At 40.3% G+C, this 72,089-nt stretch overlaps 1 protein-coding gene and 1 long non-coding RNA gene across 2 annotated transcripts; one reads left to right on the top strand and one right to left on the bottom strand.

The window, feature by feature from the left end:
- The first annotated feature begins 32,450 nt into the window (after positions 1-32,450).
- Positions 32,451-32,969, top strand: LOC148017704 (uncharacterized). The gene has a single exon (XM_087662339.1). The coding sequence runs from the start codon at positions 32,451-32,453 to the stop codon at positions 32,967-32,969; it is 519 nt and encodes a 172-aa protein (XP_087518465.1).
- Positions 32,970-49,531: 16,562 nt separating this feature from the next.
- On the bottom strand, positions 49,532-50,065 carry LOC148017703 (uncharacterized). The gene is made up of 2 exons (XR_015687736.1): positions 49,992-50,065; positions 49,532-49,704 (listed from the first exon to the last, which is right to left on the bottom strand). It is a non-coding gene; the product is annotated as an uncharacterized LOC148017703 (long non-coding RNA).
- Positions 50,066-72,089: the final 22,024 nt, after the last annotated feature.

Below are 72,089 nucleotides of genomic sequence, written 5' to 3'. Positions count from 1 at the left end.
GTCCTTTGTTATTACATTAGCCTTTATGAACAATAAAAACCTCTGCATGAACCATTTGATGAAAAACCTCCTCTTTGCATCTGCATGCCTTAACACACACTAATTTCTAACACTTGTAGGAAGCCCAAACTCTTGCTGCATAGCTTCATCTATGCACCGCCAATGCTTTGGCCGATCATTAAGCGCAAGAGAGAAAACATGTGCTAGTAAAGTAGGAGTAAGCTCCAATCTTCTGCCAACTTTGCCACTTTCTCAAATCATAAGTAACTCTCGTTGAGCATGTATATTATTTCCCCAAGTCTCCCATGGTAGCTCCGCATAATCAAGCAACCCAATTTGCATTAACCAGCCCATGGTATTGGGTTCTTTGGTATCCATGAGTATAGAGCAATCAAGCATAGGAGTAGGCAACTCACCGTCATCTTCACTCGACATAACAGAAGGCGTTTTTGGCGTGGAGTTCTTGACTTTCGATGGCATTGTATCAGGTGGACTATCACTAGAGTCATCATCCTGGTCCTGGACTGCTCTCGGTTGCTGTCGTGCCCTCTTAATAGGGAGCTTCAAATTCTTCTTTTGTCTTGTCTTCACCATGGTTGCAACAGCGACGACCTGCTACGAATTAGGAATGAAAAGAGATGAAGAAAATGTTGAAGCTTGATGGCATGAAGTCGCAGAGAGACGCTGCTAAATTGGCACAGGAGACAGCACACGAGTCTTCTTAGCCATAGTTTTCCCTTTTTCCACTTGCCTTACCTGACCATGAGTTAAACTCCTTGAAAAAAGAGACATGGTAACATATTGATTGCCACTTGTACTCCAAGTTGAACATGAAAGTCTTGTTGCTTCAACCCCACCTCATGCAACTGAAACTTTATAAGTTCACACAATGAAAATACCAACAGAACTGGAGTTAAAGACAGTTGATCTTCTAAACCATCACATAAACATCCCAAGTTGAAAGGTAGATATCTTATCAAAGCACAATTTTCCATGGCCATGATACCACTTTGCCCAATCATGATTGCAAGACAAAGAAATTTAAAAAGATAATCCTCATAAAGTAAATTCCAAGAGCTAACTTTGAATATCATATATTGCCACCACTTCATGTAGTACCATTGAACCTTGAAAATGAGATAGAGCAATTACCAAATAGATTGCACTTCATAGAGCACTACTGAAGTTTGCCTCACTTCTTCATGTTCACCACAAGTGATATACAAGATGACATTATCAGCTAATAGCTCACCATAAAAGAGTAGTTGTTTTTGCCAAAAACCAAGCCAGGGCACCCTAAAAACAATAATGAGAGTCATAGAATCATAAAGTGCTCCATGAGGTAAAATGCCACAGATTACTCCATGAGGTAACAGTGCTAGAATTTGAACCAAATTTAGTGCAACTGGTTCTTGTTCAAGTCCATAGAGTACCTTATCATAATCCGGTTGAACTAACCTTCTTAATCTAAATCCATTCACTGCAGGCTTAATAATTTCACCCTTTAAAGTAGTCAACACAAAAGTGCCTTGACCAACATCTTTCAAAACTTCATAGGGACCAGTATACCTTAACTTTAACTTCCCTGGGTGCTTCCCAAGCCGTGAATTATACACCATAACCAAATCCCATTCTTTGATTATCTTCTTTTTAATATGCCTATTAACCCATGCCTGTCTTCTTGACTACACCACCCCTTGAAGGTAGTGAGCTATAATTCGATCTTTCTCAACTAGAACAAGTTCAGGAGCCTATCATGAAGTGATTCTTCCGGACACAACCTATAAGCAACTGATATCCTCAAACTAGGCACCAAGAATTCCATGGGGACAACTGCCTCAAGTACATAAACCAACTTAAAAGGAGTTAAGCCTGTTGACACCTTATATGCTGTACGAAAGGACCATAACACCGAGTCTAACTTTGTATCCCAATCCTTATGGTTATCAGCCACAATTTTCTTAAGAATTTGGAGTAAAATCTTATTTGAACTTTTAGCTTGTCCATTTGCCTGAGGGTGATAAGGTGTAGACTTCTTATGAAGGATCATATGCTTAACAGTAAGCTCTTTGATTACTTCATTTAGAAAATGCTTACCCAGATCACTTACCAACTCTATGGGGCATCCAAAACGGTTCATAATATTAGAGTACAAAAATTGAGCTACAGTTGCCACTTTATTATCCCGTAATGCTTTGGCTTCAACACACTTAGTACAATAATCGGTACAGACCAAAATATACTGATTCTTACTCTGACGAGCAGCTGGCTTGATGGGGCCCACAAAATCAATACCCCACTTTTGAAATGGTTCCAAATGTAGAACTAGATGATCTTGCATTCGATCTTGAGATTGAGGTTGACCCTCCTTCATACAAGTAATGCATTATTTAGCATATTGATGAGCATCTTTGAGTACAGTTGGCCACCACAATCCCGCTTGAAGAACCTTTCTAGCTGTAATCTGACCAGAGAAATGCCCTCCAGTTATTCCTGCATGTGCTTCATGAAGAACTGCAGGCTGCTCTTGAACAGTTACACACCTTCTTAACACATTATCAATGCCTCTCCTATAAAGAACTCCCAAAATAACTTGATAACTCCTGCTTTGTAATGCCAATCTTCTATGGTGGTCTCTAGACAAATCTGCAGGCATCACTCCATGAAGCAAAAACTGTAACATTTGATCATAGAAGGAATTGAATTGACTTACTTGAACATTGAATAATTCTCCATCAGGCAACTCATCATTCACCCCCAATACAAGGTCCACTGACTCAATTCTACTCAGAAAATCAGCCACTATATGCTCTTTACCTAGTGTATGTATTATTTTGTAATCAAACTCTTGCAATAACAACATCCACCTTGCCAACCTTCCTATAAGCTGCGGCTTGTTAATAAGATACAACAAAGCTTGATGATCCACATGAAAAATAACTTGGTTTCCCAACAAGTAATGTCTAAATTTTTGCAATGCAAAGATCATCCCCAAAGCTTCCCGTTTAGTAACAGTATAATTCTTCTCAGCTATTGTAAGCCGTCTACTTGCATAATAGACAGATCTGAACCAACCAACAACCCTTTCCTGCATCAAGACTGCACCTACTGCAATATCAGATGCATCGACAAATACATGAAACGGAATATCCCATTGTGGTGGTTGCAAAATTGGTGCTACAACCAGCATCTTTTTCAATATAGCAAAAGCTTTATCCTGGTCATGCCTCCACACAAACTGAACCCCTTTCTTGGTTAACAATGTTAGTGGAGCACAAATATGAGCTAGATACCTCAAATACCTGCTATGCCATTTGACCTGCCCCACAAAGCGCATCACTTCTTGAACTGTTGTAGGTACTACAACCTTCTGAACTACTTGAATCTTCCTTGAATCAATAGCCATACCTTCTTCTAAAATAATATGCTCCAACAGAACTCCTCTTTTAGCAGCAAAAACAGATTTGAAAGGATTAAGGGACATGCCAAATTGACGGCATCTTTCAAAACAAAGTCTAAGATGCTGCAAATGATCCACTTTCTTACCAAATACACAAAAATCATCTACGAAGACCCTCATAAAAGATGTAAGATAAGGATCAAAGGTTTTATGAGCTGCACCCTGAAATTCTAGGGGTCCATTCTTCAAACCAAAATTCATGACAGTACTCACAAAGACACCCCATTAGGTTACAAAAGCTGTCTTATCCATATCTTCCGGATGCATATGAATCTGATTATAGCCAGAGAAACCATCCAAAAAACTATAAATCTCATGGCCTGTCACATCATCCAATAAAGAATCCATGAATGGAAGAGGGAATGGGTCAGTAATAGTTGTTGCATTCAACTTTCTATAATCTACACAAACTCGTATTTTGCCATTCTTTTTAGGCACCACCACAATTGGTGACAACCAAGTCACTTCATTAACAGGGCGGATAAAACCCACTTGAAGAAGTTTGTCAATCTCTTCCTTCACCTGTTTAGCATAATTAGGATTCATACGATATCGTTTCTGCATGACCGGCTTTGCATTTGCCTTTAAATTAATTCTATGCTGACACACCTTTGGATCAAAGCCCTTCATATCTGTATATTCCCAAGCAAAAATATCCTAAAAGTCCTTACATGACTTAATTAATTGCTGTTTGAAATCTTCCTCAATGAAAATACTCACATTTATCGGCTTAGAGCCTATTTCAGCTTCCAAATACACTTCTTGGACATCATCCTCAAAGACTCTAGCTGACTTATGCATAGTATGCTCATATTTCAGCTCTGCATCTATAATAGCTTGCTGACTTGCTTTGTCTAAATCCTCCTCTGCATCCAAAGAAGGCTTCTTTTGGTCTTTAAGTGTTCCCAAATCAGTATTTTTACTTCCCTCAGAAGTAACATTACTTTCCACCCTCAAATTACTATTCTGCTGCATGAAATCCCTACTCTGCTCCATGAAGTCACTGTCCTGCTTCATGGGGCAAACAGTTTGCTGCATCAAATTATTTTGCTGATGCATGGGGTAACTGTTATGTTCTAAAGATAAAACCACTTCTGATGATAATACCGCTGGAAATACCCTATACTGAGCCAAAATTTTCTGAACATCCACTTCAAAAACTGGGATAACTGTGGGGTTAGCTTGCATAAAAAGTTCCTCCTCATCATCCTCAATCTCAGGTGCAACATTAATTGTTTGAGCAACTAACGGATGGTACTTAGGTTCCAAAATTACTGGATTACTTGTGGATAACTTCACCTCCTTACTTCCATGAGGAATAGTCACTGTATCTGAGCCCCAATCCTGCATCAACTTGGCTAGTCTAATCCAGGTCTTCCCAACAGCATATTATATGAATCTCCTAAACCTTCCATATGAAGAACAACAAAACTAACCTTGAACTTCAGCCCGGCTATCCGAATAAGCTGATTCTTTAATATTCCCAATGGCTGAATTCTTCTTTGATCTGTCATTTTAACCTAAAATGGTGCTGCCACAAGTCCTTGCAACTTATGTGCCAAATACATCTCTTCAGGCAAAATATTAACTCTAGAACCTCCATATAGAGGAACATCATCAAACTTGCTACCCAAATAGTCAACTTGAATAGTCGGAACTTTATAGTCTACCACCTCCATCTGTGTGGGAATCACCGCTTGACAATCTGAAGTCTGCTCTAGATCCATAGCAAAATGCTTAAACACTTCATCCCGATTTGACATAATCTTAGCTAAAATCTTTTCTTTAAACCCTGGAATTAAATCAAGGATTTGTTCCAAAGTCAACTGTAATGAAGATTTGGCTAGTGCAGCAAACAACTCATGAGAACCATGCAATGCCTCACAAGGCTTCAAACTTTGTGAGTGTTTGCTGAACTGCATTCCTAACACAAACATATCTATCTGATTTTCCTCATGAATCAACCGACTGTCTTGCACTTCATAAGGCAATTCTGCAACTTTAAGCTGTTTTGAAGTCTGTTTTTTCTACAACTTCATAACTTCATTGGAAGCCACTTCCCTAGCCTTTTCTTGATCTTCCCAATTAATCTTTTGCTTAGCTTTTGCTCTGGTAATGGCCAAAACTGCTATCTCATTCGGACAATCTTCCACAACTATGCAATTTGAACAGTCACATCTCACCTGCGGCTCCAAACCATGCTTAGTAACATTTAACACACCCTTACATAATAGTACTTTTTTCTGTATAACTTCACAAACTTGCTGGTTCTTTTGATGACTTACTGCCTCACTTTCCATGACTTCTACTAGGACTAGTGCTGCGAGTGCCAATGGTTGCTGTCCACGGGGTATTCATGTTAGTTGTATTTCTTGCTGCTCCCCGGTCTGCATTCCCCTTTCAGCCCTATGGCGTACCCATAACTCATAGTTAGGTCCAGACATGTGTCCCTGCCTGCCACAGTAATAGCAAGGTCCTCGCTGCCTCTGTTGAATATTATTCCACTGCCTTGGCTGGTTAGTATCCCATTGCTTAGGTGGCTGACCCTTCCTACCAAAGCCTCTAAATCCTCTTTGCTGTGCTAATTCAGGTGCAATTTGGTTAACTGGTGCCACCGGAGATGCTGTTTGCAGCCTTACATTCCATACAACTGGATTATACCAACATTCTCTAGCATCATGACCCACTTTCTGACAAATGGTACATGACTTTACACTTCTGGAAGTTGTCAATACTCCCATCTCCAACAGTTGCTTCTTAATTTTCTTTTCCAACCTTTTTTCCAAGGCCGTTTTTTCCTCTTTCTCTTTCCCCTTCTTGCTATCCCTAGAAGAGGTTTTATCTTTCCTCGATTCTTTTTGTATCTCCTTTGTCTACGCTTACTTCGATCATCATCTAAGTCACTTGATTCGGTTTCCGACTCAGATCCTGATGAAGTATTTTCCTCCTCACTACTATCCTCTAAATCAGAACCATCCGAGTCAGAGTCTGAAGAGTCATGTTTACTCTTCTTCTTGGATTTACTCTTACCAAGTCTCTTTTCCACCCATTGCGCTGCTTCAACCAGCCGATCTATACTATTATTGTTTCCAATTTCTGCATTAGCAATTGTCACTGCAATTGCTTTGTCCAAACCCTTAACAAAATAAGAGTATTGCAACTCCATAGAAGGTCTATCTTCCTGATTCAACCTGTTTAATAGATTTTTAAATTTCTGTGCATAATCCTACACTAACATTGTATTCTGCTTGATCTGCTTCAACCTTTTCAACACATCAGTATAGCTGTCTTATGCTTTCTAAACCTACTTAAGAAAGCGATTTTAAGGTCAACATATGTGGTAAAGTATCCAGCATCATAAGTACTATACCAATCCATAGCCTTACCCTTGAAAGTTGCAGCAAACTGTTGTAATTTAACTTGATCCCCAAACATATTTTTGAAGCCACTGGCCACCCACCTTGTCTCAAACTGAGCGACATGACAATCCGGGTCTTCTTTCTTCCTCCCTGAGAATTTAGATGCCCTAACCTTAGGGTTAAGTGGTGGATTAGGATTCATAATTCGGAACTTATTCTTCTTCAATGGGGGTAAGGGATCAAATGTTAAAGACTTCCTAGCAGTACCCACTGGTCTCCTTAACAGGACTGCACTTCCTAACACCAAATGTTGTAATCGTCGTGCTGCACGATCCGGAGGAGTTGAAAGATCTTGTAGGTTAAGTACTCCTTATGCTTCATCACGGGAACTTGAGGGAGATTCACTAGATGACGCAGGGGAATGATACACAGTAACGGTACCAGCAGAGGTACCAACATCCTCGAACTCCTCTCCAAAAGATGGAAACTCCCGCTCATCCAGGGTGTCAATTCCTCCTGCTTCCCAGCTATCATTCTGCAATAACTCCCTTTGTTGTCCTGCCAATAACTCCCGTAATTTTCTGGATTTGCTTCGGGTTAGAATAACATTTGATCGGTATGGGTAATTCGCTGACATATATGCAGAAATGCAAAGTTAAACCTGTAATCTACATCATGCTGCTTGAAGCAATATACCACTGCCCCAAGAAGCAACTAGGTTTTCAGATATATATCATCAAAGAAAAGTAATTCGACTATGGTTCAACATCCAGAAATAAAAAACACATAAAGAGAATGGAATTGTCATGATTCTGGTTCTGCTTCTTCATGCAGAAAACTTTTGCTTCACACAGAAAACTGTTTCTTCATGCAGCAACTTTGAACATCTGGGCTTAACCTTCATCATTCTGAATAATGTTTTGACACAGAGGTTCCAAGAAGAAAATGGCAGGATCACCAAAGTGTTGCTGGCCTTTCTATGCAGAATACATAAAAGAATAGAGAAATACTTCATGAAGCAAATACCTAATCTCACACCCAGAAATCATAGGAACTCAGAACTAACCATATGAAAGCATAGATACACTACGTTCAGCACCACTAATAAAAAAACAGAGAATAAATCGCACAAGACATGCTACAAACGAGATCAAGATTCCAGTCATGATGGCGCCAACTGCCAAATCCTCTTCATTATTGGGTAGAAACATCATACATCAGGCGTGATCATCATCAATGAGGATCAGAGAGACAAGAAGAACACACAAAATGCCTCATCAGGTCACATTTTTCAACTGCCCCCAAAACTGCACTTCATGAGGCAGTAAACTTCATAAGACATATAAAGGCTACTTCACATAGAAAATAGTAATAACTAAGGTAATGCACCATTCTAAGGGTAAATGTAGTGTCAAGCCAACGGCTAACACACACACACACACACACTCTCTCTCTCTCTCTATATATATATATATATATATATATATATATATATATTGCAAATGCACAAGTCAACCTTTGATCTATAAGTTTTAGCCATGGCTAGGTTAAGTGCACAATAGATGCAACATGTGCATATATCAATCACTTCTCTGATAATTATGTCGTATATACATCCAATCATCATGCCCTATCCAATCACATTTGTATAGGGCATGATTGGATGTATATAGGGCATGAAATCACATATATATAATTAGCTTTGAATGATTGGATGTATATTTGTAATACTCAGAAAGAAGTAAAGTTGGTAATGTATATCATGTCCTATACATGTATATCATGTCGTATATACTTGTATATCATGTCCTTATGATCCAAGTGTAATTATGTCGTATATACATCCAATCATGCCCCATCCAATCACATTTGTATAGGGCATGATTGGATGTATATAGGGCATGAAATCACACATATATAATAATCTTTGAATGATTGGATGATATACATGTATGCCCTATACATGTATATCATGTCGTATATACATGTATATCATGTCCTTATGATCAAGGTGTAATTGTGTCATATATACATCCAATCATGCCATATCCAATCACATTTGTATAGGGCATGATTGGATGTATATCGGGCATGAAATCACACATATATAATTAGCTTTGAATGATTGGATGTATATTTGTAATACTTAGAAAGAAGTAAAGTTGGTAATGTATTCAAACAAATACTAGCTATTAAGAGGTTTGGTCATATTCACGGACTTTATGAGAAATGAAAAATATGTGTGTTTATTTTCGCATCTATAGGCCCGTTTATAAACGCAAATATATAGATGCGTTCTGTATACTAGCGTGAATAGACGCGCTGATACAGGCACTTATAAACGTGCCCACTTTTTCGCGTGTACAGTGCGCGTCTATAGGGCCTTTCTCTTGTAGTGTACGAGTAGGTGTCTTGAAGAGTCTATATAAGAGCATATGGTTGCGTGGAGAGTCATAAGCATATTTTGCTTGCCCTCTTAGATATCATTCTACGTAATAGTTCTTAGCAGACAAGAAGCTTGAATTAGTGAAGATTGACACATTGGACAATGTAGTGAATGCATTGACAAAAAAATTGTCTAGTGTGATCAGTTTTAGCATTGTCAAAAGTTGATGGGCATAGGGTCAAGATGATAATCCCTTCACTAACTTCTTGTATATTACTACGTCCCACATTGGCCATCAAATGGGAGAAATGTTGAGATACTGGCCATGTTGTTTCCACTTCCCATCATTGCTCACTAACCCCACATGTATAGATATTCACTTGAGCCACTCACTAACTCTAAGTGACTGGTCATCTTGTTCATGAACAATGAGAAGCTTGGGGGGCAAGGCTCACCCTCACCCACACTGTGCATGTCTCTCGCTCTCTTCCCCTCTCTTTCTCTTAGCACATACAAATGCATGCATTGTGCACTCACACTCTTTAGGATGTGATGCATGACTCTAGGGAGTCAAAAACTTTAGATGATGAAATTAAAGAGGAATTTGAGTCATTTCAATCCTTAAATCAATTCCAAGGCAATTTTATTGATGACATCCTTGGGAAATTACATCCTTAAACGGAGATGATGATCATATTGTAGAACTCATACCATGGAGTTCACATCCTAATAAACCTCATTATAAAGTCCCTCAAGCTCAACAAGAGGATATTATGAGGTAGGTGAATGAACTACCAAACAAAGGAATGGTGAGACCTATTTCATCTCCATTTTTTCAATGTAGTTCTCTTAATGCAAAAGAAAGATGGCACATATTGTATGTATGTTAACTATAGAGAACTAAATATGATTACAACCAAGAAAAGATTTTTTGTACCACAAATAGAAGATGCATTCCATAAGTTGCAAGGATCTATTTACTTTAGTAGAATAGACCTTAAAAGTGGCTATCGTCAAATAAGAATAGCTAAACAAGATATTCCTAAGATTGCTTTTCAAACTATGTTTGGTCTTTATGCATATCTTGTTATGCCTTTTGGCTTGAAAACCAACCACTTTTAATTGTTTGATGGAGAACATCTTTTGACCTCATTTCAAGTTTATGGGAGTATTCTTTGATGATATCATCATCTAATCCAAATCCTTGAAGAAGACAAAGAACATTTTCAGGTAATACTTCAATCTTTGAAAGATAATAAGATTTATATTAATAAAAAGAAAAAATATTTTCTCTTACAAGAAATTAAGTATTTAGGCCATATTATCTCTCAATTTGGTATTTTTATGGGTCCCATAAAGTTAGAGGTAACAAAAGAATGGCTTGAACTAAGGAATTTACACAAGCTATAAAGCCTTATTGGTATGTGTGCATATTATAGATGATTCATAGAAAAGTTATCCTCCATAGTAGGTCCATTACATGACATACCCAAAAAAAAGGTCAAGTATGTGTAAGGACTACAAAGGAGTAATTAGTTTTTGATAAACTAAAGCAAAAGCTTATCTCTCAAATTTTGATCAAGCTACAAGATCTCTTCAAGTCTTTTAAGGTCCAATGTGATGCATGTGGTGATTACCTAGGAGAAATATTGCTTTAGAAAGGGCATGCCATAACATACAAGAGTAGGAGATCAAATTTTGATGAAAGAGCATTAGGAATTTATGAAAAGGAGCTATTAGCAAACCAACATGCTCTAGAGATATGAAAACACTATCTCCTAGGCACTCCCTTAATCGTATGAAGGGATCATCAAAGCTCAAAGTATTTTATGATAGACTATGTGTGACTCACTCACTTTGTGAGAAAGTTATGTATGAATCTCATGCGTCCCCATGTGCAGGGCATCAAAGCATTTAAACTACCTATGTGCGGTAGAAATTCATGAAAGTATACATAAAAGTTATGTCTCTCAATGCATATTATGCCAAAAGATAAAGTATGATAGAGAGAAGCAACCCGACTTGCTTCAACCATTGATAACTTCCAATTCACTATGGGAGAGTATATCCATGGATTTTATATTTGGCTTACCTAAGTCTCTCTAAATAAATACAAGAATATGGTGAAAACCAAAATTGTCCGCTCCTCTATTAACGTAACACATTTTAGTGATAAGGTTGCAAAACTTTGTTAAGAGAGATAATAGAAGATGAGAACTATGTGCATGGATGGAGTCTAGTCACAAAAAAACACATAAAAAAGTTTTACCATTATGAGAATAACTTATAAGGAGAGTCAAAGAGAGAGGGGCCACATAGAGAGAGTGGCAATGACACAATTTAGCACTAGATTTATGTGGCACTAGTGTCCCCTCAAAGAGGCACATGTATTATAAATTCTCCTTGAATACAACTTGGTTCCTTCTCAAGCTTAATAGCATGACTATGGTGAGCTTCATGCAACAACACACACATACCTTGGTGGAGCCTCCATCCTAAGATCTCAAAAACCTTCAAAGGTGGAGATAGCTAGTAGGAAGAGAGGTAGATTGAGAGGAAGAAGAACAAGAAAGAAGTATTTCCTCACATAAATCCTCTCATGGAGCTTATCATAGCATAATACATAGTATATGATAGAGAGATATAGATAACTTGCACAACTTGCTTTTTTAACATGGATATTGCATAGATTTGCACTCCATAGCCAAGAGTTGTTGGTGCAAGGTCTCTTATTCTCTTCACATGAGAAGGAGACTTGATAATGAGTGAAAATACTCACAAAAAAAAACATACATCCCTCCTTGGGCAATAAAATCATGTTTATATTATCATCCTTGAAGGCTATTGGACCTCTTCTCTCATCCTCCAATAGCATTGATTGCTTCCTTGTATGGTGGAGTGAGAACATAGTAACAAGTGTCCTCTTAACTTGTGTGAGAGGTGTGAGAGGCATGTGTGAGGCTAGGCTCTCATTAGCTCTCTTAATGGCTGGCCAATAGCATTTGAGCCTTCACATGATCATGGGTGTAGGGGTTATGTGTTGCTTAATTTCCATTGGCTCTCCTTGTAGGTTACCCATAGCATTTTGTGCCTTCACATGCAAGGTAGGGTGACGAGAGTGGAAGGGAAGGCTCCTAGAATGGAAGGGTGAAGTGAAACCTAGGTGAGTCATCTCACTCTCCTCTCTCTCTTCCCACATCCCTCCAAAAGAGGAGGTGCACCCCCTTCTAGGGATATATTTTGACTTATTTTGTCTCCGATGCTAGCCTAAGGCTATATTACACTAGCATTGATTTACCAATAAATACAATAGGCTCTAGGTTTAATTTTGAAACTCATTTTTGTATTTTTTATAATAAAATATGGATAAGCTACCTAGCACCCCCCACTTGAAGCTAGCTAGCACCCCTAGTTTAAGCTTGTTAGCACCCCCTAGCTTAAACCAACCCCTAGCTTGCCATTCTTTAAGGTTCTTTTAAGACCATTTGCACCAACCCTTGGATCTCTTGGTGGACTATTTCCCCTTGGTTCCCTTGTGGAAGTAGCCCATCGCTCATCAATATCTTGACCTTTATTCCCTTATCATTGTTTCATTTTAAGTGGCTACTTTAAAATGGGATAATCATTTTTGGAATGTCAAATATTAAATTTCATGACAATGGTTCACAAGTTAACCAAACAAGCTCATTTCATACATACTAAGAAAACTATTAAGGCCCATCAAATGACAATCCTCTTCATATCACAAATCTTTTAATACCATGGCTTGCCTACTCCAATAGTGTCCGATAAAGAACCTAGAATGACTAGTATTTTTGGGAGGGGTCTCTTTTAAAATCTAGAGACTAAGCTAGATTTTTTTTGGCCTATCACTCACAAACAAATGGCCAAAGTGAAATAGCTAATTCCACTATCCTTGATCTACTAAAATCCTATGTCATGGAATTAGATCAATGATCTCAATGAGAGAAATATTCACCCCTTGTAGAGTATGCGTATAATAATGCTATACATGCTTCTATAGGCAAGGACCTCTTTGAGATAATTGAAGGGAGATACACAAGTCCATTGCTACTTAAATTTCATGGAAATATATTTATTGCTGATGAGCATAGTGGAGATTTTTAAGGTTCTATTCAAAAGATCAAGAATGCTATACTTGTCTTACAACAAACATAAAAGGCTACTGCCAATGAGCACTAAAGATCCTTAACCTTCAAAGAAAGCATTGTGTACTATTAAAATTTCTCAAAGTTTGCCTTAGGTACACATCAGGTAAGAACCCTATGGGCCATCAAAAGTATTATGCTAAACTAGCAAAAAGATACTATGATCCCTTTTAAGCCAAAACCAATGATATGGCTTATAGACTTAAGCTACCCAATCACTATCTCATAGGCTATGCCCTCCATGTAAGTCTAATCAAGCCATAAAAATGAGAGCCACCCAAAGAAATGATTATTAAAGATGCACCAGAGTTTGAATGTCAAGAGGAGGTACTCCAACCAGTCCATCCTATGACATGAAGATAAAGTGTTGCATAATGGTAAGACTCTCTATGGTTATCTTGTTAAGTTTAAAAATTATCCATTTGAGGATGTTAGATGAATGAGAGGCAACCAACTCAAAGATAGCCAACACCTTGTCAAAGCATATAGTGACTCAATTGAGTAACTTCATGTATTCAATATAATGTGCAAATTTTTAATTTTAAATGACTCAGTTCTCTTTAAATTATCAATGTTTAAAGTATGCATGCTTAAGATCATGCTTGCAACAGCCATGTCTGCCAACAAGCACCGAATAGAACTTGCCCATGAACTAAGTTGAAGGGATATGAAAATTGCATATCACCCTTGGATAACAATTAAGGTAAAAAAGAAACAAATGAAGAAGTGTTTAGAATTTAGAATGCCAACCCATTGCATGCATTCAAAAAGAGGTGCTTTCACTAGAGGTAATTATCTATCTAGCCACATGATTTCACAAAGTTTTGCAATTTATTTTCCCCTTTGTTATAGAGATTTGCCTCATAGAGGAAATAAGAAGCATAATACACAAAATTAGCTATTATGGCAAAGTGAATTTTTCAAAAAAAAAAGCACAAATAAAAAACATTTCCATTGAAGATATTAGAATTAAAATAATTTTTATTTGAGTCCAATTACCTAGACTTGATAGTCACATCGTATGTGCGCGGTTAAGGGCCAAATTGACCAAGGTTCACAGTTCAAGGGTTAGCCAAGGGCCAATAGTTTTGGGATCAAGTAAGGTTTCTCTTGTGTAGTTTACCTTAGTGCGAACCTACTCTTGTTAAAAAGGCTCCTTAATTGGTAACCTACAGCTATATGGATTGGAAGAGAGTCACACACATGCATACTCTATTATTAAAAAGTCTCCTTAATTGGTAACCTAGGGCTATATGGATTGGAGGAGAGTCACACACTTGCATACTCTATTATTAAAAAGGCTCCTTAATTGGTAACGTAGGGCTATATGGATTGAAGGAGAGTCACACACATGCATACTCCATTATCTTGTTATAGTGGTGGGGGTTGGAATTTGGGGGAAAAACTAGAGGTCTAAGCTCACATGCTGTTCTTGACCATCTATCAAAAGGTTTGGTGTTTGCAAGTGTCTCACACTTGGTATTCAAGCAAGTCAAATGCATGAATACCTCCCATAATGGACCCACAAAGGCATGATAGTGCTTAGCCATCTCACCCAATAGTATAGCCGTATGACAATGCACCTTGAAAGTCACACACAATAGCCGTACGACAATGGGTTGATGTGTGACACATGCAGTGCAAATGAATACCCCCCACTGAGCAAGAGGCACATGCATCACACAACCTCTCTTGCCCTCATGCCTTTACTAATTGCCTACTCACCTTATGATATTTATACCTTATCATTTCTCCTCCCCACACTATATATGGGATAAATCCCTCTCTCTAGAGCCACTACCCTCTCTCTCTTACACCCATACATCAACTCAAGTTTGGAGCATCAAATCTCCACAAAATTGAGCCTATTTAAAGCTAGAGGATCGTGGAGTCAAACAAACAAGATCAAGCCTTCTTTTTGACCTAGCAAGACCATTTCTAGTGAGCAATTTGAGTGTGAAATTGATAATAGATAAGTGGTTTTAAGCTTTAGAAATGCTTGCAATGTATCTAGTGATTCTAGAAAATCAATTTCATTTGTAATTATTATATTTCCAATTGAAGTGCTTGTGTTTGGGACTTGAAAAGCGAGAGTTAGGCTATAGATAGTGTGTGTATAAATGAGTAGAATTGGGGATTTGAAAACAAAAACAAAAAAAAGAAGAGAGAAAAAAAACGTGGAGGAAGAAACTTCACCACACCATGATTTTGATGAGCCAATGCTTGAGCAAGACAAAACCATAAATGTGGCCAATACGGTCACTTGTATAGTATCTATGGAATCCACTATGATTTACTTGTTTACTCAAATGAAAGAATTGACTAAAAAGTGGGGCCATACTCATGGTAAGACTGTGACAAGCTCACCAAAAGTAGAAATTAGTGAGGGTGTTGCTAAGGAGCTAAAAACCTTGACTAAAGTTCCTTTGTTTTTAGGGCTTACAAGATGGCAAATCAAAGACTAAAACCTTCAAAATATTATGGGAATATAGTGGCCAGCATAGCTAATGCAATAGAGCAGTGGCTCTCCGAGTGGGAGCAATGCTTGCAGCTTTGATATGGTAAAATTAAACAAGCCACGTATAACTTCCTCAATGTCGCTTATCAATGGTGGAGGAAAATTGAGAAGGATAAAGCAAAATCTGCTATGTACTAGGAGCCTTTTAAAATAATTTTTTGCAATAATTTTGTTCCTATAGATGAGTGTAGTAGAGCTTTAGATGCATGGTTTTTCATGACTCAAAATAATTATTAATTGCAAGAGTATGTTGATAGATATCAAGAGATATTGCTTAAGGTTCTTGATCATATTCTTGATTTTTTACAAGTGCATAAGTTTATTTTGGGTCTAAAAGAAACTCTTAGATCTCTTGTTAGAAAGGAAAAATGTGCTACCTTAAATAAGGCTGTGGACTTAGCAATGGTGCTTGAGGATGGCAAGAAATTCCTTGTGGGTGGTAGCCAAAAATCCTCTTGGACCTAGACACCTAGAACTTCAATGCCAAGCACCTCTACTCTACCCTCTACTAGTGAAGGTAAGGAGACTAAAGCAATTCATATGATTAATACTACAAAGGGAACCAAAACAAAGGTTTTTACCATGGCAAAAAGAGCCTTTAATTGATCTATTTCAACTTCATAGGAAAGAGATAAAGCTATGAAGGAAGGCTTGTGTTACATATATATGGGATGCAACATAAATAGAAAGAATGTCCCAAGAAATCCAATATCATGACTAGGATGATGCTAAATCTAATGCAAGAGTTGGAGAAAATTTAAGATGACATGTTGGATGAAAAATAGCAAGATTATCCTAATTGTATTCTAGCAATGTCAACTAGCAAGAATGTGCCTTTAGTTCTAGATGTTGTGTTATCACTTGGGACACAAAAGGATTACCAAGTTTTAGACACAGATCTTATTGTATTGAGGAGGACTAAGTAAGATATGTTGGTCAAGGCTCTCTTTGATACTAGATCAACACATAATGTAATTAGTTCAAGACTCATCATGAAGCTCAAGATCCCAATGCAACCTTCTAACTATAGCTACACACAATGGAGCTAGCTAGAAAAAAAGGTACAAAACTGTGGACTAGGTAAGTAGTTGGCCTCCCTTTTCAAATCCATTTGTATGAGGATAGATTAGATTTCAAAATTACATGGCTTGCAAGATTTGATCTAGTTTTTGGAAAGCAATGGCATGCATAGACGGAGCCCACCATAGATTTTTCATTGCATGTCATATAATTCAAGCATGATGGTAGATGCATTTTTATTCAGCAAGAACTCGACTTCTCAGAAGCAAAAGTGCTCAAGGCTCCTAATTGAAATAATGTAAGCATACTTAGTTTTGTTACATTGTAAATATAACTAAAGTAAATCCAAGGATGGATTTGATAGTTGGTGGTAATTCTACCATCCCAGCCTTAAATCTTTCTAATAAGATTAAAGTTGAGTTTGAAGATATAGTCAAATTCAAACTACCTATTGAATTGCCTTCATGTAGGAACATTGAGCATATGATTAAGCTCATCCTATCAGCTTATCCAATTGCTAGACCCCTGTATTGCATGAGTCTTAAGGACTAGAATGAGGTTAGGATGTTGATGTATGAATATCTCTCCAATGGGTTGATTTGTCCCAGCTATTCACTTTTGCATTCCCAATTTTACTTGTAAAGAAAAAAGATGGATCCTTTGGAATGTGCATAGAATATGGATCGCTATAAAGCATCATTATCCTATGACTAGGATAGACAAATCTTTTAGATGCTCTTGGTGAGGCCAATATCTTTAGCAAAATAGATTTAAAAAGTGGCTACCACTAGATAAAAATAAGAGTAGATGATGTACATAAAATAGATTTTTGTACCAGGCTTGGCCATTAATGAATACTTAGTTATGCCATTTGATCTAACTTATGCTCTAGCTACATTTATGTTGCTTATGAGTGACATGTCAAGACCATTCAAGGGTAAGTTTGTTGTTTATTTCATTGATGACGTGCTCTTGTATAGCAAGAACATCATAACACATGAATCACATTTATTTTGAGTTTTTCAAGCGTTGCACAAAAAAAGTTTGTATGACAACAAGGATTTTTTTTTTTTGTGTATAGCCATTATTGAATATTTAAGTCATATACTGATGATGGGATTAGAATGGATCCCAAGAAAGTTTTTACAATATTGGCATGGCTAGTGCCATAAAATCACTGCACTAAGATCATTCTTAGGATTAAGTGGGTTTTATCAAAGATATATAGAGTGCTGGTCTCTATTCGCAACTCCTATGAGATAGATTTATTGCAAGATCATGTGCCCTATGTGTGTAGACATCTTGTGCAACAAGAAAGTTTTGAAACTTTAAAACAAGCGGTTTCAACAACTCCTATCTTAAACATAGTTGGCCCAAAAGGCCTTTTGTGCTAGAAATTGATGTTAGTGGAGTGGCTATTGGCATAGTTCTAAGCCAAGGTGATCAACCAATAGCTTTTGAAAGTAAGAGACTTTCACTGGCTCAAAGAAATTGACCATTGCATGAGTAAGAATTGTATGCTATCATACATGCTCTAAAAATATGGTGACACTATCTTTATGGTGTTGAGTTTAAAGTGTATATGGATTATCATACATTTAAATATTTTAAGAACCAACTTGATCTTTGAGGAAGACAAGGTATATGGGTTGAGTTGAATTCACATGGAAATTCTTTATTGCAAGGATTGAGATAATGTTGTCATTGATGCATTATCTAGAATAATGTAAACATGAGTTTTATAGTCCTAGAAAACTCATTGCTTCAAGAAATCAAGGAAGCATAGGTAGAAAAACCTTATGCATAAAAAGGAAAGTTGAGACTCATGTCAAGTATGGATACTAATGAAGACTTAGCTTTGTCTACTTGTTCACCAAAGATAACTTCAAGTTTGTTTGCCAATTTATCAGTGGAGAATGGATGGCTAAAGTGAAAAGGAAAGATTTATGTTGCTTGTGCATGGGAACTAAGAGCAAAAGTTTTGCAAGTAAACCATAATACCCCATATGTTGTGAACAACTTGGTCAATATAAAATAGTACAACTTGTTAGATGGACATTTTGGTGGTCGCATCCACGTAGAGATGTCCACAAGTATGTCCAACAATGCTTCTAATGCAAAATTATAGTGGAAAAAAGAATAAAGAACCCTAGGCTACAACATCCCTTATAGATTCCAAAATCTAATCAGCAAAGTATGTCCATGGACTTATGCATTTGATTGCCAACAACCCTAAGACAAAAAGATACTATTTTAGTGGTAGTTGACCACTCGAGCAAGATGGCTCATTTTATTCCTACCAAAGAAACTATGGAAGCTCCATAGGTGGTAGAATTATTTATCCAAAATGTATTTAGATTACATGGATCGCCAGCTTCTTTTGTCTCAAATAGAGATGTGCACATTTGTGGCCATTTTTGGAGACTTATTTATGAAAAATTACAAGTTACTCTCAATATGAATAGTGCTGACCATCCCAAGACACACAGTCAGATAGAAAGGGTTAACCAAGTACCCAAACATATGTTACATGCTTATGTATTGGAGAGGCAGATATATTAGAATTCATACTTACTTTTCCTTGAATTTGCATATAATAATAGATCTAACAAGGTCACCTAGTATGTCTCCTTTTGAAATGAATTATGGTATAATTCCTTTACCACTTGATACTATAGGCACACTGTAAAATTGCCCAAGTGTGACACACTTTTTTGCAACTATGCAAGATAATTATAGATAAAGGTACTACGGATAAAGCTACGTTTTATGTTGATAAGAAAATATCTTCTAGAATATTTAAGGAAGGAGAAAAAGTTTTTGTCTGAGTTAATTTAAAGTCTACTTCCTTATCTACTAGAAATTATCCTAAGCTTTTGCCCAAGTTTTGTGGACCTTGGACAATAGTAAAGAAGCCTAAAGAAGTAGCTTACCCCTTGGAACTTCCACCAAGCTATTGTGTCCATTCAGTATTCATGCAAGCAATTTGAAAATATATATTTCAAATGATATTAATGTAATTGATGGTTTTATTTTCTTGCAAGAAAATGAGTCTAGTGACCATCAAGGTACTAGATCATATAGAGAAATGACTATGTAATCATATCCTTCGAGACTTTTTAGTTGCTTGGAAGGGTCTACCACTCTCCGATGCAACTTGGGAATTGGAAGCTCTGATTTGTGAACACTTTCCACAATCAATCATCTAGGATGATGATCTTAGAAGAGGGAGATAATGTTAGAATTAAAATAATTTTTTTTCGAGGCCAATTGCCTAGACTAGATAGTCACATCATGTGTGTGCAGGCGAGAGCCAAGCCGGCCAAGGTCCAAAGCTTAGGGGTTAGCCAACGTCCACAGCTTGAGGGTTAGCCAAGGGCCAATAGTTTTTAAGGCCAAGCAAGGGTTCTCTTGTGTAGTTTATCTTAGTAGGAATCTACCCTTATTAAAAAGGCTCCATAATTGGTAACCTAGGGCTATATGGATGGGAAGAGACACACACACACATGGATACTCTATTTTCTTGAATTGGTCAGTGGATTTTAGGACAAAAATTATAGTTTTGAGTTCACATGGTGTTCTTGACCTTTTATCAAAAGGTTTGGTGCTTGTAGGCATCTCACAAGAGACACTTGCCATCCAAGTTCTTGAACTTTGCTTTATGTTGTAGATGAGGTGAAGATTGCTAGTAGTGTACATGCTCAATGGATGATCTTGCTAGAAAGATATATGAATACCTTAAAGAGCTTCTTGCAAAAAATGGGCTAGACATGAGGAAAGCATGGCAATGGGTTGCTTTGTACAAGAGTCTCTTGCCTAAAAAACATTGAATCTAGAGTTACAAAAACTGTGGAAATAAAATGAAGGTAGCAAGAATGCAAATTATGAGCTACAAAAGAAATGGCCAAGTAAGGGTCATGATTCATGAAATGAGAGGAAAGGTCAATGATTATTATGCTTCAAATGCAAAGACTTTATAAAAGTGGCTTGATAGATAGGAAATTGCAAGGCACAAGCATGACCATGCTTTTTGAAATTTGATCCACCCAAGGATGAGGAAGAATACAACAATTTTATCACCATAACACCTTCCATAGCTTCAAAATTTCTCTTCTTTGGATGAAACTATTCACATTATGGTATTCTTTGCAAGAATCACATTAGAAAGAAGTAGGATTAGCTTACTACGAGATTTGTTTTCCATGTAAATGTTATTGTACTCAAGTTGAAATGCTGGAGTTTAGCATATGGGACATTTGACATATTAATGTGTACTCTAAAATGTATTTTAGCTTTATACATTTCTTTTAACCTTTGTAAGTATAGGAAGTATGGTGCCTTTTGGTCACAAGGATAACATTTTTGCTTAGAAAATGTGGAGAAAAGAGAGCCATATGGATTGCAACCTCACAATAAATTTCAAACAATGATAGACCCAACTGGTGACATTAAAATTATGACTGATCAAAGTGTACTTGGGATATTAAAAACATCATGAATTTGAGCTTTAAGATGTTTCTCTTTAATGTTAATTGATTAAGGGTATTGATCCAAGCTTTTGAAGCAATCATACAAAAGTTGTTACAAACATGAACAAGTATAGCTAGATTCCCCCAAAGTATGGACATACCAAATCAATGCCTTTGCTATTCTTGAGTGAAAAAGTTGTCTCAAAAGCTAACCCAAGGAAGTCTAGATGGCTATATGTGGTTGAAGTAGCTCCTCACAAGAGAAAGGTGTTTGAGCCTATGGAACTACCAAAAGAAGCTAGATACTAAACAAATGAAGAATTAATTTAACATGATGTCAGTGGAGGAAACTCATAAGAGGAAAAGCTCTTCTCCACATAGGCAAAATTTGACAATTGCAAGTGTCGTCTTTTGATGAGAGTGATGAGGAAGAGAAAGATGATGGTAATAATGAATCAATTATTTTATTGATCAATCCCCATTATTAAGCTTCAATTTGGAACTAATGGATATAGACGTAGATCATAATGACACTAGAAATAAGCTAAAATCATCTCATGATTTAGATATTGACAATTTTGTTGTCAAAGACTTGATTTAATAGATTATGAGCATACCTATTGTATTGGAAATTTTGTGATCAAAGACTTGATTTAAGAGATTATGAGCATACCTATTGTATGCTATGCATTACTTAAAAGGATGATGGTAATAATGAATCAATTATTTTATTGACCGATCCCCATTACTAAGCTTCAATTTGGAACTAAAGGATATAGATCTAGATCACAATGACACTAGAACTAACAATATGACACTAGAAATAATATTAAATCATATCGTGATCTAGATATTGATGATTTTGTGATCAAAGACTTGATTTAAGAGATTATGAGCTGTATGCTATATTATGCATCCCCATTACTTATAAATATCCATGTTTTACTAAGATTACTAATGCTGCCAATGTAAAGGGATGCAAAGCCCTGTAAAAGCTAACAAAACAACCTCAATGGCCAAAATCCTAGAAAAGGGTTGTGCCATATTTTAAATGATGCTTTATGTTTTTATGGGCTATTTTTTTCATGTTCTTTTGACAAAGTTTTTGATGGTTTTCTTGGTCATTTTTAGCTTCTTCAACCCATCTTTAAGGGATTATTTGGGCACCTTTTTAGAAAGATGCTTCAACGACAAACAAACATGATTAACAATCATCAAAGTAGGAGGTGTTGTATTATAGTTATAGTTTCTCTACCATCCAAACTCCATATTTGTCAAGGTGTGTTTACATGCGGACAAGTTTTTTGTTAAGGATATCTAGAGGTATCTATACATACATGTTGGCTACTTGTAAATGAATTTTGGTCCTACTTATTTGGGACATGTGGTTCTCATGTTTCTGAAATTTCCTTTGTCATAATGAAAATTCCAACCCTAGTGTCCAAAATACTCATGTGCTTGTGCTCTTCCAACTCTATGGGTAGCAAAGGTTTTACTCTTTTCCTTGAAATATTCATTCATCTTTTTCAATGGTTTTAATTGAAGGCTTTTTATTTGTGATACCGCATGATTAGGCTCTGCCTTTATTAGTTCAAGACCTCCTACACAAAATTTAATACTTGTTTTATTTGAAGTGATAAGACATATTTCATTTTTAGCATGACTATTGATGGTTGGAGTGGAGTGCACTTGATATGTATGCTAGGATCTATTTCAGGTTGCTTGTACAAAAAATTGGAGGTTAATTCTTTCTTTGTCTAGGTTATTCTTTTGATTCTTAACCATCTTTCGTCATCCTTTAGGTAGGAAAGAAAGGTTCTAAAGTTATTGGCTTTGCTCTCATCTTTGACCCAAGGCCTCTAAAATGTGTCTTAGTGTACATCTTTGAATGTTGGCTTTTATAGTTTTTTGAAACAAATTTCTCCTTTTGGATTTAATTCCATAAGGCATAAGCTCATGATTTCTATCATTTCTCTAGATCTTGGTGTACTAGCACTAATTTTTTTATAAGTATCTAGCTTTTTCAAGGATAAAGTAGGAGGCCCTAGAGTTCTAACTAGATTTATAGTCTTTGTTATAGGTTCTCATGATATTAATAGCCCCTTACAATAGACTATGAATGTTTGTCTACATTTCTACATAGGGCTTCCATTCCTTCTATGATGGATTGCTCACCCATGACTTATCTTGGATGACATGTCTTGTCTTTGTATGTCCTCATTGGGGTTTAAATATATTTTGAGATTTTCCTCAAGTATCCTTAGGTTTGAGTCTAGTGTCTAATTGATTTAAAACATCCTTGGCATCTAAACTATTTTATTTTCCCTTATTCTCTGAGAGAAACAAACATTGTGTCAATAAAATAATCTAAATAAATTTGCACATTGATACAAGCAATACTGAGAGGGACTCAAGCTTAAGCAGTTGGAGGCCATTGTAAGTTGTAAACATAAATGTATCTACCCTTGAAAACATAGGATAAGGCACTACTAACACACTCACACATTGTAGTTAGAGACGATCCTAGGTTGTCAACCTGAGTGCATCTACCCTTGACAACATAGGACAAAGTTCTACTATAACACTCACATGACTAGGGACTACTAAGGACAAGAACAAGTGAAAATGACACAACCAAGTGAACTTTGATTTCTATGTTATCAAGACTTGCAATACATGCATCTCACCACCAAATGCAAAGATCGTATCAATAGAGCTAGCTATCCAACTAGAGAGCAAGAGCTCAGATCTATGAGAATTGGAAGCTCTAAATAATGAATCCCATGCACTACAAGTTGACTAGAGGCACAAGGAAGCTATCCCTTGAATATCAAAACAAATCTAGTGGCATTTATGTACAAAAACTCCACAAGTGAGACAATGGTGTATCACATGCTCAAGTCTCACGCATTTCACAAAAATCAATATTCCTCATTCTCCATGCTTGAGGACTTCATTGATGGTCTTGTATTGGAAAATGGAGGTTTCTACATAAGGATCTGATTGTTCATGTCTCATGCACTCATGCAACATAAACAACATGAATAAGAACTCAAACCAAGCATGCAACACATTTGTTTAGGGCAAAATTGTAACCCTAAATGAAAATATAATAGAGCATAATATGACACTTAATATCCATAGAATACTAAAAATAAACATCATAAAATAGCAATATGATGGATAAGAAAGACAATGTGATGTTAGATTCCATTGAAAAACTTCATAAAACTGTCATAGATACAGACATGTAGTCAGATGCACTAGGCACAAATAGTCAAGAATGAATAGACAACAATTACATCTGCCTTTTCCATTAAAAAACTACATAGGATCATGTCCCAAAAAGATACCCTTTCACATGAGCCAAAACTCCTTAGGCTTTCTAAGGTTAAAAGAGAAATAAAAGTTAAGACGTCCAAGTGTCTTTAAAAGAGAAAAACATGGGACCTGAACCTAAAATCCCCGCAAAAAGTACTAACGAACTATTCCTTTTTGGTATCTAAAGATACCTTTTTTGCAACATTCTCAATCATCTCCTCTATTAACTCAAAAACAAGAGCTTTAACATATTTGACATCAACTATATCCTCTCGATCTTCCTCTTGCAATGACTTCAACACTGTAGCTATATTTGAATTTAGAATCCTTTCAGATTCAGTAGATGTTGGATGGATCCTTGTCAATATCAACATCCACCTACATCTCATTCAAAGGTGTACTAAATATTTTTGAGTGAGTAAATATTCAATAGATGTTGGATCCTTGTCAATATCAATATCCACTTGCATCCACTTGCTGAGGTGTGGCACATCCATCATAATTAAGGCTGGAAAAATCATCACATAACTCCTTTTATTTTTTGTTTGAACAGCTTTTTCCACTTTGAGACTCTTGGAGCTTCATTAACATTCTTCTTTAGCTAAAAACATCTCCATCCAAAGTCATAACTTTAGATCTGAATGCTTGAAGTTCAATGTCCTTCATTTCCAACAATTGCTTGTTGCTGGTCTACAACCGTAATTCTAAATCTCTGCACCTATTTGACAAATGTATATCACCTTGCAAAACACCATATTGATTAAACATTTCATATGGTTTCCTAGCCACAATTTCTAATCGCTCCTTGTTTGTTTCCATATTTGTTTTTTGCAATCCTTGAGTTCATTGAATAAATTCAAAATAGCAAGATCTGGTATGAATATGCCACCAACACTAGCTTCATCAACATTTGCCTTCAATTCAACTTCAAAGCTCTCCAAAAGGTGAAGTCTGCCCTTGAGGATTTGTTTTGTTGCCATATATGTAGCATTTGCAGCCACAATAATATCAAATTCATTGGTTTAATTGACATTTATTCTCCATTTTTGCCTTAAGGTCTCTGAGTTTTGTCAAATAAATCATCCAAATCTGGTTTAAAACTCTTCACCTATTTTAACTCTTCCTACTAACTCTTTCAAATCATACATAAGTTGTAATTCATTGTCTGAAAACTGTTGGATTCTTTTATCTTGACTTTTCACGAAATAAATTACTATTAATAAATCATCTACCACCTTGCTAACTTTGGGTGGTATAGTTGCAGGTTCATAAGGGTCTTCATATACATCTCCCAAATTTCTCTTCCCTTTTTTTTGAAAACAATTTTTACTTTTAACGACCCCTACAAATTGAATTGCAGTTTTCACTGTTGTTTTTGGAAGCTTCACAAAAAAAGATTTATATTTTGACATAGAGCCTTCATACAAAGTATCCTCTAGAACATTGATAGACTTAGGAAAATCATCATCTAAAGGCACATTAGCTTTAGATGTCATTGCGACAATAATTTCTGATTCACTGTATCCTGTAGTTTTGAGATCATTCTTGATTTATTGTCAGCATCATCAAGAAACTTGTTGTGAACTGAGACCAAACTGACATCATTTTGTATCAAATTTGCAGTGGACCTAAAAAATTTTCTAGGTTGTAATTTAGGTAGTACATATGTAACTCCCTTTTGTTCTACATAAGCAAAGATCATCCCTAATAGAGCTAGAATTTAAGAGACTCTCGACCGCTTCCTTCTATCTTTCCCCATAACCTCCATTACAAACTTATGCAATAAAATATGAGCCCAATCAAAATTCACACCTCCTTTTGCTGTTGACAGCAACCCAAAATTGTCCTTAGACATATATTTCATTTTCACAAAAAACAAGACTTTCTCTAAAAACGATACGCATTGCTGGCATCAAACTTCATCTCGTATGTTTTTAATAACATAGTATGATTTCAATCCAAGTTTTTTGCCAACTTGCTTCTCTAATTCTTCATCTGAAACTTTTTCCAACTCTATAACACCATCTTAGGCAAAGTGAAAATATCTGAAAAAATCTATGGTGTAATTTCAATAGCTACATTTTTGCCCTTATACTCTTTAGCCTTTTGTAAAGTCTCAAACTACTCTAAAGCTTTAACATTCCCTGCATACATAGCCGAAGGTAATGAAGCATAAGGTAACAATCACAATTGCTGAAGCCACTTTCTATTTTTAACCATGGATAAGTCCAAGGTTTCCTAGAGATCTAGTAGAGCGAGTACAATAACTTGGTCACCACTTGAATTTTTTTCTCTTTTTGCAGCTTCAACACCATCTCTATCAAACTTGTGGCTGCTAGCTGTGCAATCCTTTCATGAGCTTCCGCATGAGCCTTGCGGGATAAAGGACTTCTTGAATACTTATCTTGCCTAAAGGCCTCCAAATATGCACGCTTCACCATGGTAAGAAAAGGAGAAACACAAGCGCAAATGCAGAAGCTAACACAAAATTGAGCGATCACGCATCAAGAATAAATGTAGAGAAAAATTTCACGCATGCAATATGTCAAAAGTTTATCTTGCAGTTCAAATTTTCCCACGTAGGTAAAATATGTGCAGGTCAACTCAAGTATATTTGATTGTACTCACATCAACATGAATTTGAGACAAGACCTCCCCATTCAAATTTGCGAAGCCAAAAACCATTCACCAACTTTTTTAATATTTGGCCATACTCATCTTGTAATTGAAATGTACCCTAACCCAAATCTTTAAAAATTTGGAAAGATCCAACATAACACAATTTTCAGCTTCCCCAGATGTTTACCCCCAACTTTGAGTTGTGCATCAAAACATAATCTCCTTCTTTGAATTGTCTCCTCTTGATACGACTATCAACCCATGATGCTCTTCTATTTCTAATTATTGTTGCAATATATGCACTCCGGCATCTGTCTTCATCCAATTGCAACAATTTAAAAACCCTTTCTTTCAATTATTATTCCATTGGCAACCTTTCAATCACATCAACTCTCATTGAAGGAACTATAAATTCCATGGGCTAGCTGCTTCAAGTCCATAAAACTAACTTGAATGGAGTTTAACGTGTGCTTACTTTGTAGGCCATGTGAAAATCCCATAGTGCTAAAGTCAATTTAACATCCCAGTCTTTCCTATTTTTAGCAATACTTTTCTTTAGAATTCTAACTAAAGCTTTATTATACTACTTTCAGCCAAAACATTTGCTTAAGGATAATAAACAAAAGACTTCTTGTGGTTAATCATATGGAGATGTGCCAATTTTCTTATAATCTTATTCAAAAAAGGGAAGCAAAGTTGTGTTTCATCAACATGGGTGGACGCAACAAGAACAAGAGTGGGATTCGAGATGACCGAGATGAAATCTCGGTGGCCCTCGGAATCGGGGCAAGTAGACCTCAATTTGTGATTGGGGAAGGATATGCAACAGAGCATGAGAATGAGATAGATGCTGCTATGCACGAAGAAGAGGAGCCACAGCACAAGCTCGACCCAATGGATGCCATGTGAGAAATGATGAAAGACTTGCTGGCTACCATGCTACCCAAAGCACTGGGGAAGGCTCAAGCCAAGACAGACAATGATGGGGAGATTCATCGGAGGCGCCGAAGGAAAGAAAAGAAAGAACGGGATGGCTCCTCATCTTATGAAATGGGAAAATACAAGCCTCAAGCACCAAAAAAATACAAGGGTGAGAGGGACTCAGTGAGCCTAAACCGATGGATACGAGAGGTGGATGGCTACATGAAGTTACTCAAAGTGTCAAGCAAAAGAAGAGGATTGGTGGCGGCACAGCTGCTAGAGGGTGATGCCTCAAAGTGGCTGATGTATGAGGAAGAGCAATTTGGCAGAAAACTTACATGGGAGGAGTTGCAAAGGAGCATGAAGGAATATTTTGTGCCAAAGAATGAACCATTTAAGGTCAGAGACGTATGGAGAAATCTGAGGCAGAATGCGGGCCAAATGAGAGACTATGTACAAAAGTATAGGTCTCTAATGCTACAGCTACCCGACATGGATGTAACCACCAAACTGCAGGGTTTTTATATGGAAATGCAACCATGGGCTCGAAGAGAAATAGAAAAGAAGGAGCCAAGAAGTGTATTGGAGGCCATGACAATGGCTGAAAGGCTCACAGATTATGATGGCAAACAAGGAGGGGTGGGTGGTGGGTCTTCGCAAGGAGGCAACACCGCTCAGTCCAACTCAACATGGGGAAATCGACAAAATCAAGGATCATACCAAAACAACACGCATGGAAATAGTGGATGGAGTGGCAAGCAACCCCTCTGACTGGAGTATACTGAGACTCGGTTGGAGACAACCCCAGCCAACAGTTCTGCCAGTTCCAGGACAACCATGTCAGGGGTCGGTCGAGGGAATAACTCAAACAGAGGAGGATACGGAGGAGGAGGTAGAATTGGGCAAGGAAGAGAAGTCCCTTTGTCTTGTGACTCATGTGGAGGACCGCACTTCGCAAGGGATTGCCCGAGAGGGGCAGCTTCATCAAGTGGCTCAAGATTTGCCTATGCTCAAGTAGACGCAGAGGGGTTGAGGTCAACAATGCAAATAATGGAGGTAGAAGATGAAGAGAAGGAGTGGGAACCTAAGGCAAAGGCAGGGGTAGTGGGGGCCAAGCCTCCAACCACTATACCAACCTTCATTCCCAGTATATGCAATATGTTTGTTCAAGCCAAGTTGGGGAACCACCCCCCAGATGATGATGGTGGACACAGGGGCCATACCATAGTTTCATAGCACCTCAACTAGTAGCCTAGCTAGGAGTGAAGCCAGTGAGGGTAGAAGGGCTGCAGGTATCGTTTGTACAAGGGAAGTACAGGTACTGCGAGTTAACAAAAGAGGTCCCAATTCAAATTGGGCAGTGGCAGGCAAGCCTGGATTTTATAGTGGTCCCTATGGATGATTTTGAAGGCATCCTAGGCATGGATTGGATAGATAACCATGTCGTGCAAATATTGGGCATGAGGAAGAATAAAAGATACTTGCAAGCCCCTCAGTCAATGGTATGGATGCCATATTTTTGCACAAAATGCAAAGGCCACAACAAGTCACCGGCCGGAAATGCAGTGGATGCTAGGTTGGTGGTAACCAAAGTGAATAATGTAAGCAGCTAGGAGAAAGATAGCCCCACAAAGGTATGGATGCAGAAAGCACCAACAAAAGAGCAACCAGAAGAAGAACAATCGGAAAGAGCAAAGGAGATGGAAGCAATGGCGGATCGGGCCATGGAAACTACCCAAGAAGCACAAGTGGAAGCCCAAGGTCCCATGGAGATTACTGCCAAACAACAAGAGAAAGAACTGAAGCACGGGGGGGTAGTTGAGGCTGTGCATGATGAGGCTCATTGAAGAGGAACCAGTGATTCAACAGATCATTTGGACAATAGGAGATGATAGGGTCCGAGAAGTCCTAGACAAGTTCGAAGATGTCATGCCCGACAAGCTGCCTTCAGGGTTACCGCCTCGTAGGAGTGTTGACCACCGAATCGATCTCTTGCCAGGAGTACAGCCGCTAGCTAGGCCAGCTTATAGGATGACATGAATGGAGCTAGTAGAACTAAAGAAACAATTGAGAGAGATGGAGGCCTCGGGTCACATCCAGCCTAGTAGATCACCTTATGGTGCTCCAGTCCTATTTGTCAAAAAAAAGGATGGGTCTCTTCGCCTATGTACAAATTACAGGGCCCTCAACAAATCTACAGTGAGAAATAGGTACCCAATTCCGATGGTAGATGAGTTGCTAGATTGGCTGCAAGGAGCACGCTACTTCAGTAGAATCAACTTAAGGTCAAGGTACCACCAAATCAGAATAGAGGAAGGAGATGAAGTAAAGACGGCTTTCAAAAGCCGATATGGAAGCTATGAGTGGTTGGTCATGCCAGAAGGGCTCACGAATGCACCAACAACTTTTTGTGAGCTCATGGATAAGATATTCATTGATTATTTGGATGACGTTGTGATCATTTACATTGATGATGTGCTTATCTACAACAGAACATTGGAAGAGCATGTACAGCACCTGGAGAAGGTTTTTACCCAACTCCGGGACAATCAGTTATTTGTCAAGCCAGAAAAATGCGAGTTTGTTGTACAAGAGATTGAATTTTTGGGCTATCTAGTCAAATAAAATGGCATTGCCATAGATCCTAAGAAAGTACAAGCAATGAAGAACTGGGAGGCTCCTCGCAAAGTGAGCCAAGTGCGAGAGTTTTTAGGATTTACAGTCTTCTGCCGAAGGTTCATTCAAGGATACAGCAAGATTACTGCCCCGCTGACAGATCTGACCTCCAACTCAACCATGTTCTAGTGGAGAGAGCGAGAACAGCAGGCCTATGAGTAGCTAAAGAGCATGATGATTCAAGCCCCAGTATTGAAGATGGTGGATTTCTCACGCCCTTTTAAGGTCCACACGGATGCGTCAAGTTATGCCATAGGTGGTGTGCTCATGCAAGATGGGCATCCTGTATGTTATGAATCAAAGAAGCTAGACCCAAGTGAGAGAAGGTAGGCGACTCACGAGAAGGAGATGTATGTAGTAGTACATTGTTTGAAGAAATGGAGGCATTATGTTCAAGATAAGCCAACCAAATTCTATACATACAACATTTCTCTCAAGTACTTTCAAACTCAGCCAAAGTTATCACCAAAGCAGGCCTGATGGCAAGACTTTTTAGCAGAATTTGACATAGAAATCATTCACAAACCCGGCTCCTCCAGCAAAATGCCAGATGCTTTAAGTCGACAAGCAGAACTTCAAGCCATCACAGTCTCGCAGAAGGCAGATTTGGAGCCCAAGTGTGGGAGAAAATGGATGGAAATGAAGAAGCTCAGCAAATCCTGAAGGAGATTGAAGCAGGAACTACCCCATGGGGAATGTATGAAGTCAAGAATGGGCTCATCTACTACCAAGGAGACATTTATGTACCAAAGAATGATGAACTCAGGAATAAGATATTATGGGAATGCCATGATAGTCCTATTGGGGGACATTCTGGTCAGATAAGGACCTTTGATCGCCTAAAGAGATTTTTCTACTGGCCCAAGATGCGAGAGGATGTCACCGAATATGTCCACACCTGCCCGACTTGTCAAATGGTGAAGGTGCAAAGGATGAAGCCAGCAGGAGAACTTCAACAGATGCCGATTCCATCCCGACCCTGGGATGTGGTAAGTATGGATTTCATCACATATTTGCCTAAGTTGCATGGATGCATGGTGATCTTCATGGTGGTGGACTACCTCTCCAAACAGGCTCACTTCATTGCTATCGAGCCGTCAGTTACTGCACCAAAGGTGGCCAAGTTATTCTTTTCTAGGGTCTTCAAGTATCATGGGCTACCTCTAGCTATTGTATCCGATAGTGATCCCTGCTTCCTCAGCAACATGTGGTGGCAGCTCTTCAAGTTGATGGATACTCAGCTCCGTTTCTCTTCGGCATTTCATCCTCAGACAGATGGCCAAATAGAGAGACTCAACCAAGGCATTGAAGACTACATCCGTAGTTATGTCAGAGCTGATTAAAAGGATTGGGCGCAGTATCTCGACATTCTGGAGTTTCACTATAATGCTACCTTGCACAGTTCCACTGGTTTCACCCCCTTTGAGGTAGCAATAGGTAAAGAAGTAATCACCCCTCTAGCCTTAGCAGCATGTAAATAGTATGTAGAAGACCCGGATGCCAAAGAATTCCTGCTCAAATGGAAACAACGAATGTTGGTGGCCCAAGAAAGTCTCCGCAACAACAAGCTCCTCATAGCAAAGAGATACAATGCCAAGAGGAAAAAGCATGTGGAGTTCTTTCTCGGCGATTTGGTGCTGGTCAGCTCCAAGAACATCGACTTACCTAGAAACCTCACACCAAAATTCAACAACAAGTACTATGGGCCATACAAAGTCATCACCTGGCTCAACGATGTCACTTACAAGATCCAGCTGCCGCCGAATATATTAATCCATGATGCATTCCATGTTCAACTCCTCGAGCGATTCCATGCAGATACCCGGTTCGGGCTACAACGACCACTTCTAGCACAACTTGTTCAGCTTCCCTTCGAGCCAGAGATTATTCTAGACACGCGCTTCATCGGCAAACACCCGGGGCAAACACCCAGAGTTTCACATCAAATGGAAGAATCGACCTATGAAAGAAGCTTCATGGGTGGCAGAACCACTGGTCATCGAGCATGCTCGCGAGCTTCTACTCCAATTCTACGAGTGAGAAAACCCTGATTTGTATCATCCGCCTTTACACCAGGAGCGATCATCTGCCTCACAAATTGTAAGTGAGAACTGGGCAGATAAAAGTGTTGAATCTTCATCAAAAGTCCTTCGCTCCACATCTGTAATCGAGTCATTGGGCAAGGCAAATTTAGGTCTAGGAATTGCCTATTTTCTGTTCAAATAAACAAAGACCTTATCTCACACTTGTATTGAGTCCGTGGATAAGGCACTTAGCGGGTTCAGACACTGATCTACTCACTAGGAGTGGATTAAGACCCCCGAATTTTGAGTCAACAAGTCCCATTCCCGCTCAATGAGGACATTGATCTTCCTTGTGGTGGGGGGTGTGTATGAGGGGGGATAAGCACACAAACATTGTAACCAACATTTTCATCTCGCATTGCCTAGGTGTTCCCCCTCCACTTGGGCCTTGCGCCAACATAACACGAGTGTTATTTCTTGTAATCGCAAAGCCTTCTTGCAATCTACTTTCTTTCTAAGCAAAGTGCCTTCTTGTAAGCTAAAGGTGGGGAAAGACTGCGGGGGATCACGGTGAGAACCATGGGTGACGAACACAAAGTGGGAAGTTGCATGCTACGCAGGCCTTGTGCGTTACAACAGGTGGCTGGAGTATCCTCAAAGCCTCACCATAGGCTATGTATCTCATGGTTTTGGGTGCTTTTATGCCAAATTGGCATCAGTTTTGATGCATAGATACTTGTTGACACTTGTATGCTTATCTTTTGGACAGTGTTGATGTTATTTTGAAGCGTTTTGGGTTAAGATTTTTCTCAGCGTACAAAGGAGACTCAGTCGAATTTTTTCTAGGTCTTATGTGCATTTTTTGGTAGTTAGAACACTGTTGATGCGTGTATTGTAGAGATTTTGGTTGTTATATAGCCAACTTTCAGGGGAAATTCTGCCAAATTTTAGCCAAAAATTTTATGCGTAGTCGCCATAACTTTATGTGAGCTCTTAGAGGCATCTACTGTCACTAGAGAGTAGTTCAGCCTTGTATCTTATTGTGCACACATTCTACAAGCAGTATGGCATCTACTAGTAGCACAGAATACACTCTCTTTAACATTGAAAAACTTGATGGTTCCAATTATATGTATTGGAAAGAGCAGTGTTATAATGTCCTAGTCCAAAAGAAGCAGGTCAAACCAATTCGGCTAAAAGGTGTGAAGTTAGAAGATTTTGACGATGAGTAGTGGTTAGAGCTAGATGAGCTAGCCAGGTCTACCATCTTATTGACTCTTCATAAATCTGTTTACTTCAATGTAAAGGATACCATTGGTGCTTATGGGTTATGGCAAGCGTTAGAGCATCTCCATGGCAGAAAGAGTGCTCCTAGTCAGGTGTATTGGCTGAAACGACTAATTGACTTATGTAAGAAGGAGTCCACACCCATGACGAACCACTTGAATGAGTTTAATACCATTTTGAGTCAGCTGCAGTCACAGGAAATTGAGTTCAGTGACTCCTTGAAGGCAATGTTTCTGCTAGTTACGTTGCCACTAGACTCATGGGATACTTACAGGACATCCATTAGCAACTCAGCTCCAGTTTACAGGGTTGAAATACACTGACGTAGAGAGTAGCTTGCTAATGGAAGAGGTCAATAGAAAGACTGTTGATGAAGCTAAGCCTGCTAGTGCCATGAATGTATGAAGCAGAGGCAGGTCAAGGTCAAAATCTCGCAGTGCATCTAAAGAGCCTAGAGAAGGAAGATAGAGAAGAAAATCAAGAGGTCGTAGCAATATAGAATGCTACCACTGCCATAAGAAGGGTCACATGAAGAAAGACTGCAGTATTTGGAAGAGAAGTCAATGATCTCATGAACAGAAGAGTAAAGGCAAAGGCAAAGATGCTAGTCACAATGCTGCTGTTAAAGATGAGGAGTTGAATGCTACTTCTCATCATGACTGTGATAGTGGGGGAGACATCCTCCTTGACAGTACCATAAATGCGTCATTTTTGGTTGCCACCGAAAGCTCGTATGAGCAGGACTGGATCGTGGATTTAGGGGCATCATTTCATGTTACTCCACACACGGAGTGGTTTACTTCTTATGATAATAAGAGGTGTGGGGTGGTGCGTTTAGGCAACAGTTATGCATGTGATGTAGTGGGTGTTGGAGACATAAAGCTTGCTTTGCCAAATGGATCGCATTTTACACTTACCAATGTGCAGCATGTGCCAAAGCTTACAAAGAGCTGAATTTCCACAAGTCAGCTTGATGACGCTAGTTACCACGCAGTTTTTGGTGATCAGTCATGGAAATTGCGTAGGGGTAATTTGCTGATCATGAGAGGGTTGAAAAGTGGAATCCACTACATGTATCTGATGTACATAACCATGTTGTCGCCATAACCGAGGAGCCTCCTGTTTCTTTCTGGCATCGCTGGTTGGGACACATGAGTAAAAAAGGAATGGAAAATCTCTCTCGTTTGCACTATATTCCTGTGTTTGACTACTCTACTTTCGAGCAATGTGATCACTGTATGTTTGGCAAACAGACCTAAAAGTCACACTCATGACGTGGTTTATGCAAAGCAAACCGTTTAGATCTTGTTCGCAGTGATGTGTGCGGACCCATGCCTATTATGTCGTTAGGTGGAGTGGCATACTTTGTCACATTTATTGACGATGCTACACAAAAGGTGTGGGTATATCCTATCAGGAAAAAGGACGATGTGCTTAAAACATTCCAAAAATTCGTGGCCATGGTTGAGAATCAGATGGGCAATAAGCTTAAATGCTTGAGGTATGATAATGGCAGTGAGTATATCTCCCGTGAATTCCAAGAATTTTTTGATGCTCGAGGCATCAGAGGCTTTGATGATCTGTCTTAATAACAAAATCAGCCCCTAACAAGTAATGTTTCCAAATAGAGAGAGCATGGATAATTGCCATAAGCTCCTTCTCATAAATGGAAACATGTAGCTCTGCTTCTTTGAGGCACTGGCTTTCATAAGCAATGACGTGGCCCTCTTGGTTCAAGACTGCTCCTACACAATCACCGGATGCATCGCAATGAACCTCAAAAGGCTTGCAAAGATCGGGGACTATGAGGATAGGTCCATGACTAAGAAGATACTTAAGCTTTTCAAAAGCTTCTTTCTGACTAGGGCTCCAATGAAATGGTACCCTCTTCTTAGTCAAATCATGAAGTGGCCCACCTATGGTGGCGAAGCCTCGGACAAAGCGCCTATAATAGGAGCATAGTCCAAGAAAACTTTAGACGTCGTGGACTGTAGCTAGCATAGGCCATTCTACTATTGCTTGAATCTTCTCGAGATCCATTCTCACTTCGTTGTGAGACACTATATGGCCCAAGTAGTGAATTTCTTTTAAAAAGAATTCACTTTTCTTAGCATTCACAAATAGCTTGTGTTTACGTAATTCTGCAAACACTGTTGCTAAATGTTCATAATGCTACTCTTCTATTTCTAAGAAGACTAGGATGTCATCAAAGAAGACACCCGTAAATCTTCTATATGGATGAAATTTTTGATCCATCATTCTATTGAATGTCGTTGGTGCATTGGTGAGACCAAAAGGCATCACTAAGGACTCATACAACCCGAAGGTTGTTCTAAATGAGGTCTAATGCACATCCTGAGGAGCAATGCGTATTTGATGATAGCCGCTCTTCAAGTCGATGAGATTGAAGATGCATGCTCCTTATAACTTGTCAAGAATGTCATCAATTTGGGGAATTGGGAATCGATTCTTAACTATGATCTTGTTTAGAGATCTATAGTCTATGCACACACGAAATGTGCCGTCCTTTTTCTGCACTAATAAGACAGGTGAACAATATGGAGAAGTACTAGGTCTTATGAGACCCTTCTCTAAAAGTTAATTGCCTTATTTCATTATCTCCTCCTACTACATCAAGCTTACCTTGGAAGGGGGCTGAAGGAGAACTTCCTGGGATCAGATCAATTCTGTGATCCTCAAGTCTGGAGGGTGGAAGCTCATCTGGGAGTGAGTTTGTGAAGCACTCTTCAAATCTATTCAACAACTTAATTCAGTTTTGCTCTAAAGAGGGAGAAGATGAAGTAGAGACATCTCTCTCTCTTGCAAAAATTAAGTATGCTGAAACACACTTCTTCATTTCTTTCTTAATTGCAATGTGATTGGCGATAGGAATGCGCTAATCACCTACATCTGCATTTACAACATGGTGTTTCCCTTTATGAGAAAAAGAGAGGGTCTTATGAACATAATTTGGGATGGGATGCGTGTAGATGATTTTGCCGTGGCAGGTGTGGATCCATCAATTGTGAGCGTGATGACTACGAGGCAACAAGCTTAGTTTTAGCCAGATTATGTTAGAGCTTTGCCCGAGGGTGTGCACCAACATTTGAATGGTGCCATTCTTAGTCCCCATGGTTTGGCTGGAACTGTGCAAACTCAATCCCACATCAGAATAGCATCAGAAGTTACTTCTGAGCCTCTCAAGCAAGCGTAGATGTGAAGGATGTGCATAATGAACATTCTACGCCAATCTTGTGCAATGTCGCCTCAGAGAAAGAAAACATTCATAGAGAAGAAGCTGAGAAGACATCTAGGGAGGAATCTGCAAATGCTAGTATACTTACCATGCTAGACAATGTTTATGATACTGGAAAAGGTCCAAAACAGGAGAGCTTAATCCCTTTAGAGGAGTTTAGGCATGTGGAGGATAACCAATTAAGGGATACTTCTTCAGTAGAGGGTGATGATGACGATCTTGGAAATGTCGTTAATTTGAGGTATCCTTATGACTAGAAGCAGGTTTCAGAGGTCCTCTTTGGAGGAACACCTGACTTTTTCCAACTTTCAGGTTATTGAGCTAGGGGCCTATTTGCCTTGGTATGAATATTGGCATTTCCCAGATTATAGGTAATGCCTTTGTACACCTGCAGTGCCATACATTCCAGAATGACCAGTGAACCTTGTGAGGTTATATGGTAACATGAAGGCCATTTTTCATCAGGTAGAGAGAGTTTCATAAGTGGATGTTCCATTGATAGGAGCAAATCTATGCCGTATTCATGTAGCTCCTGTTTAAGAGGGCCTCATTATTTGTTTCTCATATATGGATTCCCTTTCGCCTTCTGCATTTGGGACCTGGTTGGTTTGTATTTTGTGTTGGATGGAACCTGTGAGGAGGTTTACCATGTTTCCTCTCTATTTGGATGAAGGCATGTCTAAAAACTATGTAGAATGCAACTACTAGGTGGAAGCTGGTTTCACTGAATGGCGACAAAAGGAGACTGGTTTACGTGGATGATGACAGAACTTGAATGACTACTGGAGCTGGGATTGATCTTTTTTGGATAAGGCTGTCATTGGTACTTCTTCTGACTTGCGGAGTATGGATTGTTGTATCGGCCAAATGGCTTGTTCTGTCTTCATGTCATGTGAGTCAAGTTATAATTTTGGTGACTGCTGTCTCACAACCAACATTTTAGCTTATTGACTCTTTTGACCTTTGTGTGAGGCTTATTACTTTTATTTGTGCAAAAGTTGTGTTCAATTTTTAATGTTTGGTTCAATTTGTAGGTTTTGCTTACCAAAGTTATTATAAAAATGATAGTCCAAACATGTGTGTCTGTGTGTTTGTGTGAATCCATGAGCTTTTTGTGGAGATAAGCTTGGAGCACAAGGAGGCATGCAAAACTATTATTCATCAGAAACAGTGCTTTTATAGTACCTCTGACCTCTATTTTCACCTCTATGCCATTATGCATGGGGGTTGAGCAGTAAATCTGCCAAATTAACGAAGTTGTGGTTGCACTTTGCGAAGTTAAGCTTTTAAGATCTTTCTAGATTGATTTAGATTAATAGCTTTTTATTTCTCACCTTGCTTTGGTCTCAAGGCAAATCATTTTGTAGGCCTTGGAACGAGTTAATGACTTTTTTTTTAAATTTTATGTTGTGCATTTTGGTTTGAGAGTTTGAATCTGCATCACAAGTTAAAGTCAAGGTTTTTTTTTTGCCAAAGATCATTGCCATCTTACAGATTGATGGTCTTTTCTTTTCTCTTTCTAGTTCAAGTTTGCTATGAGAAGTGTTTCACTTTGGGTTAAATGTGAAATGTTTGAATCAAGTTGAAGGGCTCACTTGCAATATTGAAGCATATTACTCAACTTGAAATAGATCATTTCTCTTGGAAGGGTATGCTGAGAAAGCCAACAAAAAATCAACAATTTTCAAGCCTTGTACTGCTACCATGTTGGAGTTAATGATTCTAATCTCATAAGTACATGTGGATCCTTGATGTGATGAGTCCAAGCATGCAAGAATAACATCAGATTAATTTTTGTGTTATGCTTCAACATTTGCATCCATACCATGTCATACAGTTTTTTTGTCAATACATGGATTTTGACTCTAAAGAATTGACATCAGGCCTTGATAGCTAAAGTTATAATTTTTCTTTTTGCCTCACGAATGTTGAGCCATGCTTTTTTTAAGTTGTCACATATACATCATGGTAAGTAAATTAGTAATAAAGATATGAAGCGTTCGCAATTTGTGGATATCTCGAACCTGGCTACTGAGAGCTAAGCTAGCATTTAGTGATTTATGTTTGTTTTTCACTTACAAAACAATATATATTTAAGGTGAACACATGTATTTTTTCAAATATGACATGCGTGGTTATGGCACACATGATTTAGTGATGTGCCTATGTTGACCATATGTTTTTGCAAGTTATTTTGAAGCTGAATGTGAGGAAACATTGGTTTAGTTTCACTGATTAGGTTTTTACTCTAAAGTTTAATATTTTTCTCTCCTTGTTTTACTGGGCCTTTTGCATTGTATGTGTGTTTGTGGAATAATTATGGACATTTTACTTATTGGGAGTGTCTTTGTATTGTCTCACTGATAATAAGAGTAGGTTAATTGGCGTTCTCTTACTGCTAGCAGTAGTTTTTCTACTCATTCCTCTGTTGATAGTTTGGACTCTAGTTGGTATTTGCCTGTGGAAGCAATGTCTTTGACAAAAGTTTTGCAAATCGATGAAACTGAATGATGGTAATGTGATCTGAATTATTGTGCAAGCTGGAATAAATGAAGATGTTTAGTCATTTGAATGAGAGCCTACTACCATCTGTTCAACTTCCTACTTGTAGAAAGAGGACTACTTGTGGTGAAGCATGCTGCTTGGCTTTAACCTGAAGTCTTGTGGGTACATATGGTGTAAATCCTGTTAAGTGATCAACCAGGCTCAAGACTTTGATTGGCTAGGAGTAGTGATCTTGAAGTAATTACGTTGTGTCACTATAGCGATTGTATAAAGCTCCATGCCTTTGCTTAGGGGTTTATGTCGATTATACTATTTGATTCAGTTGATGTGAGGCTTAGTTAATGATAGTCTAGGTCAGACAATATTTGCCTTGCTCATGTCACTGTCAAAAGTTGAATGGTTACACCTAGTGGACCTACTAGTCCAGTGGCCATGATTGCTTTCTGTCTTTCTAAAACATGTATTAAAGTTTTTATTGAAAAGCTTTTATTGTGGTTTGCCCCAGTATACGATGAGATTGATTCTGGTAAACAGATTGGTGTTGAGTTAAAACAGGTAAAAGTCCTTTATAGGTGTCAGTCATTGCGATATCAAATGCGTCTTTGTTGGTGGTCTGCATCTAAGGTGTTGATTGGATTAATCAACTGCATAACGAGGAAAGTTTTCCATCCCTATTTTCATGTGGCTCACAATGTCAAACTCTCAAAAGAGAAGATTGAGGCTGTGTTGCTTCTGGTAATTTGAAAATGCCCAAGGGATTTAATTGGTATGTTTAGGAAAATGAGAAACTAATTTGGCGTTCTGACTTGTATGGAAGCAAGATATAAAAAGACCTTTTATGCATCTTATTTCAGCAATTGTCTTTAAAACTTCTGGTAGGTGATTGCTAAACTTTTGAAAACATTGTCAACCCTTAAACTGGTCTATCAGCCGTGCTAGTTTCTTTTCTTTTCTGTTGAGGCAGTAAAATCTTATTCTCATGTTTTTCTCAGTTATGTTACATGTAGCCCATACCTCTTCATCATTGTCTCATCTGTCCATTTTCTGGTGCTAGCAAAGAATCCTATCCCGCCTCTTTCTATGCTCAGCTTTCTCCATTGTTTGAGTCCCTCCATTGTTTCAGTCCTACACTTGCATTCAAAGTAATTTCTACATTTCAGAGTACATAGAGAGAGAGAGAGAGAGATGCTACATTCCTTTCTTTAAACCCTTGTTTTTTATATCCTCTTCAAGCATCCCAAAAGACTCTTTTTTGTTCCTGAAAGATTATTTGTTGCTCCCAAAAGATCCTCGGTTATACAATCCAAGTGTTTAGAAAAGATTTTACGTTCACAATATGTAGGAATGGTTATATGGAAAAATAAAAGGCAAAAAGAAAATAACCTAGAATTTTGCACCTTGGAAAAAAGCTTTACTCTTGCTCTCGTGTTGAAAGAGATCTTGCCACAACTAGGCTTTCAAAATGATGGTGTGATTAAGCTAGAGATCTTCTTAGCCAAACTAGTCATCCCAAATCTACACAATTTTTGGATATCGACACTGCAAAGCTCCAAGTATGCATAGTATAACAATAGGAAGGGTGTTTTCCTTTGTGATGCTTATGGAGGATACTCCTTTGTTTTAATAGAGAGTCTCACAGCTTCATGCACAGAGTATGTCAATACCAAGAGGGACTCAAGCTTGGGACAGTGTGGGGCCACGCTATATTGCCAATCTATGTGTGCGAAAGCAGGTTAGTATAGTGATGAAACTAATGTGCTGCCATGGAAAACTGTTGAAGATGTATATTAGGGATTGTGATAAGATTCTATCAACACTCCTCTCCACTTAGCTCAAAATGCTCAAATGTAATCAAAAGAGTCCAATTAATAATTCTGAAGAAACTCTCAAATCTACACAAACTTGGAGCTCCATTATGCAAACTACTTGCATATTCTAGTAGATAGGATTCTAAGAAAGCTTATCATGAAGTTTAGTGGAAATCCAAGAGTTTTCATACCAAATCTAAAATGTGATACAACAATGTATGACATGCACTTGTGTCAAATACAACTAATGATGATCCTCATGCTCTGAGGACTCTCCACGTGGTTTTGAATCTCAAAACAATCCTCTCCACACTTAGATTTGATTATCAAAACCCAAAATGCATTGGGGTTGAAAATTACATGGGACGAGAAACGCTCCGCAAAACACAACACAAATCAACACAGAAAGAGAACTAAAAATAACAAGCACATGAAATTTGGTTCAAAAATACTCACTCACCTTCATGCAACAAAAGATTGTGCAAGAAGGCAGAAACTCCAAGAAGCTCTTTCCAATTCAATTTCAAGTCTAAAAAGTCCTTACAAAAATTGATGAAATGAAATATAGTCACTTATTTTTTATGTTTACCTTTTAAACTCAACTTTACATGTTGAAAGCTTCAAATCAGCCCCATCAATTACAAAAATGAACCTCTATCACTTCAATTTTGAAAACTTATTTACAAAATTTTGGTTACAATTGTCCACACAACTGCCTTGACCTAATCTGGTATCTGGCCCAGCAACATCGCATAGGGTTGCAACATCGAATTGGAGGCATTAGTAAAGCAATTCTGAGCCGATGGAGAGGGTCCATCGTCAAGAGCTTGAGTGAAATTGATGAACAGCTGTGTGCTGAGCTCGTATAAGTTGGTCCCTAGAATTCATCTGAGATAGTAGCCCTCAATAGTCTCATTTAAGAAAATGAAGAAGTAAGACAAGGGCACAACATAAGAAGATCTCATGTAAAACAAAAATCCACCCTTCCTCATCCGCCCTGCATACATAGAATTGTTGCTCACTATCTCCTTGTCATTTGGCAAAGCTTGCCCCTGTAGCAAAATGTCCTGAAAACCATCAAAGCTTTGCCGTACCGTTTCATTCATGGATTTATACATCACTAAATTTCCATTCACTAAATTGCTAGGAGCCATAGGCTGGCCTCTGAGCTCTTACCCTGGCATCATCCAATAAGTTATCTACCAGCCATTGAATATCCGACGGCTTCAACTGTCTGGTAAAGGATTCTATGATTGAAGGCCTTATTCAGGGTGTTACTTTGCCTAATGGTTTGCAACAATGCCTTTCTCAATTTGTGGATGATACAAATGCCTTGCTCTCTAATGATCCCAGAACGATAAATCAATTTTGGACAGATGTAGAATGCATATCATAACTTCGATGAGATATATCACCCAAAAGTATTTTGAACCAGCTAAATGTGAACATGCCTAGAAGAAAACCAAATTCCACCAAATTCTTCATTTTTCAAGCATCCCCTTGTTAACTTTAGTCACAAATTTTTTTTTCTAACAAAAACAAAGACAGAGTGCAAGCCATAAATTGACCATATTTGGACTTCAAGCATAGGAGAGGGCTCCAAATTTTTTTTTTCCAACCAATCAAAATAAGGACAGACGTGAAACTCAGCCGGTATTTTTGCCAAAAAATGATGAATTTGCCGGATTTTCAACTAAAACATGCAAAAATTCAATGTTTTTTCAAAGATAACCTTGAAATCCAGCCAGTATTTTGCAATTTCAATCGATTCAAAATAGTGTTAAGGCCAATTCAAAATAGTGTTTCTGTGAGCACTGCATAGGAGAGAAAACACTCTAAACAAACATTTTCCTCAAAAAATTGACTTTTTCTATATTCTTCGCTAAACACTCATCTTTTCCATTAGAAATCGGACTAGGTTTCAAGCTTGTCTTGAAGCAAGCCAGTTGATTTGCACACATTTGAGTGTTAAGAATGGCAAATCCTTCATTTTTGGCATAATAATCCGATGAATTTTGAATTGCCCTTTATCACTGGTTGATCTATACCATACTTGAGTGACTTCGCAACATGTTTTAGAGAGAACTCCATTTCCTCAGCTTAGTTCTCAAACCCTCAACACGGTGCAATCCCACCATAGAACATGTGGTCTTTTGGGCACATGTGGCAGCATTTTGCAGCTTAGAGGCTGCCCCCTTCCCCCCCTCCACCATCTCTACTCGCACAAATAAGGAGAAGGGTGCATAGCAACCTACAAGATGACAGTGAATGAGTCTATGGAGGCATTTGCAGATGACAAAAGCAGCTGTGGTGGCTGCACCACACTGTGCAAAATATATCTCAATCTCGTGCATCTCAGTCTCATAGGGATTTCTTGGCTAAGCTTACAACCTCTTTGAATCCACAACCAAACACAATTTTATGATTTTACTAGAACTTCGCCCAATGTAAACCAACTAACAGAATCATAACTTTGATAAGATGTATGTTACCCAAAAGTGCCATTGAATCAAGCTGACAATCAATTGCAAAATATGGCATTAAAGTATGCGATTCCTTTAGAGCTATGGTCTAAGAAGGAACCCAAAAGTGCCATTGAATCAAGCTGACAATCAATTGCAAAACATGCCATTAAAGTATGTGATTCCTTTAGAGCTATGGTCTAAGAAGGAACCCAAAAATTTTCAGAAGAAGCTAAGCCCAAGTCATATAAGTATATCTTTGTGGAATAAGTTGTAAATGGAAAGATAGACTCTCATCTTTGGCACTTGCATTCTTGTAAAATTATCTAGAGTTTGCATGTAATTTGTATGGTTTTCTGGAACATATAGAAACCAATAGTCTTGAACTCAATGTGCTTCTTTCCAAGTTGTCATTTGATTTACAATACAATTTCTTTCACCAATACCACCAAAAACAGGGCTTGGCTCATCTGTCCAACACTGTGAAGGTACTCCTAGCATTTTGAATGCCTTCATGATGATAAGAACAGATTGTTGAACTCATCTCTGGGAAAAATGTACACATAAAAAAGACCTCCATAGAACAATGCCAGGAGCGCTTGAGGATTATTCAAAAGAATGCAAGGCACACCATTAATGTGATCCTTCCTCGTTCACTGTAATAATGCTTAGATCTGCCTTATGCCTAGAAATTAGTGGGTTGTATGTATGGGCATATAGATCTTCTGAATGTGGTAAAAGCACAACCATATCTTGATTGTTCTCCGAGCCCCTTACAAAAGGGTTTTGCCCGGGTCTCATCGGAACACTGCTTAAACTCCAAGCAATTGTAAGCATTGCCATCTCATGTGTAGTCTCATCTAGGGAGAACAGACACTCTACCCTCGACTGCACTAGTCTGCATGCTTGCCTCTGACAACAGCCATGAAGAGGAAAACCCACTTTTTCCGCCGCATCTTTGGACTCTCAAGCAAAGTCCCAGATGACATTTTGTCAAATCCATTCACAGCTACTTTACCATCAACGCAATTGACATCTAAGTGACCTGATGCATTTGTTTCCAATGCAACCATAATTTTCTTGAATGCTGCATCATGCTTGCTTTGATTTCCTGATCAGCATCTCGGCCATGTATGCTGGAGAGATTTTGTGAGGGATCCTTGACATGGCAGCCTCAAGCGCAGGAAACATTGGGTGATCTTCAATGCCTAAATAACTGCTCACCGGCTTCTTGAGAGCTGGAAAGGTCCAATAAGACAGCAAGATGTGCATGTCCATGCGACTTGGCCCAAGAAGGGCAGGATCAAGCTTGTCCTTGAAATTGGTAGTGAAAATAAGTATGCGTTCCTCGCCACAGCATGACCATAGCCCATTAGTAAAATTGAGGAGCCCATGGCAAGTAAGCCTAGTTTTACCATCACTTGCCTTGCCTGCACCAAACCATGATCATCTTCAACTGTACGATCACCTAACTGCACGGAGCAATCAATATCCTCAACGACTACCACCGCACCGGTTTGCTTCTTGTGCCAAAAATAATTTGTTTTAGAGATAATATAGAGTTTTTTTGCATTTTTCTTTTATTTAGTATATTATAAAAGTAAAAATAGAAAATCTGCTTGAAGCTCAGTTCAAAGAGTAAAGGCGCAATGCTAGAATAGAGCAAACGAATCATCAAAGACAACTGGCGAATCTTCAAGGTCCAACAGGGATACAAAAGGGGAATCACCAGTAGACTAAAGATACTTCGAGAATATCAAAGCTAGAAACTGAAACAGACAAAATTAGCAACAGGAACATGAAGTTCAACGCAGTCATACAGATGACTATTGATACATATTTCAGCTGATAAAGAGCTACAAGGTTTAAATTTAAGGCTTCATCACACCTCTTCTACACAAGAGAGTTACATGGTCAAAAGTATTACAAGCTAAAAGTTAAAGAAAAGAGAATGCTACTTCCCAAAAAGGAGGTACAAATTCTTAAAACAGTCTCCATTAACAAGTGCTGCTAAGTTCAAGACAATCAAGCTAATGTGGGTAAACACACATTTAAACGAGGAAGTCTTGTTCTTCTACCGAGCACCTCAAGAATAAACTGCTGAATCAAGGTACCGTGCATGCCCAACAAAGCACCGAACCAAAAGCTTTCCAAGGACATTACCAGCATGTTCGAGGACGGACATTGACTAGGTGCAAGAGAGTGTTGGAGCTCGAAAGTCCAACAGTCCGAAGTCCCAAAAAATTCCCATAAATATGTACAAAATCCCATAAATCAATGTATAAAAGAGTCATCAATTGTATAAACAATGATGTAATGGGGTCAGATGAGGCTTCCAAGTTGTAAGTCATGATGACTCAGTGATTATGAGTGAGTGGGAGTACTTAAGTGAGCTCCTAGCTCATTTGTAAGGACCAGTAGTGAAGAGACTAAGTAAAGCGCTAAGAGAGCTTTTTGAGCAAATCTTCTCGAGCTTGCTACGTGCGTTCTCATTATTATTTTGTAGTGATGCTTTATGTTCTAATACTGATTAGCTACTATTTGATCTTGGTCGTGCATATTTTTGTGGTGTGTGCACATGCCTATCAGCATAGACCCACCTAGAGCATCAGGTAGTCATATCTGGCTCTAGAGAAGTCCGTTTCCAGATTCAAGACCACAACTAGAGTCTACTCGACTAGGAGATTAGGGGTGTAGTGAGAGTCGTCACTTTTTGTGACCTGCACAAACACATACGCGCAGGTGTTCCGAGGCTATTTGATTGACCTACAAAAGTGCTGTCTAGGATTTGACCATATGCTTGTGTTCCCTAGAGTCTAGCGATCATCTGATTCAAGTTTGGATCGATTCTGAGTCCGTTTGCTTGCTAGATCTGATATTTAGCATTTGGCATAGCAGATACGTTTTAGGATGATTCGACAAGACTTGAGTGATTCTTGGCATAGAGAGCTAGCCTAGACCACTGTGTGAGTTAGTAGGATAGTTGAGGTAGAGTTTCGTTACCCCTAGAGATCACAATAGTTAGTTGTAGTTAGTTTGCCTAGTAGAGTACACACAGTAGGAGATTAGTAATAGTGCACCATTTGGTACGATTGGCCTGACAAGCCAGGTTATCCTCCGTATGTTTCTAGTCCATTGTCCCCTCTGGTATTGACTCATAGTCGAGTTGTCTTCTAAGGTCACTACACTATGATGAGGTGATGGTGTCCACTCTTCTTGGCTAGTGACAGCAGCACATGATAGGTTGAGTATGGATAGCCTTAAACAATATGTATATATATATATATATATATATATATATATATATATATATATATATATATATATATATATATATATATATATATATATATATATGTGTGTGTGTGTGTGTGTGTGCGTGCGTATGTGTATATGTGTATGTATGCGTACGTACATACATACACACTCATAGAGAAGAACAAAAGTGCATAACCTCCCCAAAAATGCCTGGCCATGATCTTTCCCTTCCTCACATCCAAAGTTGACAAGGATGTTGCCTGTCTCACTTGTCATTGATAGCATGCTTTGGGCCACACACTCTCTTTCCATTCTCTCTTTATGATTGCTTGAACTGGAATGCTCATCCTTCTTATGTGTGGGAAAAAGTATGGTTCTTTTTTTCTTGTTGTTATAAGTATGGAGCCTAGAAAGCCTTCCCTTCCTTTTTTTCTGCAATAGCCTGTTCTATTGCTTTTTCTTGAATTTGATCCATGTCTTGCCTTTAGATTTAGTGGAAGTAGGTTTATATTTTTGCCATAAATGTATTGGATACAACAAGTCCCCCTTTATGCATGGGTTGAAGTGAAAAACACTTCTTATACGTGGGACAAGGTAAGGGCTTTTTTAATAGCTTGTACTATTGCTTTTTCTTGAATTTGATCCATGTATGGAAGGGCTTGCAGTACGCTCCATGGCTATGTGATGTTGGCTTTGCTCTTGTGTGAAAGAACTTGCATGTTGTCCATATAACTCTACAATGTTGGATTTGTTTCATGTATGGATTAGCCTAGTCTAATAGTTTGTAGCTAAGTGATGGTGGTAGCCCTGTTGCATGTACGTACATACATACACACACATAGAGAAGAACAAAAGTGCATAACCACCCCAAAAATTCTTAGCCATGATCTTTCCCTTCCTCACATCCAAAGCTGACAAGGATGCTGCTTGTCATGTATGGATTAGCCTAGTCTAATAGTTTGTAGCTAAGTGATGGTGGCAGCCCTGTTGCATGAAGAACCTTGTATCTTAGCAAATGATATGCCGCCCATTCAACTCTACAATGTCAGATTTGCTTCATGTATGGATTAGCCTAGTCTAATAGTGTGTAGCTATAAGTGATGGTGATACCCTTGTTGCGCATGAAGAACCTTGCATCTTACCAAATGATGTACCTCTTATACTCATGTTGGTTACATTACAGGTTGATACACAATGCTTTGGTCAATCACATTCATAATTAGTTATGTTGCTTTGATTCCTTGTAATCACAATATGGTTGGTATTATGTTCACATCGTAAAGGAATGCTTGATTTGTGCATAGGGAAAACGATAATTAATTGGACCCTACAGTTTAATCACAAAATATAGCACTGAACTTAAAGCTTGGATATATTTCAACTTTGGAGTACTTGTCGACATGGTAAGGTAAAGCTTAATGCATGAAAAGAAATTAATTATCCTTACATTTGCAATTCACCTCAAGGAATTTTGATATTCAATGGAAGAATAAAACTCTTTGCCAAAAGAAATCTTAGCTAAAATTTTAAGAAATGAACTAAAAACAATGACTATTGAACTGCATAAAACCCTCCTCCTCGAAGTTGATTTTTAAAGTTGTGAATCCTATGCTTTGGGGGAGGGGTAGACTCTCTCTCCTGTTAACTTAAAAGGGGAAGGAAAGGCTAGAAAATGAGGTCAGAGTTGACCCTATCTTTCTCAAAGGCCGAGAGAATTTGCAACCCTCAAACAACACGGAGGGAAACATCGAGAGGGAGGAGGAGATCACTTATTCAATCTTAAGAACAAACAACTATTCAAAACTTTTCAAGGAACGTAGATTTGGTTGCCACTTCAACTGTTGAAGTGACGTTGAAGTGACTACGCAGACTATGGTGGTTGAACCCACCACCTTGGTGATGCAAGCCCAACCCTCTTCCAACTAAGCTAGCCCCCTTGGGCAACAAGTAGCCATTCCTAAACAAGAAATGAGAGAGAGAGAGAGAGAGAGAGAAAAGTACATTACTAACTCCTTGAGAAAATGATTTATTTTATTGGGAAAGCGATAGGGGGGGAGGCATGTGCTAATGCCACATAGTACATAGATTTAGGAAAGGAAAGGGGAAGGCGATGTGTGGGGAGGGATGTGCTGATGCCGCATGGCCTGGCTACTCATCCACAAGTAGTTCCCGCCATGCTACAATACCTGACAACCACATAACTTGATGAGATTCCTTGCCTAAAGTCACCATAAAATGGGATAGCTCTTGGTCATATAGATGAATGCTCTAAATCTTCTAGACAACCCAAAAAAAACTTTGCTGACCTCTAAAACAAAGTAACATCACTTTCGCATGGTCCTCCCATTTACTCTTCGCAATATTCCAAAAACACAAACAGAAAATCAAATGAAGCGTCTAATGCTAAAATTCTTAAGAGGCTTTCCGTGCTTCTCTTCGCACACTTTGCCTTTCTCCTTGCCCTATGAATTACCTAACAACCGACGGGGCAGCGGCAGTCGGACTTAGAACCCAGAGAGTTGCAGCATCGGGCGAAGTTGCTGAGCCTCTCGCTGATCTGGTTGGCGGGGCAGTCGTTGCCGGAAACGGCTCCTCCGACGTTCTGGCAGCAGGCAGCGGTGGCCTGGACGTTGCCACCGCACTTGCAGGCCTCTGCGGCAGATAGCAGAGCGACGATGGTGAGGATAGCTAAGTAGAACTTCATGATGGCTACTGGGGCTATTAGGTGTCTAAAAGAAGGGTGATGGTGAAGAGCGACGATGCCTGTGTGTGTTCTTATAAAGGAAGATGGGAGACGTGTCGAATGGTGTCTTTTTTCTTTTTTCTTTTCTAAGAATGGTGTGCTATCCTTGCAAGACTCAAGTCTTTTTTAATGCGGTCATGTTATATTATAGTCGATATAAGGCTATCTTGTTCCATTTGCCTTGTTCCATTTCCCTCTTATAAGTATATTCATGTAAACTTTTATGATCATTTTGTGTTTTTAAACCATTTGGATTGGACTCGTGTGGTATAAATAGTCTCTACAACTTCATGAGTCTATTATTTAGTTCCATTTATAACCTACACGCAATGTTTTGGTAGATATGATTTTCATAGTCATCATTTTCTATGGTCAAATATTTAGCCTTTTCCTTATTGTTCTCCTCATGGCTGGGTTGAAAAACCAGTCAAGTTTGATAAAATGATCTATTGGAATTTCGTCTTTCTTGGGGGAAAGTTTCTCTGAAACTTTAATGGGTCCACCATTTTTGTTGAAACTTACTCAAAGATTCATTATATCATGAAGAAAAAAATTATGCAAGTTGTGCTTTCTCAAGCATGTGAGGGAAATCGTGTTTTGCTAGACTATTGGGCTCAATTTTGACTCGAAATTATTCCACATAAGCTAATATTCTCCATTGGAAAGTTAATCCTTGGGTGCCCATTGTTATTCTTTGAGGGTTGCTTCTTCTAATCTTCTTTAAAAAGCTATAATGGTCTCCTCTAAGACATTCTTGCATTAATATGTAAGATTGCTTAAATAATTATTCCAATTGGTATGTAAACTTCATATTTGGGACATTCCTTTGTGCCTTGAAAGATCTCATCCAAGTCTTACCAAATAATATGAGGTAATTACGGGCATACATTATCATTTCCATCACTAGAAATATTGAAATTAAGTTATTACCTCCGAGTTTCAAAGTAACCACTCAAAGAATCCAAAAGGGACCAATTTTTTTCACTTGTCATGCTCACCTAGAATCGAATTGCTTTGGAAACATTGAAACAAAGTTGTATCATGGTGTGCCTAGTCATGATATTGATGGTAGCTCCACCATACATCAAATTCTTCCCATTGATATCCAAAATGAATTTTCATTTTGGGCCATAGCACATGAAGGCCATAAGGACTAAAAATTGAGATTTCATCAATATGTATTTGATTGTGGTGAAAAAAGCGTGCCTGACATCTTGGTTGGAAAAAGTTATGGGAATTATATCGATTTCTCCTTGCTTTGGCGAGGGATATTTTCATAATGATCTCAAAGAGATGTTTGGATGGAACCTAGAAGGTTATCTATTGAGGAACAAGGTATCGAGAATTTTACATTTAGAAATTTTTTAGCTCAAGCTTAAAGTTGAGGATCCAAATTGATATGAGCTCAAAAGGAAGACCTTGTGTACATCTTATGGATGTCTTTTTTAGGGAATGGTACAATACCATTTTCTTCTCTATATTCAACAATTTCCTTGGTTTGATTACTTCATTACTTGAAGATAAAATTTGGATCTCTTAATTGTTAGACATCCTTCAAGAACTTTTTTTTGGCTTCCCTTGTTCTCTCTAACATTTGGCATAATCGTATACCTTTACACATTACTTATCCATTCTCTATGCCTTTATGTCAATGTGAATCCTTCCGAATGACTTCACAATTCATACTTTTATGGCTAATTGACACACTAGTGCATGAGGAAATGGAATGTCTTCAAGAGTACAATATATTGTTGGGTTTGCATGCCAACTCGCCAGGCGTAATAACCCACCAGTTGTAGTTGTTAGATATGATCAATGCCCCACCCTCATTAGGTGCTACCAATGATCCATGGTGCTCAAAGTTGTAAAGCCCCCATTATGAGGAGAAGCCAAATGTGAGCCCGGACATTGGTTGGGTCCTGACTTGTATATCAGATGAGGTCTATGTGACCGGATGGCAAAAAGGTGACTGTTGTGGGTCTAATCTTTGGGTTAGATGGAGTGGTTAAGCTGGTAGCAACTCGAGGCACATTGCATTGAGTTGCGTGGTAAGGGAGTTAAAAGGGGCCCCTATTGTGGGGTCCGGGGGCTGCGGAAGAGGCCCCTGGCTGGGAGGTCCCAGGGGGGCCAGCGGCCCCCTTGGCGGGGATCCGGGGGCAGCGCCCCCGGCCCGATGGTAAAGGGAATATTCCCTGGCTGACTAGTGGAGGCTCATATGGTAGGTCGGTCAGCAGGCCGACCTAACGACCTTCGCGGGCTATAAAAGCTAAACCCCTTCATAGCCATCATTCACTCATCTTTCACCCAGTCAGAGTTGTTGTTCTAGCTAGCCTTAAACTCTTCACCTATCTTCTGTCTAGATCGCCATCTAAGCTTCACACAATGGAAGCGCACGGGTGGACAGAGCCATCTTTGTATCAGTTGTTTGGAGTTAAAGAATTTACTGATTCTCCTCTTATATGTTGTATACTCTCTATCTCTTTCTCAGATTCTGTTCGCTGCGCCGTGTAATATTTTATAGTAGTAACCCATTAACTCTTCTTTAACCTTATTCAATTTATATAATGAAAATGATTTAGGAGCAGGATGATACATAGGCATTATCCCTGAGCTCATCTCTCTCTCCCTCGTACCTAGCTGAGAAGGGGGCTGCGACCTCTTTCCTCAACTTAGTCTTGAGGAGCAGCGCGCGAGAAAGAGAGGACGCCCTCTCTCCCTCTTCCCTCGTCAACCCTCTCTCTCTCTCTCCTCTTCGGCACTACAGTAGCGTACAACAGCTGCGTTTTTTGCAAGGAGGAGGTTCGGCTTGTGTGTTTTTTTTTTTTTTTTTTTGCAAATGGAGTACAGTGGTGGAGTTTCAAGTGCAAGAAGGGATGTGGCAACATCAGCATTTTCTACTGCAAAGGAGGGACACACATCTGCATCACTAGAGGCTTCCACACCCTTGATTTGCCCAAAGATCATGCACTTTGCCACATGTATGGTGCTGATCATTCATGAAAGCAAATTGATTTCTCCTTTCTCTCTCCTCCTCTCATTTATACTACCTATATAACTACCTAGGTGGATAATTCACTAGCCATAGTTCATATGCACTTGGTCGGACTTGGCACAATGCTTGTTTGGCCATTCCCGACCTTGCGACTTGATCCACGACATTAGAATTAATTTATTTAATTCAAATTGATTAATTATCATATGCACAATATCAATTATCCGTGTACACAAAAAACCGTGCACCTTTCGTTAGAGATTCCTATGGCTTGAACCGGACTAGGTTTCCTGTTCCAAGATAGTTTCCACTTCTCTTGGACAACCTTGTCATCTATTGGCACTTTCCCATGCACTTAGAGCCATAGCTTGTCCATTTTACCTTTGCATGTAGCCCCGGAGAGTTCCCAAAGTGGGTCTCGCTAGCATCAAAACTCATATATTTTCTGACTGCTAGTTCCAAATATCTTTCTGGTAATTTTCTTATTAACCTTGGGCTTTCTCGACTTTGTCACAGTGCCCCCGCCAATAATTATAATTATTTAAAATTTAATTAATTTTAAATAATTAATTATTACTTGTGAACACTAATAATGCAAAAATTGATTTCTAGTGCCTTGTATCTTTGGTCGGAGTGATCCAATGGCCATTGTCTTGCCCTGCATGGATTCACCACCCTTAGACCTCGAATCTTGTGGGCCAGATCACTTGTTTTACATTATTCTAGCTCTTTTCTTGATTATTTCTTGTGGTCTCCAAGTCGATCGAAAATAATCAAACAACTCTAAAATCAATTCCTCTATTTTTTATTATTTTCTCTTTTACCTAATTGATAAAAAAAGGTAGAGAAATACTTTTAGGAGTTTAGAAATTAATTTTGATGACATTACCTCGCTCTTAAAAATCATAGTCGTCCTCGACTATGGGCTAAGGAAGATAAAGTCATACCTAGTCCTTTTTCCTTTGGGTATTGGATCCCTCTTACCTGTTGACAATCTTTCGCAATGGATGACTAGTCCATCAGATGCTTGAGAGCCAGAGATGCTGCAAGCATGTCTCAAACTTAGCCTCTTGCTCTTCCATAGTAGATAGGCCATATCTACTAGGTACTTGGGATCCTTAGCTGCCGCAAGCCAACCATATTTTCTAGCATGCATTTATATAAGCCTCTTATCACTTCCTATCTGGATAGGCAAAATCTACATGATACTTGGGAGATAGAATCTACTGCAAGTTGATTACTAGTGTATACATATATAAACTTTTTTCTTTTTTTAAAAAAAGTACTCATAATCATGAGTTAGCCAAGCAACACCATCCACAGCTCGAACTGGGGTCCTTTGACCCACACACACACCCATTATTCACCTCAGCCAAGCACCTGATGGTATACACATATAAACTTATGAACGTTAAAAAGAAATAGAAATTCAATTTAAACTTTTTTCATACCTGCACTTACCTTTAACCTTTGATGTAGTAAGTCCTTTGCAATCCATTTAAGCTATTCTGACTCTTGTACAAAAAGTAAAGAAAGACTGTTATGCTTACCAAAAGTCAAGGGATTTAAGGAAAGATTCTTCTTTATTTTTGACATGATCTATTGTAGTCATCTACAAGAGTTAAATTATCCTTTAACTGAATGTCTTGCATCCAACGTGCATCTTCAAAAGGATAATTCTTAAACTTAATAAGATATGTCATGACAGCCTTACCACTGCGTAATACCTTGTTCTCATGTCGAAGAATACTTTTCGGCTGTAAGATCTCTTCTTGATCTTCAAATTCTGGGGGCTCTTCCGTTATGGGTTGCATAGGTGCATCCCCTTTGTAAGGCTTAAGCAGGCTTACATGAAAAGCATTATGTATGAGCCATGTTCTTGGTAGCCTTAACTTATAAGCCGTCTCATTGATAGGCTTAAGAATTTGAAATGGGCCATAATACCTTTTTGCTAGTTTAGCATAGTATTTCTAGTGACCCGTTGGGTGCCCTTGCTTTCCCTTGCATGTAGTTACACTTAGACATGCATTGGAAAACTTTAGCAAGGCCCAATCGTTCTCTTTGAAGATCACTTTGCGTCTATGCTTGTCAGCCGTGATCTTTTGTTTTTGTTGTGCGATGGATATAGCATCTTTAACCCTGAAAGGATTCTTTAAGATCCTTGCTATACTCGTCCACTGCAAACACATTGCCCAAATACTTAACTATGAATGAAAGCTTAGGTCTTCCCTCTACGATCTCAAATGGGGTTTTACCCGTAGACATATGTATGGTATTATTATACGCATACTCTACCATAGGTAAATACTTTTCCCATTGATCTCGGTGATGTACTTTCGTGACAAAGGCTTTTAGTAGATCAATGATAGTTAAGTTTGCTATCTCACTTTGGCCATCTGTTTGGGGATGATATGTCGATGAGAAATTCAACTTTGTACCCAAGTTCTTGAAGAGTCCTTTCCAAAAATTGCTCGTCATTCTTAGATCTCTATTGGAAACAATCGACTTAGGTAAACCATGGTACTTAAAATTTTGGGAAATAAAGAGGGTTTCCATATGGTGTGCTTTGATAGTTTTTTTGATCAGTATGAAATGTGCTTGCTTACTGAACCAATCAACTATTGTCCATGTGCTCATATTCCCTTGAATAGATCTAGGCAATCCAAAGATGGAATCCATCGATATGCTTTCCCATGGTGCATCAAGAATAGGCAACGTTTGTAACAACCCTGATTGTTTCCCTCTATCATACTTTACCTTTTGGCATACCGTGCATGTAGAGACATAAGCCGCTATGTCTATCTTCATGGTTGGCCAGTAAAAGTACATCTCTGCTCCTTTGAGCGTAGCTTGAATCCCTTGATATCCCACATATGGAGAAGCATGGGATTCATACATTACTTTATCACGCATACTATGTGTAACACATAGCCTATTGCCATAGAGAAGATAACCATCTTTTACATCGTATGGTTCCACATTCTTTCCTAATGCAAACGCGGACATCACATCCTTGAAGTCCAGATCTATATCATACTCGTTTAGCATATCGGATAGATCCTTGTGAGATGTTATGGATATTGCATTTACACTTGGCCTTCGTGATAATGCATCGGCCATCTAGTTGTGCTTACTAGCAATGTGAGCAATATGAAAATTGAACTAAGAAAGAAAATTTGCCCACCTCATTTGTTTATCATTTAGTTTAGTTTGTGTAAGAAATTATTTCAAACTTTGATGATTCGTATGCAAAATAAACGGAGTGCCTAAGATATATTGCTTCCATGTATCTAGTGCATGCATTATAGCTAATGCCTCTTTTTCATAGATGCCTAGATTCCTTTCATGCTCATTTAATCTCCTTCTCTCATATGCCATTGCATGCCTTTCTTAGAGTTAACACGGCTCCAAAGCTATGCCCACAAGCATCGCACTGGACCTCAAATGCTTTTGACAAGTCCGGCAATACAAGTTCTGGTCAATAAATAATTTTTTCTTTAAGCTTTTCGAATGCATCATTTTGTTTATCTGTCCACGCAAACCTTACATTCTTTTTAGTGAGATCATGCAATGGTCCCACTATGAAAGAGAAACTAGGTATGAAGTGTCTATAGTATGCACACATACCAATAAAGCTTCTACGCTCATGGATATTTCTAGGTATTGGCCATGGATTTATTGTCTCTAACTTTTCAAGATCCATACAGATGCTTGATTCCTGATGCCTGATTCAGAGATAACATGACTAAGAAAGTGTATCTCTTTCAAAAAGAACTCACTCTTTTTAAGGTTTATGAAAAGTTTATTATCTCTCAAAACTTGTAATATTACGTCAAGATGCTTCTTATGTTCCTCAATGCTTTTGGAGTAGACGATGACATTGTCAAATAATACTCATGTATAAGCTCTATGGGGTCTAAATAAGTTGTCCATCATCCAGTTGAAAGTAGCAAGTTCATTAGTACGATCGAATGGCATTACTAGATATTCATACAACTTGAAGCCAGACACAGTAGGAAAGGCTGTCTTGTGAATATCTTCAGGCATGATGCAAATATAGTGATAGTCACTTTTAAGGTCTATTCTACTAAAGTAGATAGAACCTTGAAATTTATCAAATAGATCCTCTATCCTAGGAACATGAAATCTATTCTTTAAGGTTATTTTGTTTAATGGTTGATAGTCGACACACATCCTGTATGTGCCATCTTTCTTGTGTACTAATAACACTGACAAACAAAAAGGAGATGAACTTGTCCGTATCATCCCTTTTCAACCAATTCATTCACCTGCCGCATTATGTCCTCTTGCTGAACTTGAGAGACTCTATAAGGAGGCTTATTTGGTGGAGAACTTCCCAGAATTAGATCAATACTATGATCATCTATTCCTCTTTTGGGAGGCATTTCCCTAGGAATGTCATTTGTGAATGTATCTTGAAACTCTTTTAAGAAATTGGACAACTCCCATTCTTCTTTAGTTTCAACTTTAGACCCATTTGAAACACATGCATTCACTCCAGACTCTTTGACAAAAACCATGTAACAAGAAATAGAATTCTTTATTACTTTGTCAAAAGAAGATGGATTTACAACTGGTATAATGCTTCCAGCACTATTGCATGTAAGTGAATAATCCTTGCCTCTATAACTAAAGAGTACTTTTCTATCAGGGAACTTCATATGAGCACCCATACGATCAAATCATGGAGTGCCAAGAATCACATCTTCATGTTTGAGTGGCGAGATGAAGAAGTCTTCCTTATCCACATAGCCTTGAATGTGAAGTTGCAGTTTCCCTATGAGAGGAGTAACTGAAACTTCTTGCCCCTTGAAGGCACCATCGGCTTGGATAGTATATCCCATCTCGAAATCATGAATGCCCAATTTAGTAGCCAATTTAGTAGAGATGAAATTGTGTGTGGAACCAAGATCAAAGAGGATTAGAGCATCAAGCTCTCGCACTTTGCCCCATGCATAAGACAGAGATAAACCTTTAGAGTGTCCATCCTCCTTTAAGACTTCCACTACGGAGGCCTTCAGAATTTCACTCTTCTTCGTCCTCTTTGGACGCACATGAGAAACATGTCCTTGTTGACCACATTTGAAACAATTGTTGTCTTTGTGATACTATTCCATCTCCTCAGGAGAAAGCTTTGCTTGGCCCTTGTAGCCTTTCTCCTTTGTTTTGGCCTTCTTAGAATCAGGAGCCTTGGAAGCATTTGGCGTTGACGCGCCCTTCCCCTTGTGCTCACCCAATTCTTTCACCTCAGGGGGACGAGGATGCTTCTTTCCCCCTTGTTGAAAGTGAATCTGCGAAGAGACAATAGTATGGTGAATCACGGCTGAAATGGTCTTAGGCCTTTGTGAGTTCACATACTCACTCATCTCCTTGGAAAGTCCAACACAAAACTATTGCTTTCGTTCCGAAAAGTGGATTCATTTGAAGACAGTAGCCTTAAGATGCAAGTCCCAAAACTTGTCGATGTATTTGTGGATAGTTTCATTGGGCATCATCTTCAAGCTTCGCCATGCCGTAAGGACCTTGTCCTTAGCGTCGCTTGAGAGGAACTGCTTCATGATGTCAACTCTCAATGCCTTCCAAGTCCTTGATACTCTACCTTGAGCATGCAAAATTGCCCACCATTGGCATGCCAATTTTTGAAAGTGCATGGCTACATTTTGGAGCTTTGAGAATTCCATAAAACCCTCATCTCCGAAAGTCGCATCATATTGTTGAATGAAGGCTAACACTTTGTCCGTAGCTCCAAAAGTTTCATCGTAGGTCAAGAAATCCTATATAATGATGTACTTGACTATCACTTTCATATGATGATAATGCAATAGTACTTGTCTCTTTGTATCAAGTGCCTGTGTCATTGTCAGTACTACACAAGAATGTCTTTATGAGTCCAAGTCTCAATCTTGAAACCTAATTCACTTGTGTAATAACATTTGTCTTCTTTGTCAATGTTATCATGAGTTCTCACTTCATCTTCCATCTTCCATAGCTTCCGCCTCTGCCATGCTCTAGATCCCACATCTTTGACATGGTATCAGAGCCTAGATAGGCATGGCACTACTCCTTCAGCTCCATTTCACTTTCATCTAGCTCAGCTTGAGCTCAGTCTAGCTCAAGACTTCATCTTCTACTCTTTTTTCTCACTCCCCTATTTGGCAGCCATAGCCAAACCTACACCTACCTGCCTTTGAGGCCTTGGATCTCCCAAACAAAGCAAATATCTCCACACACTTCCTTCTAGAGGATTGTTCCTAAACTCCCTGCACTTCCCTCTGTTGCATAAAATTCCGACATTGGTCCGTCTACGCTCCAACATTATCATTCAAAGTTGAAGAACCAAAGATTAAAGACAAGAAGATTTTCCATGATGACAAAGAAATAACAAATGCTGAAAAAGACCACAAGGGCCTATCGGTCCTTGTCTCTCATTTTTTGTTTTAAAAAGCATTGTACTTGCCTTAATGTTCCTTTCATAAGCTTGTAAAAACTCCTCATGTAGCCTTGTACTACAGCCTCTGTACACTTTGTGAGGCCCCTGTTACAGCCTTGTAAAAACTCCTCATGTAGCCTTGTACTACAGCCTCTGTACACTTTGTGAGGCCCCTGTTACAGCCTCCTGGATGTCCACCATGTTTATGGTATCCACACTTAGCCTTTTCTGCAGGACAGTCTCTGGTGTTTTGCCATGTCTGTGGTATGCCCACACTTTGTAGGTGGTTCTCATTAGAGCCTCTACACACTTTGTACTTTCAGTTTGTGATTGAGGAGGGGTGTTGAGAATATGCCAATCACACCCTATGTATGCCCCTTTGTATGGAACAGCTAGGCTAGGGAGATGCAGTTCATTCTAGGAAGAGAGACAGATCCCATAGGCACAGTGGATGTAGTGTGCTACCAAGCAATTCTATATAATGATCTACTTGACTATCACTTTCATATGATGATAATGCAATAGTACTTGTCTCTTTGTATCAAGTGCCTATGTCATTGTCAGTACTACACAAGAATGTCTTTATGAGCCCAAGTCTCAATCTTAGAACCTAATTCACTTGTGTAATAACAGTTGTCTTCTTTGTCAATGTCATCATGAGTTCTCACTTCATCTTCCATCCTCCATAGCTTCCGCCTCTGCCATGCTCTAGATCTCGCATCTTTGACAATCGGTGGAAGATGGTGGAGACGAAGATGATCCATGATCAGAAGAGGAGGATGATGAAGATGGAGAAGATAGAGTCTTCTTTCTCCTCTTCTTCCTTTCATCCTTGGTCTCCCTCTTTGCAGGTTTATGTGCAGGGGTATTAGATGACTGCTTCCTCATTACATGACTTGGCGATCTCCTACTAGCCCGCCGCCGTCTCGGAGACACATCACTATTAGAAGTAATGGGAGAGTCACTCCCATACTTCTCCTTAGATAGCAAAGGATGCATAGCGTGCTCTTGTTCTCTTCGTTGCGAGGTATCCGCATGCACAATGTTCGATCCATGATGACCTTCTTCCTAGCATAAAGAAGTCGGATTAGGAGTCCCACGAGGGGGCCACTCCAAATCTCCTTCTTCTTGGCCAATAGGAGATTCAAGCAACATTTGTTGCATGTGATTACAAGTCTCCATTTGCATGTCCGGATTGCACATGGCTTCTCGAAGCTTTGTAACCAACTCGTTGCTCGCTCTTCTACCTTCATACACGAGCAAAACATCTTGAGCAATGATAACATTGTCTATGTTTCTTTCATTTGAATGATGTTGTGCCATGATTTAGGGTTCCTTTATTAATGTAGCTTTTCTTTAATCCCCCTCTTTAGCACTAGAACTCTAGCTATCTCAACCCTTATCCCTCAGAAGAGATGCTCAAATAGTCACACATGTGGTTTACTAGTTGTGGGAGCCTTCGCTCAACTGCCAAGACCCACGGACCGCTTATTGCTTCAAGTGTTTCAAGGAAGCTCTAATGGCTATCTCTCACCTGGACAACACGTCGTCGATCCTACGAGTGTAGTGAGCTTACCTTGATGCCGATGTGAGTAGCCTTCTTCCTCGTACACCTCGGTAGCTCCACGATTCTTGATGCTAGCTCAAGCATCCTCAAGCCTCCTCCATCTCCAAGCTCCATCTTCCATAGCCGCACGCCCTCACTCCCACACACTCACTCCCTCACACTCTCACACTCCCTCTCTCAAGAGCACACACAAGCAAGAAGAAGAGAAGAAGAGAAGAATAAGAAGAGAGCTCTTGTTAGCCACACACCAAAGAATGAGTTTCCATTCAATTTTTGAACTTTATATACAAACCCTAAAATCCCATGGGCACCCATCCCCTTTTTTACATGATCGGCCATTGTGGCAAGGTCATTTTTCCATTTCCCTCTTCTAGCCTTACGCCTCTAGCCTATGCCGTCTAATATTTTACAATTGGCACAGGAGGGAGCATGGCGCTCTTTTACAAGAGTTTTCTAGGTTTTTTGAGGCGCCTTTCATTTAAAATTGCGCCTTTGGTCTCGGCTTAGCTTTTAGAGGTTGCCTGCGTGTCTTTGCCCTTCTTCCATGCTTTTTTCGCTTTTTCCTTCATTTTCCGCCATTTTCTGCCATTTCGACTTGGGGTTAACATTACCCCCCTCCGAGACTGGTGCCAGTCCCATGGCACTTTTGTTTTGTTGTAGGGTGATAGGCACTTAGGCAATGATGGTGTAAAGGGAAGGGCCACATGGAGATTCAGGTACGCGTGGAAGCTGATGTTTGTTGGGGAAGCCGGATGGATAGCGAGTGGTTGATGGGGGCCTCCAAAGTTTGTGGTTTGCCGCTTGTGTGATGCCTGAAAGGAGAAGGTGCACTGCTCTTCCTAAGGGGAGTATCTACCTTACTGTTGTATTGCAGTGTGCTCGTGCTAGTGGAACTATAGGCCAGCCTGGGTGATGTCCCACACTTGAGGACCCCATTTGTGTTAAGGGAGGTGCGGTGCAAGTGGCTTAGGGTGACAGGTCTAACCATAGGCGAGTGTTAGCTCCCTAGGTATGTTTTGCCCTTGATGTGCCCTAAGCATGAACTGGGGAAGAAAAAAGAGCTAGGGGGTTAGGAGCGGAGCCGGCCGACTGAGGCCATCGGGCACGCCTAACTTGAGAACCCCTAGGTGTAGTGATAGTGCTCTATATGGTGTTTAAGTGCTTCTGCAAGTGAGTGCTTGTGTGCTTTTCCTTCCAAATATTCTCTTCTTTTTTTTTTGCCACGGTACAACTTTTGCAACATGCGGAGGCTATGAGCCTTTCAATGTGTTGGGACATGTCCAGCCCCTCGGAGGCTCAGGAAATGGATATGACCGTGATGATTTTACCCTAGCCTTGTTGTTTAGGGGAGCCATTGTTGCGGTATTGGTGTGATTGCGGTGACACCCGTTGTGAGCACAGAGCGTGACCCAAGAAAGCCCCTGACTATGCGTGGGTTCATGCGATGTGTGCACTTGCAAGGGTGATAGTTTGCGTTCAGCCGCGTGACTTTGTTGTGGTTTTGCAGTGATCCAGGCACGCTGAACATGTTTGCACAAAGACCTGTGTTATCCTACATCCACTTGTCACGTCGTGAGAGCACATGCTTGATTTTGTTAAGTAATTCAACAGATGCAGTTGAGTTAAAACATGACTTTCTGAACTACTATAATGTTAATCGCACCCCATAGGCGATCGCTTGTTAAAGGTCGGCATACATTAGCTATGGGCAGCAAAAGAGGTATGAGTGTCGAGTTTCCCTTTCACCCATTAAAAAGAAAAAACATGTCAAGCTGCTCGTACATTGCAAAGCTTAGTCAATTTCTATTAGGTGGGGCGAGTTCGATTGGTTGGGCGCCTTGGTTGGTGCTGGTGCGGGATTGTCGTGAGGTCGGGTGGGGCACATGTCAGCCGGGACGTGAATGGTATAGTCCTCAGCCTCCGCCAGCTCTAAAATGCTTTTCACCAACTCGTTGGATTCTTCCCTGTGGCTGCCTTTTCTACTCTTGGGCATCTAGTGCCTGAGCGCTTGTGGGGGATTTGTGCAACCGGTGTTGCCACGGGTTGCATGCTTAGACGAGCTCTGACTTTCCTAGCCCGAGGATCTTTAGGCCTTCGTCTGGGGTGGTGCCGTTTAGGTCCACACTTCTTTGCGTATCTCTTGAGTGTGGGCACATAGCGTTCCGGTGGAGGGGCGCATGCTGCATGCTCCGACGTGTGCGAAGAGCATCCTTGCATGCCAACTGACCGTGGTTCTCCATGTTTTTCTTCTGGAAACTTGCAAAATGCAATCCAAGAGTTAGGCTTTGATATGGGATAAGAGCATTCCCATAGGAGGGACTTGGTGTGGGTTGTCAAATGTATGTGATTAGAAGAGGAGCTGCAGAACATGCTGGACTCTCGTAATGGTGTCCCTCTGGCCGCTAACTACGAGCAGGTCTTGACTCATGCCGAGTTGGATCGGTTGTTGGTGGTTTTGTGTTTGAAAGGCTTCTCCTCGGAAGGATAGGCCAGGGAGGGGGTCGTGTACAGAGAGAGAGAGAGACTACGCCTTGCTTACATCCTTAGGGATGTTGGACAGAGCTACCATGATAGTAATGCGGAGCACATGCTCTTTGCCTGGAGGTGGGCATGATCTGGTGAACATGGAACCGGCCTAGCATAGCTTGGCAGCCCCGACTTGTCTGTCTGCACACTTGACTTGTTATGGCTTGTGTGTGTTGATAATGTCTATACACGGTGATACAAAAATCATTGTATATATATGTGTACATAAATTTGTCCGAACCCTTGTCGCTTCACTAGGATAGAAACCAATGATAGAACTCGGGATTGTACTGATGTGTGGCACACGCATCTAGCACACGTGGTGGCTTACTCAATACTGATAAATATTTTGCCACATCGAGTAGCATGGAACCTTGTCTGAGTCTATTGGTGACATGTAACTCATCCTCAGCTAGAACTTTATCAAACAGAGGGTTTTCTTGGCTTGGTTCGGCCACATCCTTGCCCCGAATGGCAGTCAACACTCGAAGGGAAGTTGGTGCCACATAGGTTGGGTCTCTTTGGGATCGCCATTGGCCAATTTCTCCTCAAAGACTGTCATGATCTGAGCCCCTAGTTCGGCCATTGCAATGCGGTTTTCACACCAACGCTGCTCAAATCGACTCAGGCCTGCTGATAGTCGCTTTAGTTGCTCTATTTCTACGAGATTCGGTTGGTAGAGCACTTCATTGAATGTGACGGTTAAGCGCAGTTCGTCAGCTTCTTCGCCCGAGATGAGTCACAAGCGTTCGTGTAGGAGCTTGCTATAGTGCTCATCAAGGTGTTCCTGCTCTTTCCAAGATAAAGGGAAGGGCAAGTAATCTCCAAGCTGCTCCTTGGGGATTGTGCCCATGTTTGCAAGGACTTAAACTCGTGCGAACACCTTGAGCTTAGCATCCAACTCAGTTAAGCATTTTGCGACACTTCTATGTTCAACGAGGGCTTGCTCGGTTGCTATCTCATCCAAGGTTCTAGGAGTTTGCCTAGGCTTTAGCATAGCTGGGGGTTCAGGCCTATATGAGCAAGATTGGTCAACGCTAGGATTGCTCATGCTCTTGGGGTTTCCATGTTTCTCTTGAGGCTTCGTTATTGCATCATGGTTCTCCTTGGGTGTGACTGGTGTCAATTCATCACCCTGTCGTGATAGTGTTGTATCCACTCTTGATTTGTTAATGCGAGTTCTATTGTCAGTGGATAGAGTGTTGCAAGTAGCCATTGATGGTAACGACTGCTTTGATTTGTCGGAGCACACGGATGTGTCTGAGGTTTCACCGCTATTAGGAGAGGCATCAATGGGCTCATTAGTGGTGGATGGACTCGATGCTTTATTCATCAGCTCTCTAGCACTCTTCGTCCCAATGTTCTTGGGGTCCACAACCACATGCATTTGTCGTTGTTTTCGCTGTTTTCTCCGCTTTTTCTTGGTCAGTGCAGGTGCATCTAACAGCTCAGGACCTTGGGCTAGGTCGACCGCTGATGTGCTTGGTTGGGCCTTAGCATTTCCCTTCTCTAGTGTGTCCTCATGGGACCTAGTCGTGGCCTACAGAATAGCCTTGCCAGGTTACGTGGGTACAACTGTCTCCCTTTTGGGAGAGTCTAGCTCTTCAGCCAATTCCCATGTGTCTAACTCCTCCAGCCTAGGCTTTAGGCTCTTTGGAAGTGCTGGAGTTATTAATGAAGTTGGTTGCGACACCTCCTTCATAGGTAAACTACTAAGGACACGTTCCGCAAGGGGCATTGTCACGGCCAAGGGCTGTGGGCTGTGATCCCTGATTTGAAGTACTAGCAGCTAGTTCGGTGGACTTGCTACTATTGGTGGATTGCGGTATCCGGTCCTTAGGGCGATTGGAGGTGGTCGCGTCTTTTGTTGCCCTTTGAGCATTCATTTGTGTAGATCGAGCATGAGTTGAGATCCGGTCACATTAGGTTACACAAGCATATCCTTGGGCCAAGAGACACGGCTAGTGTCATGTCCCCCCTCTTGGATATTTGGAAAACTTGATGGAGATAGAGATTGGGAGTGAGCAGTTGCCATTGACAACCACTGTTGTGCTTCCTGTGTTTGTTTGGAAAAAGCGGATGTAGGAGATTTGGGACTCCTACGTAGGCTTGGCATTGACTGGAGAATTTGCTTGTGATTGTTAGACGATTCTGTCATTAGCTTTGTTGCGCAATCAGCCTTATCTTGAGCAATGTTGTGCTTGTGGTGCTCATTATCCTCTTGGGAAGTCAAAGGCTCCTTGGGCACTAGTGGACCTTGTGGGAGCCTTCGCTCAACCACCAAGACCCACGGATCACTTATTGCTTCAAGCGTTCCAAGCCGAGCACTAATGGCTACCTCTCACATTGTCGACGCGCCATCCATATCTATGGGTGTAGTGATCTTACCTCCATGCCGTTCGATTTACCTCCTCTCCCACGCACTCCGGTAGCTCCACGATCCAAGTGCAAGCTTCAAGCACGCTCCATCCTCAAGCTCCATGCTCCAAGCTCCATTGCCGTGAGCAAGAGAAGAGAAGAGAAGAGAGGAGAAGAAGAGAGGAGAAGATGGAGAGCTTCTACACCCCGCGGTCCCTCACCCTCACACACTCACTCCCTCACTCCCTCACACTCTCATACTCCCTCTCTCAAGCACAAGATCAAGCAAGCAAGACAAGAAGAAGAAGAAGAAGAAGAAGAAGAAGAAGAAGAGAGCTACTTTTTGCCACACACAAGAATGAGCTTCTCATTCACTTTTCAACTTTATATACAAAACCCTAAATCCCTTTTGGGCGGTCATCCCCTTTTTCCCTTTCTTACATGGCTGGCCGTAGCCTAGGTCCTTTTTCCCATTGTCCTTCTCTCTCCCTAGCTTCCTTTCCACCACCCGTCTACATTTACAAATTGCACGGGTGAGAGCCCGGCGCTCCTTGAATTAAACCATAATGCGCTTGTGCTATTTTATAATAGTTTTGACTTGCGCTTTTTCTTGTGCGCCTTTGTCTTCCATTTCTCTTTGCCTTGGCCTTTGTCTTTGTCTTCTGTTTTAGCTTTCCGGATTTTCCACCGCCTGGCACTCTTTTACAAGATTTCAGGGTGCCCCTTTGTATTTTAAAATGCAACTTTCCCCTTTTGCATTTGCCTTGGACTTTTTAAGATTGCCCTTGTGCTTTTGACCTTTTCTCCTCTTCTTTCTTTAGTCGGGCTACCTTTTTTCCGCCTTTGCCCTGCGTCTTTTTCATTTCCTTTTGCTTTCTTCGTGTTGGGGTTAACATTACTCCCCTCCTAGACAAGTGCTTGTCCCATGGCACTCATCATCGTAGGTAGCAGGTGTTAGCATGCACCAAAGACGGGGGCAAGGATGTCGATTGTTGCCATGGTGGAGTGTTGGTAGTGGTGGGGAGGAAGGTCGTTGGGGGCACGTTGGTGGGTTAAGTGGTAGGTGGTAGGGCAATGGGAGTTGGTGGTAGGGATATTCTTTAGGGGGGTTGCACTGATGGAGTACAAGTGGCGGTTTGTTGGGGATTCTGTACATGATGATTCTTGGCAGGCTTACAGGGTGATAAGGATAGGAATTTAGAGTCAAGTGTTGATGAAGAATGAACGACACCTTCGTTAGATCTTCACTACCTGCAATTGAAAAACCTCTCATGTGGTCTCTCGCTAAGGGGTAGTGCTAGTCTTCTTTATCGTACACAAGACATATTTTGATTAGTTTGGGAGACAGGTCGAACTCTAAGCAAGCCTGGAGTATTGTCCTGCGCTTGAGGACCCAAACTGTGTGTATACTTTGGTGTAGAGATTAGGTGAGTGCGCGTGCATACTTAGATATTACGTAGGTAGAAGACTACAGGTGGGTTTCACCGAATGACGTGTGGAGTAAGCAAGTTCATTTCGGATGGAAAGAAGTACACGTGGAGACGTATGCGACATTCTTTACATTGTGATCGCACGATTACAAGTGATTGCACTGAAATTAAGGCAACGTGTTAGGGGGGATTGGGGGAGTGGGTCAGGGTGACATGTCTAACCATAGGCGAGACAGGCTCCCTAGGTATGTCCTGCCCTTGAGGTGCCCTGAACGATTGTGGGGGGTGCGAGGGGGCTAGGGAACTAGGGGCGAAGCCAGTCGACCAAGGGCACTGGACACACCTGATTTGAGGGCCCCTAGATGCAATGCTGTGATCGAGGGGTTTTTTTTTGCAGTTGTGGAATGACAGCCATGCCTAATTATCTTCATCGGAATGAGGAGGGGAAGGGGGTCGGATGGATTTGCTCCAAAATTGGTGACTTTGCATGTAATCTTTCAGATTCATGCGGACATGAAGAGAAGTGGTGGAGAGGAAAGGGTGATTGCACCTAGTGAATTGGCTGTCATTTATATCTTCTAGGAGGGCTAGGCAAAAAGAGGGGAGGAGACTAGCCCTCATCATAAGACGAGCCATGGCACAACTGTCAATAGCGTTAGGGTCAAAGAAGAGGGGAGGTAGGCCGCGCTCTTGTGGAGTCGGGTCCTGCTTAAGGAGTAGCTTAAGTAACCTAAGAGAATTACAGGTTGTTACAAAGGTGGGGTCAGGGCATGAGGAGAAATCTGCAAGAAAGCGGGTCATAGAATCATCTAGGCTTTCGGAGGTAAAGAGAAGGGCATGCTCGAAGGATACTACATTAGAGTTATAAATAATAGGGAAGTCGTACCGCCCATGGAGGGTGGCATCAAAATCCACCTTTACCCTTTGAGGGTATGCCATGTAGGTAGGGTTGTTCCGCTTGAATGGCAGGGTGTTACAAAACGCCATCCAGGTGAGCATACTGATGTCGCATACTTGCCTCCTCCACAGGGGTTGGCTTTTGTAGCCCTGTATCGTGTGTGGGACTTCAAAAACTTTGTTCTGCTAGTAATCAGCCGCTTCTATGCCCCAAGAGGTCGGGGTTGTTTCTCACTCTTCTAGCCATCTTTGCCCCAACCGGCCCACCGATCGCAATCACCTCATCCATCACCTTGAGTGGGAAGACCCTCCACAAACTGTTGGGTAGGAGAAAACTAAAGGTGAATGGATCCTTCCCTTGTTCTTGTATCTCCCACAACACCAGTTTTGCGTGGAATCCCGCAGGGATATCATCAGAGCAAGGTGGGAGGGGTGCGGACGGCAGCATGGCTGGTTTAGCTCTCAGCTGTTTCCTGGCATCTTCTACTAACTTTCTGCGTCTTTCCCTAGATGCGGCTTTTCTTTCCGTAGATGGGTCCTCTTGTGGTGGCTCCTAAGATTGTGGCGAGGGGGGTTGTGGGATTACATCCTCCCTGAATCGGTTCATGTCGATTTCAAGTTCTGCTTCCTCCCCCTTCCGTTCTCCCTGTGGTGCTTCCTCTTCGAATCCAAGGGCATCGATTTCCTGGGGGATTAAGCTGGCCAGCAATAGGTATTTTCGTTGCTCGTCCAAGCTCAGCCTAACCTCCGCAGGTAGGGGTGGCATCTGCAATCCAGCATGTAAGGCTCTGCGTACGATGCTGATATTTCTTTGCATCACCTCCAACGACTCTCCTTGCGCTGAACGGGTGGTCCATGATGGTGTTGAGGAAGGCTTTCTGTTGGGCGCCGAAGGCCACTTGGGCGGCTTCCGCCTTGCTCTCTGCAATGATTTTCTCCTTCTCTACCAGAGCAAGGCGCCGTGCTAGTGTCTTCACCCTCTTTTCATTACACACAGCCCACTCCTCTACTCTTTTGTTCATCTCCCCCATGCTCTCCCCTTACTTTAGGGTTAGTATCATGAGTTTTTGCTCTTGGTCCTGCAACTCCCTGACCAGCCTCTCTTGCTCTTCTTTTTCAGAGTTGAGTTGATCTGTCAGGTGCTCAATTTCTTCTTGCTGCTCCCTTATGTCTTATTTTCTCTCCTCATCTCTGGCATTCATCTCTGCCACAAGCACGTCAACCTGAGCAGATTTCGTGATGAGCTCCTGGTATTGCACTATCAGGAGTTTGTGCTCTCTTTGCATCTTCACTAGCTCTTGTGTTTCATTCTCTAGTTGTTGTCTCCAGTGCTCCTCCCTGTCATCCTTAGCCTTCATTTCTTATTTGAGATCTACGATCTCCCTTTGCTACATGGCTATTGGGAGAGCAGCTCCCTGTCCTCCTTAGCTTTCTCCAATTGGGAGAGCAGCTCGGTGACGTACTCATCGTAGTTAGCGGATGGCGTCATCGTTGTGTGGATGGGTGAGGTTGAGGCTTCTACCTTCTGCCATTTAGGATCTTGTCTTGATTCCACATCAGTAGCTGGCCTCTTTTGTCCTGTGGCCGTGGTTTCTGTGCTCTGTCCCTGGCCCATCTCTTTGTTGATGAAGTATTGCATCCACGCCATGAAGTTTGACACGTTGGCACTGGTTGGGATGCTAGGGGTGATGGCAGTGGATTCAGTGGAAGGCACCAGGAGGGTGGGAATTGGATGAATCGGGGCCTTGCCCTTGCCCTCAGGGAGACTGGAGGTGGCACGAACTCCAGTACCTGTGTGCTAGACCCTGGCCCTTCTTCTCTATGCGGGCTCAAGTTCCCCAATTCATTTGCTTGACTTTGTTGCTCGATGGACCGGCGTGTGGCTTCCGCCAGGTCCTCTTCCTCCTTCCTTTGTAGCTCTTCCTCTTCCTCATCAGCCTTTCTTCTCCTTTCCTCCTCTACTTTTCTCTTCTCTTCCTTCTTTTTCTCTTTTTCTTCTTTTTTCTTTCTTTTCTTCTCCTCTGCTTCCTGTTTCGATGCCTTTTTTGCTTTTTGCAATTCTTCTTTCTCCTTCGCTTCCTCTTGTCTCTTCTTCCTCTCTCTCTCTCCTTGGCCTCTTTTAGGGACTCTTTCTTTGCCCTTTCCAAGTCTTCTCTCTCATTCTTTCTGCCTTCGTCATCCTTCTTATTGCTCTGCGTTGTCTTCTTTTTGGGCTTCTTGGTTGTCTTTTGCTTGCCTGTTCTTCCCCTTCTTCCTCTGTCTCAGTTCTATCGGTGGACCTATCCTTGTCCTGGTGAGGAGGCGACCTTTCTAGCGTTTCTCCTTCTCCTTCTTCTACATCCTGTGCTCCCTTCACTACCTCCTGGATGAGCGCAGTCAAGACACTGCCATACTTGATGAAGGAGACTTTGGAGGAGGCTTTCTTTCTTTCTGTGGCTTTAGAGGCTGGAGATTCTCCTCCTGCTGGTACACTTTCTAGGGCCAATGCTTTGGCTGCTTGGTCGACCGTTTTTTGCACATACCCATTCCAGTCTACTTCGTCTAGGGTATGGGCTGCTACATTCTCCAGCACAGGTACGCTAATTCAATGCATCAATGAATTGTAGCGCTGGCTGGAGAAGAGCACATGTATCAACTTGGCTTGCATCCTGGCTTCTGCGTCAGGGATGTCTTGGATGCTTATGCCGTCATTTGTGAGCACATCTTCCTTCTTCATTTTAAGCATGGCATAAACATCTCTTTTCTGTTTCCTCTCCTTCTTTGGCTCCAACCCCAAAGCCTTCTCCACCAAGGCTGGGTCTAAGCGGACCGGTACCTGCTTTGCATCTTCTCCTCTGCCCACCGTCACAGTACCACATTCTTGATCTGGGTTGTACGTTCTGAGGAACTCCACGCACTTCAGGTGGTTCGGCTCCTGGGAGAACTTTTCAAGATACTTTGTGAGGTTGCATTGTTTAACCATCCTCTTGGCTGCTTCCTCCTTGGCCACTACAACTTTTATGTTGTGGATGGTTCTAGGCCTCTACCTCGTCCTCTTCCTAACACCATCATCGGCACGGGTCGATAGTCCATGAGGACAGCATTGCCCTCGTCGTCATACAAGACGTAAGTGTATATGTAAGTTTCTTCCTCACTTGGCTCCTCCACGTAGTGGACTGGAGCATTGCTCGGTGGATGGGTCATGTAAGGACCAGGCCTAGGGATGCCCGTAGGATTTATTTCCATCCTAGGAATAGCTGGCTTCATATCATTAGACACGGGAAGGGCCAATGGGGCTCCCCTTCCAAAGAATGGCTGTGGTCTATTCGCTAGGTAAGGCTGGCCGTAGGGTTGCGAGTACGGAAGTCTTCTTGGTAATCTACAATGCGTGCCATCATGGCCAAACCTATTGCAGTTAGCACAAGGTCTTGATCTAGGGTCTTGACACTCAGTCGATAAGTGGTTTCCGCCACAATACACGCATTGAACGTGCGGGTGCATTGGTCATCTCAACATGTCTTGCAACTTGGCTAATTCCATCTTGACATCAGTCAAGCCTTGATCTGTCTCGGTGGCCTTCCCCTTATCTTGGGATGATGGGATTGATCGCTCATTAGAGGCTAACGCT

This window comes from Lygodium microphyllum, chromosome 21 (assembly GCF_053477565.2).
Source record: "Lygodium microphyllum isolate KBCC chromosome 21, Lygodium_microphyllum_v1.1.10, whole genome shotgun sequence".
NCBI lineage: Eukaryota > Viridiplantae > Streptophyta > Polypodiopsida > Schizaeales > Lygodiaceae > Lygodium > Lygodium microphyllum.
The sequence above is the reverse complement of the archived record's forward strand: the minus strand, read 5'-3'. Positions and strand labels throughout refer to the sequence as shown.

Bases quoted from the DNA above. Each gene is read 5' to 3' on its own strand.
- LOC148017704 (XM_087662339.1), top strand. From the start codon at position 32,451: ATGTTGGTGGCCCAAGAAAGTCTCCGCAACAACAAGCTCCTCATAGCA.